General features: G+C 35.4%; 6 protein-coding genes and 1 pseudogene across 7 annotated transcripts; 5 read left to right on the top strand and 2 right to left on the bottom strand.

The window, feature by feature from the left end:
• Nucleotides 1-4,384: 4,384 nt before the first annotated feature.
• Nucleotides 4,385-5,973, bottom strand: LOC150035127 (uncharacterized). The gene is made up of 3 exons (XM_090315236.1): nt 5,774-5,973; nt 4,961-5,469; nt 4,385-4,803 (listed from the first exon to the last, which is right to left on the bottom strand). The coding sequence occupies exons 1-3, from the start codon at nt 5,971-5,973 to the stop codon at nt 4,385-4,387; spliced, it is 1,128 nt and encodes a 375-aa protein (XP_090171362.1).
• Nucleotides 5,974-16,296: 10,323 nt separating this feature from the next.
• Nucleotides 16,297-27,240, top strand: ABO6 (DEA(D/H)-box RNA helicase family protein). The gene is made up of 19 exons (XM_039036260.2): nt 16,297-16,738; nt 17,255-17,409; nt 17,495-17,582; nt 17,679-17,915; nt 18,228-18,323; nt 20,399-20,587; nt 20,717-20,876; nt 21,025-21,155; nt 21,839-22,009; nt 22,727-22,999; nt 23,334-23,528; nt 23,964-24,167; nt 24,272-24,341; nt 24,429-24,577; nt 24,783-25,091; nt 25,177-25,236; nt 25,794-25,946; nt 26,025-26,135; nt 26,245-27,240. Exons 1-19 carry the CDS (start codon nt 16,523-16,525, stop codon nt 26,707-26,709), a joined length of 3,432 nt encoding a protein of 1,143 aa, XP_038892188.1. The 5' UTR covers nt 16,297-16,522; the 3' UTR covers nt 26,710-27,240.
• A 6,803-nt stretch (nt 27,241-34,043) lies between these two features.
• LOC120082217 (pentatricopeptide repeat-containing protein At1g77170, mitochondrial-like) lies at nt 34,044-38,246 on the top strand. The gene is made up of 2 exons (XM_039037496.2): nt 34,044-34,764; nt 36,472-38,246. The coding sequence occupies exons 1-2, from the start codon at nt 34,558-34,560 to the stop codon at nt 38,104-38,106; spliced, it is 1,842 nt and encodes a 613-aa protein (XP_038893424.1). The 5' UTR covers nt 34,044-34,557; the 3' UTR covers nt 38,107-38,246.
• Nucleotides 38,247-38,529: 283 nt separating this feature from the next.
• On the top strand, nt 38,530-41,061 carry LOC150035126 (uncharacterized). Its single transcript, XM_090315235.1, has 4 exons — nt 38,530-38,920; nt 39,777-40,469; nt 40,559-40,811; nt 40,890-41,061. The coding sequence occupies exons 1-4, from the start codon at nt 38,530-38,532 to the stop codon at nt 41,059-41,061; spliced, it is 1,509 nt and encodes a 502-aa protein (XP_090171361.1).
• An 84-nt stretch (nt 41,062-41,145) lies between these two features.
• Nucleotides 41,146-41,874, top strand: LOC150035125 (secreted RxLR effector protein 161 pseudogene; annotated as a pseudogene).
• Nucleotides 41,875-49,496: 7,622 nt separating this feature from the next.
• Nucleotides 49,497-51,959, top strand: LOC120081463 (DNA repair REX1-B protein). Its single transcript, XM_039036347.2, has 4 exons — nt 49,497-49,757; nt 50,086-50,179; nt 50,274-50,378; nt 51,580-51,959. The coding sequence occupies exons 1-4, from the start codon at nt 49,606-49,608 to the stop codon at nt 51,847-51,849; spliced, it is 621 nt and encodes a 206-aa protein (XP_038892275.1). The 5' UTR covers nt 49,497-49,605; the 3' UTR covers nt 51,850-51,959.
• Nucleotides 51,960-57,151: 5,192 nt separating this feature from the next.
• Nucleotides 57,152-62,154, bottom strand: LOC120081462 (uncharacterized). Of its 2 annotated transcripts, XM_039036345.2 has the most exons (8): nt 61,202-62,154; nt 60,892-61,095; nt 60,712-60,801; nt 60,498-60,608; nt 59,342-59,464; nt 59,062-59,181; nt 58,657-58,833; nt 57,152-57,654 (listed from the first exon to the last, which is right to left on the bottom strand). In XM_039036345.2, the coding sequence occupies exons 1-8, from the start codon at nt 61,706-61,708 to the stop codon at nt 57,295-57,297; spliced, it is 1,692 nt and encodes a 563-aa protein (XP_038892273.2). In that variant the 5' UTR covers nt 61,709-62,154; the 3' UTR covers nt 57,152-57,294. The 2 variants fall into 2 exon arrangements, with proteins under 2 accessions (XP_038892273.2, XP_038892274.2); XM_039036346.2 differs by lacking the exon at nt 60,498-60,608 and having other exon boundaries at nt 61,202-62,125.
• Between the last annotated feature and the right edge of the window lie 9,935 nt (nt 62,155-72,089).

The following is a 72,089-nucleotide window of genomic DNA, read 5'->3' as shown; positions in this document are numbered from 1 at the left end:
TTGAACGATTTAACTCTCAAGACGAAAAGTTACTATTTGGTGAAAAGTTGAGGTTGAAAGTTAAAATCTTGAGACATGGGACCAAATTGAAGCAAAACTCAAGTTTCAAATGTAGTATTTTGAAACTGATGGACTAAATTGAAATCAAACTCAAGACTTATGGACTAAGTGTGTAATATTTTGAAACCTAAGGACTTATTTAAAAAAACAATAAAGAAAGAAAGAAAGAAACCTATGGACTAATAGAAACTAGACCAAAAACCCAAAATGTATTTTTCTCTCTAAGAAAAATGAAATGGTCAAGAACCACTCAAAATATCTTTTGAAATACTCTCATTGAAAAATATTTTTTCTCTAGTTAATTCAAACAAATTCATACGACAACAGTTTGGTTAAGGGAAATGAGAGGCGGAAATGAGAAATAATATCTTATCACCACGTTTGGTACAAGTTTTTAACCTTGGAATGAGGATATCTTATTCAAGATCACTCAATAGATGGGTTTTCTCCATTTTCGATGGTTATCTCTCTCGTTTACTTTTTATTTTTTTACTTTTATTTGTTTTTCTTCTTTGTTGATATTGGTTAATTTAATTTTTATACATATGTTTAAATTAAATTTATGATTGACGTATATAATTAATTTTATTAATAATAATGTTAATATAATCATTTATTTTATTATTATAAATTAATATGAAAAACCATAATCTTTTAAAATAAATGTATATAAATAACCATAATTATATTTGTTTAAATCCCTTTTTGGTAATATATATGAACATCATAAATTATTTATTAAAACTATTAATTAATCTTTACAAAAATATTAATTAATTAATAATAAATAGGTTAATTTATTTCAATCAAACAATTTTGTACACTTGTTCTTCTAATTTTAGTCTATAATTATAGTTATTTTTAAAAAATTAACTAGTTTGTTTGATGATTTAAAATTAACTAGTTTATATCAACTTATTTTGTATATATATATAAGGTTTATAATTGACATTAAACAATTAGTTAATAACTATTCCATTAACAAAACTATAGGAAAAAAATAGATATTTAAATTAATTACCAATATTTGTAATAAAAAATGATAATAAAAATGCGCAATAAAAAAAACTAATTGATAGTAAATATACCAAACTAAAGGATGAGTGGGTAAATTTAGTTAAATTTTAATGGCTTAAAATTGATTTAGTAGCTTAATGTAATAAGATAAATTAACAAATGAAAATTAATTATTTAAATTGAATTTTAATGATTTCATATTTTATAATTGCATAAAAAAGTATAACGCATTCCATACATCATATTCTCATTCCTACATAACCAAACACGGTCATGTTTAATTCTTACGCATCCTTTATTTCCAAATATTTACAAAACCTTAATCCAAACGGCCTTTGGATTGTTTGGGGAGCTGTGATGTAGAGAATTATATTATTTGGATTGTGGTTACAATGTTTGGAGTGCAGATTAGGTTTGCTGTGTTTTTTATTACTGTGTTTGGATTGTAGGGTTTGGGTTGGATTTGATTCTTTTTTTTAAAAAAAAAATTATTATTTTGGTTTGTTACATTTTTTTGCTATAACGAGCTATTAATATATCATAGTTTCATGAATTTTAAAATATAACATGCTAATTTTTTTTTTTTTTTTAGAATAGGTGATATTATTATACAACAACAAGGGGGATCCCACAGCCCGAGATCAAGACATCAAAATATCAAAGTACAAGCAAAGACATGTTAACAAAACCCAAAACAAAGCCTACAAGATAAGATCAGAACAAAACCAACACAAAAAAACAAACTCGCAGACCACCAGAGAGAAAGCCAGAGAAAAGAAACCAAAATCCCACAAACAAGGGACAACAGCAAAATAAAGAATAACAGAAAGTACAATAAGAAAAAACATCCATAAACACACTATATAAGACCAAGAAGATTAACCGCCAGGAAGAAGCACAAATACGAATCGTAGAGACCATAAGGTGAACCAGAGCTACCACCGACCTCGGTCTACTTCCATGCAGTCGCCGATTACGTTTTTGCCAGATGTAGTATATGGAAGCACACCAGAATATACGGAATAACTTACTACGCACCCCCTTACCCAACCCCACTTGACACAACCAACTCAACTCTACATCCCAACCCACCACCCGATGCGACGAGCCCAACTGACGCAACACACCAGATCACACCTCTCTCCCAAACCCACACTCAAAAAATAAATGATCTTGCGACTCCACACCTCCCCCACACAGAAGGCACCCCCGCTCTGACAACACACCCGAACTCCTCAACCAATCCCGCATACCCAACCTGCCCCTCACAGCTAACCACGCACAGAAAAAGTGACGTGGAATACCACCCCCCGCCCACAAAATACCAGCCCAAGACACCTTAGGACGACGAGGACGCAAGCTCTCCCACGCACTAGAGATAGAAAACCGACCACTCGCATCTAGTACCCACACCCAATAATCTTCTCTCTCCCCCCCTAGGCCCCACTGCCTAAATAAGACCCCAGATCTCAATAAGCTCCCAAGACACTGTAGGTCAACTTCAACCTCCCTCACCATCCATAAATTCCGACAACCGCGCCTTCAAACTACTCCATGCATCATAAACCATCGTAGACCTATATGAATCCAAAATCGCACACTCCGACAGCCAAGGATCCCACCAAACAAAACAAGACCGACCATCGCCAACCATCAAACGAACCAAATGCTTGAATCTATCTTTATTTCGTAAGATAGCCCTCAAGCACCAAGACCTCCCAACCTCACTCCGAACAGCCCACAAAGACCGCCTATGCAAAACATAAGCCTCCACCCACGCCACCTATAATGAACCCGATTTAATTAAGAAAAGCCAGAGCAGCTTCATAATAGCAGTCTGGTTCCAAGATGCCACATGCTTCACACCCAACCCCCCTCGCCCAATGGCAAGCACACCTCATCACACGCCACCCGTGCACCACCCCGATTTACCGTACTACCCTTCCATAAATAACTACGTAACAGACAATCAACCTCATGAGTTACACACGCAGGCAACAAAGATGCTACACCAAAACACCTGAAAGGATTGTAAGACATACCTAACAAGCTGTAACCTCCTAGCAAAAGAAAGGGACCGTGCTGCCCAACTTCTAATACGAGTTGTAATCCTCTGAATTAAAGGAGCACAATCCCCAGCCCTCAACCGACCCGCCAATAAAGGTAAACCCAGGTACCTAACAGGTAGCAAACCAAGAGAGAAACCCATAAACGCAGCTAGTTCCTCCACCTCTTCAGACTCCACACCCGCAACAAACATGAAACTCTTTCCAACATTAGCAACTAACTCAGACAACCCTGCAAAATTTGCCAGGACCTGCCTCACAAACTCCAAAGAATCTTTCTCAGCTGCACAAAAAACCATCAAATCATCTGCAAAAATCAAATAAGTCAGGCCCACACGCTCACACCGATCATGGAACCTAAACCACACAGAAGGATTATTCAACAACCTAGACAAGACCTTCATCACCATTACAAACAAAAAAGGAGACAACGGATCTCCCTGCCTCAACCCTTTCCCAAGAAAAACCCCCTCAAGGGAACCATTAACCATCACAGAAAAGTAACACAAACCCTCACCCAACTAACAAACTGAAGGGGCGTACTTATAGCCAGCAACACGCCAAACAGAAAATCCTAATTAACTGAATCATATGCCTTTTGAAGGTCCACCTTCAACACACAATGCGACTTCCCTCTACCCTTCTTATAGTCCCCCACAAGCTCCTGACACAATAATATGTTTTCGAAAATCGACCTACCCGAAACAAATGCAGACTGGTTACCACTGATGAAAGCAGGCAACCACAACCGCAATCTCTTAGCTAAGATCCTCGAGATACACTTATACACAATATTGCAACAAAAAATAGGATGAAACTTCTCCATACGTTCAGCTCCCCACCTCTTTGGGATAAGAGTAATAGCAGTAGAATTAACTCTACCAGGCAGGTAACATAACTCAACAAAATTCAGCACAACATCACAGAAATCATTTTCAACCATATTCCAAGTAGCTCTGTAAAAATCAATCGAAAATCCATCAGGCCTACGAGCCTTTCCAGACTTCATCGAGAATAAAGCCTTCTTAATCTTATCTTGACTCACTGGGCGACCAAGCGCCTCCACCCCTTCATCGGACCAGTTGAATTGCACAATATCCCCAATTCGGGCAGTAAGATCCATATACCCCATTGGCTGAGACCCTAAAAAACCCCCGAAAGAAATCTACTGCCACCCTGTCATGCACCGTATGGCGAGTCCCCCCAGCATCCACGACCGTAAATAAACCACTACAGCTGCGTCAAGAATGAACACAGCGATGAAAGAAAGCTGTGTTCATATCAACTAACTCTAGCCACCTCACCCTGGCCTTCTGTCGGAGCGACGCCTCCTCCAATCTCGCCATTGACCAGAACACCTCAGTGGCCCAAGCCGCCTCTACACACACCGACTCTAAAGCAGGATCCCTTTCTACTTTCGCCTGAGTAACCTCCATAATCTGCCTAGCCGCATTCACCTCATCAGCTAACACAGAGATACGCCTCCCAAACGAAGCACGTGAAACTCTCTTTACTGCCTTCAAATTTCGCACAAAGCTAACCATAGGGGACACATCCTCAAACCTTCTCCACACTGACCTAATAGTATCAATAAAACCCTCAACCTCCGCCCAATGAGAAAAATAACGAAAAGTGGGAGGCGGCTTACTCCTCGTCTTCCCTGTAGACATCAGAAGAGGGCTATGATCAGAAATTCCCCCACTGACCAACCCTAATCTCTGAATAGGCTACCTTTCACGCTTCATTAGACAAGCAACGATCCAACCGACGCAAGATATCATTCCCCCGAATTTTACTAGTCCAAGTAAACCAGTTACCTGTCACACCCAATTCAACCAGATCCACCTCCAATAACGCCCCATCAAACTTCTCCATCTCCCTCAAGCTAAGGCAACCACCAAAATCCTCTGAATTACTATGAATAGCATTAAAATCCCCCAAAACAACTTCAGGAAGCTGCCACGAGACACACACATCCATCAGCTGAGACCACATGTTCCTCCTCTCGTTCACGTGATTAGAGGCATACACCACACCGATATGTACCCTAGCAATAGATACAAGATCCACTAAGGTTCCAGAAATGAACTGATTCCCACTGACATCAATATAAAACTCATAGACACTCTTCCGCCACATCACCCAGATCTTCCCAACTCCCCGCACACTATAGCTACACACACAACTCCATACATTACCAAACCTATCCATCACCATACCAAAATTTTCACGACGAACCCTCGTCTCAAGCAAACAGCAGAAAGTAACAGAGGATGAAGCCAGAAAGTCTGCCACCACCCTACACTTAACAAGGTCGTTCAAGTCCCTAACATTCCAGGAACACCAAATCATGGACCTTGCAACAGATCATATCTACCACTTCCCATTGGGCCTTTGCCCGAACTCTCGAACATCTTATCCATAACAGACAATGGATCATGATCTGCCTACACTAGAGCCAAAGCCAGCGAGTCTCCCCCCTCATCACACAAAATATCAAACTTATTGCGATCATCAACATGTTTTACAAACCCTGTAATTCTAGGGGACCCATATACTACTTTGTTTTTAAGGGCACCGAGTCTGGTGACCCACTGCCACCCCTATGGCCTACACCTCCTCTATTTCACCTACGACGACTAACCATAGTAAACTCGTCAACACTCCTCACACTCTTACTCCCAACCACTGGGTTATCTCTCCTTTCACCAATACCCATGTCCCGCCCCTTCTTCACACTCTCAATACCCCCATTCTCCCCCAAGCACCCTTCATTAACCACCACAATACACAACTTCTGACTCTTTTCCACACCCTGCTTCTCACACATAACCCCAGTATGCCCAAAGGATCCACAACAAGCACACCTACAAGGTTTCTACTCATACACTACTGGAATAATAAACTCCTGATCCCGCATTCTAACAGTGACTGAAAGGGGCATTAACGAATCACCATCCACCTGAATATAAAACCTCACATACGATAACTGCCGCCGCTCTCTTGTTGCAACATCAAAAGAGGCAGGTTTACCCACGACACTAGCTAACACTGCTAAACTTCTATCCGTCCATAACTCCAGGGGAACACGCTCCAGTTTAATCCAGATAGGAACAGAATAAAAAATAAAGGTTTCAGGAACAATACCTGGGGACCACTGTCATAATAAAATGGCTTTGCCACCCAAGTGCCACAGACCATTCTCCAACACCCAATCCCTTGACTCTACCTTCTGAAATTTAAAGATAATCAAACCGTTCTCCAACAAAGTAATAGTTGACATCTCTACGCGTCCCTAAATTCTCTGAATAATTCGACAAATAACAGTATACGAGAGTTTGGCATCCACAAACTGACCAACCAAAGATTTCTCCCACAGATGAACACCCTATTCAATAATTTCTTCATAGGGTTCAACAATAACTTTATCATCTTCAACCACTAGGGGAATGAACTCTAAATTTCCCCTCAACTTCGAACCAAAAAGAGCCCCCACGAATTACCCACTTTCACGCCGTAACCAGAACCACCAGAAACACCCCCCTTCTCCAACATGACCGACTTAGGACCAAACCCCCTAGCTAAACCAGTTTTGGGAACCGACATCCCGTGTGTCCATCGAGCAACCCTCACTACCAAAAGGCCCAGCCTGTGAAACCTCCTCCCTGCCTGACTTCTGCCTCTCGAGCCTCCCAACTCCGGCCCAGCACCACGCGGCCCATCTACCAAAACCTCCACTCCTTTTGACACTTTTCCCAGCTCCCCTAGAACCAGACCACCCCCTTCAACCTCGATCACCCCAATTCCATCAAGGCCCAACCCAACACCCTTCACAACCCGATTTTCATCCGAGCCCCCAACACCCTCAAGGCTTCCAAACACACCCTTTAGACCCTGGTCCCTAACTCCATAAGAGCCCAAACTCCCCTGCCCATCAACTGACCCAAAACCCAGCCCACCCAGATCAACACCCACAACCCAACTTACTACCGAATCTAGGTTAGGCGACAATGACTTCGCTTCGACCGCCTCCGGAACACCCACCGTTGACCTCTCTAACCCTACTTTGTCAACACTCTTCGTATCAGACCCGTCACCCTCTTCAAAACGATTGTCAGACAACCTTAAATCCTTCACCTCCGAAGAACGAGCATCCAAACCCAAATCAATCGCCGGTCTAAGCAGACAAAATGGTTGCCGAGTAACTCGACCTTCATTCTTCTCTTTCAGTCTTAAAGGCGACCGCTTACGTACCATCGTCACCCGGTTCCACTGTGGTTAACCCGCACCTTAATACCTCCAAAGGCACGAACTACCTCAGATCAGAATAACTGCGACCACGCCAAACAAATCGAACCAGCACCTTGGACCAACCACCTCGACAATGACCGACCAGACGAACTGACGAATGGCGGAACGAACCACCAACGGTGAAGAAACGAACTGGACGACCTGAAGCGGTGAAGAAACCGACCTGGAGATGACAGACGAACTATCGAACTGGAGTAGTGAAAAAACCGGCGCCGGAACTGAATGGAACGCGAAGAACGGATTACCTACCACCTACGACCAACCCCACCAACAACGGCGTTAAACCCTAAAAGACGAGACGCCAAACGAACCAAATATGATTTCGAGGATTTTCAAAAAATATATATAAAACTTTAAAATAGTGGTGATTTTTTTGGAAAGGTATTGTAATTGAAGTGTGGGGTGAGGGAAAACTTTCCTTTTCTTTCCTTTTTTTCTTTCTTTCCAATAATCATTTTTTTTATAAAAAAAATGCTTTTCTTTCTAGTAAACTTGCTACTTTTTAGTGAACTTGCAAACTTAGTGGTTTTTTAAATATACTTGCAAACGTGCTATTTTTTATAATTTTTTTCAAATAGCAACATTTTAAATGAAATTATTGTTTTACATTTCCAAAATATATTATTTAAATGAGAGAGAAATTAAATTTGATTGTTTAAAAATAAACTCTTTTTCTGTTTTGCATTAAAATCTCCATTTATTATTACCATTTTCATGATCCTAAGTTTTAAAAAAATACAATAAAGATTTACTAGAGAAAAAAATCAAGTAACGTTACATTTTGATTTACTAAAAAATCAACTAATGATGTCATACTTTTTTTTTATTAATAAAAAAATCATTTAGACATCATCACGGTTATAGAGAAAGTATGAAGTCGACTATAACCTAAATATAATGTCCAAAAAATATTTCTAAAAATGTATGTTACATTTAAAAAACATTGAAAAAAAGGTATTAAAAGTATATCATAAGAAGTACAAATAAATTATGTGATGTGTGAAGACCAATACCACGAACTTCACAACCTACAATGTCACGAATTGAAATAATAAGAACATTCGCCCGACAATAAAACTAGCATATATAACAAAATACAATGGATAGAACATTCTCGTACCTTAATCAGGTTGACCGTGCACTAGTTTGGTTATAATCAAAGTAAGTCATCACATCAGAAACTTAAGTTGGAAACAAAACAATAGGCCTCAAGTATGAAAATTTGATTTTCTCGTAGCAACAAACATGTTTTAAAAAATTGAACGAACATAATACTTTTTCAAATCAAGCATAATGAGACCTCATATATGGAATCAAATCAAAAGATAGTTCATCATAAAACTTATTCAAAGGAAAAAACATACACGGATTTAACAAAGAAACAACAGAGTTAATGGAAAACAGATTTATAATAGAATAGTGCATGTTGAAAAAAATGTATTGATAAATAGACAAGCATTGCATAATAAAATAGAAACACATATAAAAAAAGGACAACCAAGAAGAAGATACTTATCATCAGCCTGGAAACGGTGGGAATTTTTTTGGGTTGGGATTACAAACCGGATCAAATGCATCAATCCATATGTTGAGAAAAAAAACAATAAATTAAACGATCAGATGGTAACAAATCCAAAAAAATCAAAACACAATCAAATAAAAATAGTTACAAGAAGAAGATCAAATTCGAAACAATCAAAGCACTGCTGAAGAAGATCATATTGAAACATGCAAATCAAAATCAAATAATAACAAATCCAAAACATTCAAAGGAAGATGGAATAGAAACAAGTTTAAAGCATACAAAACAAAGCCCAAAAAGAACATATATGAAAAAAATAATGAAAGTAGTACCAAAGAAACAAAATATATATGAAACAATAAAAATAAACAACTACGAATTCAAGCATTCAAGTGAAAACCATATAAGAATAGATTTTTAACATGCAAACAACAAGAATAGATTTTTAACATGCAAAAATAAACAACTAAAACACAAAGGATCAAAACATGAACGGAGCCACGTAAAGGTTGGAGGGGGGGGGGGGGGAGGGGGGACGTGTCGTCCCTCAATTTATCCGTCTTTTATATTTTTACTATAAATTATAAAGTTATATATATACACACACACACATAAGTTCAAGTTAAATAACAAGAATGGCACTGGCTTGGTAGTGTTGTTTGGTTGACAATAGAGATATTCACGGTGCGAGGACGGGGAACTTCCCCGTCCTCTATTTCAATCCCCATCCCAACAAAAATTTCTATAGGGTTTTCCCGACGAGGAATTCGCAGGAATCGGTTTCCCACGAGGAAAATTTTTCCATTCTTTTTTTTTTTTTAAAAAAAATAACAACTTTTAAATTACTTATGCTCAACCTTAATGAAAATTTACTAGTCAAATGGGTCATTTATAATGCATTATTTTCAAAGGAAAATTTATAATTTTTTCTAATAAAACAATAATATTTTATGTGCAAAGATACATTTAACAATTTAACCTCATAATTTCTAAATTTTAAATATTACAAGTCTAATATTCAACTTAAATGTTATAACATTCATGGTCATAAACGTAATAAAGTTTTAAATATTAAAAACATACATATTTTTAAAATATATTAAAATATGAAAAAGTTGAGATGAAAAGTATAAAATAAATAATTGTTGATGTTATAATTTGTGCAATATATATATGAAGGAACTCTTATTCAAGAGAACCATTGAGCGGAAGCAAGATCGTTTCAAAAAACCATTGTAAAAGAATAAAGCATTTACAAACATACAAGAACAGTTATGCATCATCGAGTAAATTACAAAATGCTTTCCTTTAAAAACAACTAGAGTCGAGTGACATACCTTTGAAGAACTCTTCTTCGTGTATTCCCTCAATCTACACTAGTTAGGCGTTCCAGCAAACTCGATCACGAGCACGAATGCAACGAACAACTAGTGCAATTCCACGAATTGTCAGATCCTCAAACCCAATCGAGTAATACTCGATCCTCGAACAACAACACTCGACACTACCACTCGGGTGCCTTGGTATTCTCGGTGTGAGAATTCAGCAGGTGTGGGCTCTGTGTGAATTTGGTAGAGGGCAAGAGGATGTATACGATGGGAGAATGAGAAACCTCTATTGTATAGAGTTGGATACTCGATCGTCTAGTAAACGATAAGCAGTCGAAACTCACTCGTCGTTCACTTTCTCAAAGGTTATCGTATAACTTTCTTCCACTCAATCGAAATGTGAAGCGATCATCAAATAATTAAAAAACTGAAAACTCTTTTCACTTTTATCCATCAGTTATCAAAACTGATGGTAACTTCCCACTTGCAATGGTTAAATGAGAGAATAACCAACCAACAATTATCATATAATTGTTTTATTATAAATAAATATAATAACTAATTTATCATATTATATTATAACTTATAGTTTTAATATCACATCATATGTAATATATAAACCATAGTTCTTTTCTCCTTTATTTAATATAAATCATATTTATATTAATTCCTCCAATTAATGTATCTAATACATCAAATCAATTATATCACATATAATTAATTTAATTTAATTATATCATATATAATCAAATTCTCTCTTGTTAATTTGAACACTTCAAACTAACCCAAAAACTGATTCTCATCTTGAATCCATTAAGCTACCAAGGAGACCTTATGGACCTGTAGTTTGAAGTTCCAACAGTACGTGAATAACTGACTAAACTCTTTAATCATGATATTTACCATCCGTTAACTGTCGGACATTCCACTAAAGACTGACAGTTGCACTATTCGCACTACATATATATTTCTGTGTCCATTGGATATAACCAATCAACAGTACGATGACCCTTCACAAATCGTTCGTAAGTACAGCTGGGCCAATTTATCATTTTGCCCCTGTAGTTACATCTAACTCCTCAAGTACCACTGAATCCTCTAATGAACAATACATCATAGTCCTACTATGAGTGAACACTTATCGGACCATGAGAAGATGTGGTGCCAAATTGTTCAAACCCCGAAATTAGCCCTTAAGGGAGCAATCTATCTACTTACCCCTATTTCGGGGAAGGCGTAAATTCCGTCTTGTGTAGTTGAGTTTCCAGCTCTCTAATCAAACGAATCTCCAAAGTGGTAGGTTTGAGTCGACAATCTGGCCACTCGCACCCATGCAAATTAAAAGACCGCCCTCACAGGCAGGAGTTCCCAACTCACTCAGGATTAAGGTCATGTTACCTATGGTCATCCTAGTGAAATGAAAGTCTTTGTCATGGACGACATTATATAATGAGACTAAATATTTCATGGTCCGGTCTTATACAAACTTCTTTATATAGGATACCCCCGCTCGCATGTCTCTATTGGTTTTTATGTCATAAAACTCGTGGAATGTAAACAATGGAACTTATTCTGAAAATTCAATAAAGGTGTTATTGAATAGATCTATTGCTTGAATAGAAATCCAATAAACCTAAAAGTCCCTTGACTATTGGATAAGTACTTGAACTTTATGTGGAGACATAAAGGTGGATATGGTTCGAGTAAATAGTCAAAATGATATATAGTATATGGATAAGATTGGGTATCTTATTCTGGTAACACTATTGGATACGACTTGCTCTGTAGTTGTTACAAGGAGTTGTAAAGTGCTACAAATGAAGTGATCCTAATTCGTTCATGTTGGACATGAGGAGTGGGGGTGTCCTTGTACAAAAGAGTTTGTACAAGATCGGACCACGAAATGAGTCACTCTTACTTTAAACGTAGTTTATTGTTTAAGACTGACTATTTCAAAGCGATGACCTAGGTAACTTGATCTTAATCTTGAGCTAACTATGAACTCCTGTTTATCTGGGATTGCCCTTAGATTTGCATAGGTGAGGGTTGGCTCAACAACGTCGGCTCAATATGACTGCCATTTCAGGGGTAAGACCGGATAGATAGCTGGAGACATAGGGTGCAAGAGGGAATTCACTCCTACCCGATTTAGGGATAGTAGAGAGGTTGTTCCCTTAAGTGTTGATTCTGGGGCTTGAACAAGGGATCCTACCCTCTCATTTGGCATGAGAGGGACTCGATTTTGTAATTGGATCACAAAACAATTGTTCATTAGGGGATCAGTGGGGACTTAAGGAACAAGAGGTAATTTCAAGGGTAAAACAGAGATTTGACCCAGCCGTTATTATGAACAACCTGTGAAGGGTTAACTTACTAATCATAGTTATATCGAGTGGACATAATATATCTACAGTGAGGGGAGTTCAACTATGGGCTTTAGTGGAGTGACTAATTAGTTAACAAATGGGGGTTAGATCATTCTAATGAGTTTAGCCGATTAATCTTGGATCGTTGGAGCCCATGATTTGTAGGTCTATGAGGTCCCCTACTAGCTCGAAAATGGATTAGCTCCAGAGTAGTGTGATAAGTTAATTTGAAACGTTCAAATTAGAATCAAATGGAATTGGAGAAAATATATTTAAATATGATTTAAATATATGAAGATAAATTTGTAAAAATTAATTTAATATTGGATATTAAATTAATTATAATTATTTAAATTGATTAAATAATTATTTATTGATTTTATTAGAAAATTATTTTATGAAATTAATTTTTAAAATTTATAAATTTTGATTTTAGAAATAAAATCAAAATAGATTTTGGAAATTGAAAAATTACACAAAATTAAAAATGAGTTTTTCAAAGTTCATCTTCAACTAGCTTACAAGGAACCCACCATCTCCTCCTTTGGTTTATTCCTAGCATGAGCTGCATCCCATGCAACACATCTCTTTGAATGATAGTATACAATATATTGAAGAGATTGGAGTGAAGAATGGGATGATGAACTAATTGAATTTTTGCTGAAAAATTCGGATGAAGAAGGTGTTCTTCAATGGGTTGGTTCAGTGAGTTTTCTCCATATTCCCTTTGATTCCAGCTTATTTAGAGTCCCACAACTCAATCTAGGGTACTAAGATGATAGTAGGGAAGATCTTGTGGTGGGCTACACAAGGATTTGGAGGATTTAGCAGCTGGAAATAGAGATTTCGAAGATTTGGCCAAGGTATGTTCTTGAAACCCATTATACTCTATTTTAGCATGTTTCTTTTCAACCAAAATTAATGAATTAGAATGCTTATGGATCCTGTTTCCTTCCACTGCGTACTGGTGTTGATCCAACAGTCTCCATATGAATGATTAGGATCAAACCATCTGTAGCACTTTACAACACTTGTAATATCTACAAAGTGGGTCGTATCTGTAGTGTCACCAAGATAAGGTTTTCCTCCTTTATCCATGTACTACAAACCATTTAGATTATCACTTAAGGCATGATCCACTTTTATGTCTCCACATACATGTTTAAGTTACAACGATAACCAAGGATCTTAATTTATTGGTTTGTGGTTAATGCAACTAAAATATCTCATATTCATAGACAATAATGAAGAAAATATCTCATATTATTATATCACAAATGTTTGTTCATATACGTGTTTACAAACTACAAGACCCTATGAAATTTAGGGCATCAACCCCAACGAATATATATATATATATATATATATATATATATATATATATATATATATATATATATATATATATATCGTGCTATTATATGTATTATGGATATACATGTCATATGTGTTTGTTTAGTTATATATTCATTGGAGCTGGGACGGGGACGGGGAATGTAATCTTTGTCCCTGTCCCCTTTTAGTCAACAGGAAAAAAAGTTCTCCATCATTCTCCGTTTAATCAGGGATTTCCCACTTCGTTCGAGGTGGGTCCTCAACCCCGCAGGTTAAATAGACATCTCTAGTTGACAATAGATGGAGGTTTGACTCATATTGCTTACAACATTTTATTTAAGATTTTATATGAATTTTTACCTAGCTTTTTCATTTCCAATGGACTTTTAAAGCCCAATTCATGTAAAGAATAATGAAGGAAAGTAGGTCAAACAATGTGACATTTAAAATACAATAACGTGCAGTTTTTAATAAATAGTCAAAATATATTTTTTTATTAGCAACCGGACTAGACAGTTTATAAACCTTTTTCTTTATTTTCGAAATTCACTTTTCAATCTCAAGAACATTCGATTAAAAAGGCATCGTTCGTTTTTTGGACATATTTTTCATATTCATATTTACACTTTATATATTTTTGTTTGTTTCCATGTTATTTTTACATTCACATTTACTCGCACGAGTTTTTAAAGTTGATTTCAGAGTTCAAGTAAGAGGATTATTTGTTGTCACTCGTTTGGATATACGTACTCGCCACGTAAGTTAGACTTTAAGTTTTTAAGCCTTTAAATCTATATCACATAACATAATATTCTTATCATTAATACTTTTGTAGGGTTAATATGGAGAGATATTATAAAAAAAAAAAAAAAAAACAACAACAATAGAGATCGTAGAGGTATCATCTTCAAATAAGAAAAATGATTTGAATTATGATAAATATTATATGGAAATCAATCTAGAAAAACTACATGCAGATCATGGTCTAAGAACCAAAATTTATGATCATAATTATAACATCTGAGATTGAGTCCGTATAGCATATTTACTAAAAGGCCCTTGTCAGCCTCGAAATCATACTTTTCCATTTAAGAATTTTGGTATGAAGTCAAGACGATTTAATACAATTTGGTTAAGTGAATATTCTAATTAGTTAGAATATAGCATTTCAATTGATGTTGCATTTTGTGTCGTTATCAATTCATACTAGAAGTAAGTGAAGAGTCATGATCGATATCAAAACATGAAAACTCGTAAAAGACAATTGTAATGTAATAAATTAGTTAATATATATATATATGCACACACATGTATCAACTTTACATTCATTTATAATTTTTTTTTGTTAGACTTGTATATATAGTGCCCCTATACAAAATTCATGGCTCTGCCATTGGATTAAAACCAAATAAAAACTAATGAAAATAGGATGAAATTGCATAGAACAAAAATAGAACCATCATCATCATCGACCTCAAAGATAAGCAACTTACCTTTTGAGAAAGAGCATTCCCTTACCAAGCTTCCAACTGACTCCCTTTTACCAAGTTTTTTTTTAATGGCGGGAAGAGATGTGAATTTTGGCTATTGGAGTGGCAAGGGAGAAATTTGACGCTCCTTTTATGTTAAAGATTCCATGATTAGGGTTTCGGAGACAGAAAGGACGTGACATCATAGAAGAAAATGAAGATCGAAGGAGCATTCATGGTGAAAATAAGAGCATTGATTAGGGTTTTAGAGAGAAAGAAGATGGAAGAAGGAAAAAGTGTGTGGAGAAGAGAAGACAGAAATAAGAGAAAGAAAGAGAGTTGAGTTTGAAATCGTAATCAATTTGGGAGACTTGATTACAGACAAGTGGAAATGCCAAAGTGGGATGTAAAGTAAGGAATTGAAAATGACGGGTAGTAAAACTGGTGGGAATGTAAAGTTGCATGGATTACAAATCGGGCTCTGATTACGAGAAAACCAAACGTGGGCTTTCAAAACCAACCCATTCCAAACCCATCCCATTCCCCTCCTCTTCCTTAACACAACCTCTTAGTTTGTAATTTGAAAGATGTCGAAAGAAGTTCGATCTTAAACTTTATGAATTGAGTTGAGCTGTGGATGTAACTATCAGTGTCACGTTGTTTTAGAACTTTTATTGGCCAATTTGGGTCGATAAATAATAATAATAATAATAATAATAATAATAATAATAAAACAATTTTTTTTTATCACCAAACCTTAGAGTAAAAATGTAATTAGGGAAATATTCTAAAAAAAATGTAATTAAGGAGAAAGAAAAAAAAATACCGACGGGATTTAATTGGAAGAGCCAGGGAGGTCGCATATAAGAAAAGGAATGAAGGCAAAGCTCGAAGGCGGCAATCGAACTCAGTATCAGTGTCGAAACTCTTTGATATTTCTGGTCGGCAATCGTCTCGCTGCCGGAGCCGGAGGCACGTCGGAAAACAAATGATCAGTGTGATGAAGGGACACCAGTTCGGTCGCCATGATTGAGTCTTCTCTGTTAGAATGCATAATTTCAACCGACTTCCAAATTTTCTCTTAGTATTATCGAAGAACATAGGCTGCGACCTGTCTATCAATCACGGCCTCGCCGTGAGGCCACTGAAACTGCTTCTACAGTCTCATTCCTATTCTGTTAACCGAGTCTGGCGAGGTTCGTATCATTACGCTGCGGAGCAATTCTCGGACGATGAGTACGAGTGCGACGTCGAGAACAATACGGTAGGTTAATTAGTTCCTTATTGTTTTTGCATACATTAGTTTCAACGGAAGTCAAATTTTCGTTTGATATGTCGACATTTCTCTCCAGTTTCGTATTCGGAGAGGTTTGTTTGACAATTGAATCATTTTCTTTGAAATGCTAGTTTAGTGATGAGCCCAAGGGGGCGACTATATTATGGTTCTTTTCGTATTTTTTTCCCCTGATCTTTTCAATGCAATCGGTCCCGTATCAATTAAAATTTACTTGGCTCGGATGCTTATTTTGTTTTTTTAGCTATTTAGATTTTTTTTTCATTAGGATTGAGTGGCGTAGGAGCTGTCGCCTAATGTAGGTTCTCGCATTATTTTGTAAGCAGATGCATCCGCTTGGAGCGAGTTTAGTCTGGGAAAGTATTTTCCTTGTTGAGCTGTAGGCTGTGAACATGAATTTCTGCTATCCTTCTCATTTCACTGCATTGTTAAGTTTGTACTTGTGTTGTTTTATTTTTAAAACTAGTTATTGTTACAAAATTGTAGGCCTCATCTTCTGTGGCCAACATCGATGAGTGGAAATGGAAACTTAGCTTGCTATCTCGAAATGAGAAGGATCAAGAGATCGTATCCAGAGATAACAGAGACAGGAGAGACTTTGAACAGATCTCAAACCTTGCCAAAAAGATGGGGCTCTATTGGTAGATGGGAACTTTATTATATATTTATATATATATCTATATATTTAATATTTTGGTTTAGTTAGATTTTGCTTTGCATTGGCAGTTCAATGTATGGAAAAGTGGTAGTTGCAAGTAAAGTTCCCCTTCCTAACTACCGACCTGATTTGGACGATAAACGACCACAAAGGGAGGTAACAATCTATTTGACTTTGACAGTTTGAGTACAGTACCTCTTGTGTCAGAGATCATTCTATCGGAGCAATACTTTAGTTTTCTTATGTGTACAGGTTGCTATTCCTTTAAGTTTGCAAAGGAGGGTGGAAGGTTTACTACAGGAACATTGCGATCGCATTCGGTTAAGTTCTGGAAAGGCTAGTGAGATTTCAAATGATGCCAAGTCCATTGATGAGGTTACAGATGTGAATATGGATGAATGTGAAGATTCTTATGTTGATGGGTCTGTGATGGAAAAGGTACTTCAACGGAAGAGTTTACGGATGCGAAATATGCAAAGAGCATGGCAGGTAATCGAAATAATGTTCCGCATTGAGCTGTCCTATGAATATCAGAAATTCATATGCCCCTGCCCCAGGCCATCACAAATTATTCACTATTTTGAGAATTCAGAGAAATTTTTGATCTCCAAATATGGATGCAGAAATAAGTCTGATTTTTTTATTTTTTTATTTATTATTTATTTTTATTTTTATTTTTGTTGTTGTTGTTGTTGAGTGTAGAATATTGCTTTTAGACTAGGCCCATATTAATAACTAATAACAATAACAATAATTACCTACCGAGTATAATTTAACTTATGTATGCTTCATTATTGACAGGAATCACCTGAAGGGAGGAAGATACTGGATTTCAGGAGGTCTCTGCCAGCATTCAAGGAGAAGGAAAGGTTACTCCAGGCAATAGCAACAAATCAGGTTTTCTTAGAAATTGTCTACCATTTATTATATTTTCGTTCAATCAAACGAGCCAGTCATCGCCATTAACAACTTAATGTTATAAAGTACTGAAGGTGGTCTAAAATTTTTATTCCTTACGAAGAGTCAAGATTTAAATGCCTCGAGGCAGAGTGAAGTGAAATTCTAAGTTTAAATTAAAAAAATCATCAGATAATAGATATTGAAAATATGGCCATATATTTTAAAGAATTACATATTTTGGATGCCACTTTCCTGAGTAAATTTTCTTTTGAGGTCATTCAAATTTGATCTCCATCCATACTTAGAAGAACTAACTCAGGATTCCATTTACTTGCCTTGTGGACAATTTCATTACCCTCACGAGTGGTAAAGGAGGGAGAATGGATTTCAAAATCCATTTTTCTTTTCAGTATTGCCATTATAAATACACAGAACGTGTTAAAAATTTTTTATTTTGATTTTGGATCTTTTTGATCTTTCATTTCACTGACATCCTACACAAAATATCAAGTCAAATGCTCTTTTTTTATTGGATCTCACAGCAATCCTGTGGTGATGGCTGTTGGTTGTGACCCAGGATCTCGTGTAACAGTTTGTTTTGTTTTTTTTCCTTAAAATTTATTATTATTATTATTATGCATTATTTGTTTTTTAAAAACACCTCTTGATGTGCTCCTAAGGTCCTTTGTGAACCTTTCTTAACCAACAATTGATGAGTTGTTAAGACTTGAGAGTACCAAAGCTTGTTGTGAGCGATTTAGGAAAAGAATAATTGTACAATTTTGATAAAGGAACGAGGAGAATATGGAGGTGTGGGCCCTATTATATTATGTCCTAAAATCGTGGTATGTAAACAATAGAACTTAATCTAAAAATTCAATAAAGGTGTTATGAATAGATGTATTGCTTACAAGAAATCCAATAAAATTGAAAGTCCCTTGACTATTTGGATGAGTATTTGAACTTTATATGGAGACATAAAGGTGGATCATGTTCGAGTAAATAGTCAAAATGATCTATAGTATATGAATAAGGTTGGGTACCTTATTCTGGTAACGCTATTAGATGCGACCCACTTTGTAGTTGTTACAAGGAGTTGTAAAGTGCTACAAACAAAGTGATCCTAATTCGTTCATGTTGGACATGAGGAGTGGGGGTGTCCTTGTGCAAAAGGGTTTGTACAAGATCGAACCACGAAATGAGTCACTCTTACTTTATAACGTTGTTTGTTATTTAAGATTGAATATTTCAAAGCGATGACCAAGGTAACTTGACCTTAATCTTGAGCTAACTATGAACTCCTGTTTATTTGGGATTACCTTTAGATTTGCATAGGTGAGGGTTGACTCAACAGTGCTGGCTTAATAAGACTCCCATTTCAGGGGTAAGACTAGATAGATAGCTGGGGATATAGGGTGAAAGATGGAATTCACTCCTACCCACTTTCGAGATAGTAGAGAGGTTGTTCCTTTAAGTGCTGATTCTGGGTCTTGAACAAGGGGCCCCGCCCTCTCATTGGCTCGAGAGGGGCAATCCTGTGGTGATGGCTGTTTGTTGTGACCCAGGATCTCGTGTAACAGTTTGTTTTGTTTTGTTTTCTTAAAATTTATTATTATTATTATTATGCATTATTTATTTTTTAAAAACACCTCTTGATGTGCTCCTAAGGTCCTCTGTGAACCTTTCTTAACCAACAATTGATGAGTTGTTAAGACTAGAGAGTACCAAAGCTTGTTGTGAGCGATTTAGGAAAAAAATAATTGTACAATTTTGATAAAGGAACGAGGAGAATATGGAGGTGTGGGCCCTATTATATCATGTATTAAGTTATCACATAATTTTCTTGCCTACCCTCTCTCTTTTTCCTTTTTGTCTGCCAATTGAATAGTTGCTCTTGATTGGGAAGGGTACATGATCATCCAATCTTGTGTACATTATGATAACTTTTATACATAAAAAGGTTATTATAATTGTTTTCTTGCAAAATGCAGAAGAGTTCGAATGAAGTTTCTTTACTTCTTTGAAAGTATTATATGTTTAATCTCAAGTTGGTTATGAATCTATGATGATAGGTAGTAGTTATATCAGGAGAAACTGGATGTGGTAAGACTACACAACTTCCTCAGTACCTATTAGAATCAGAAATTGAAACTGGTCGAGGAGCATTCTGTAGCATAATATGCACTCAACCTCGGAGGATCTCTGCTATGGCTGTTTCTGAAAGAGTATCCATAGAGCGAGGAGAACCCCTTGGTGAAACAGTGAGCATTCCTCCTCCACAGTGCTTGGATATGCATGCGAATAATGCATTAGCTTCATGAATTGAAGTACATTATGAAATTTGTTACTCTTAATTTTCACTTCCATACCACATCAAAGATTTTTTGTAGGTTGGCTATAAAGTTCGATTAGAAGGTATGAAAGGGAAAAACACTCATCTGTTGTTTTGCACCAGTGGTATATTACTTCGGAGGCTTCTAAGTGATCGTAATCTAAATGGGATTACCCATGTCTTTGTGGATGAAATTCACGAGCGAGGCATGAATGAAGGTTTGGTTTATAGGTTTCTTGACTTTTCCTTGAACATTTTTTGGTATAAGTAACTGATTTTTGTTGGGAAGAACAAAAGATGGCCTCTTTTACTTATGATGTCTATTTTTAAGTATTGAATCTCTTTATTCATTTGATTGTGTTTCAGATTTTCTGTTGATTGTCTTGAAGGATCTCCTTCCACGCCGCCGGGATTTAAGATTAATCTTGATGAGTGCCACTTTAAATGCTGAACTCTTTTCCAGTTATTTTGGAGGAGCACCAACTATTCACATCCCAGTGAGTTAAAAGTTTGATATCTCTCATTAGTTAAAACTGTTTGTTGTTTCTATGTTAGATGCCATAGCATTTTTGGCATCCAGTTTTATTTTACATTTTTGTGGGCAGGTTTCCACGTTTTAGTTTTACATTTAACGCCTTTTTGGTTTTGTCCCTGGAAACTTGGCTACATGCTTGATTTGTTACTAGAGATTTTAGAACTTGATGTGTGGAAATTGTCGAAAAGAGAGAAGCAAAAGAAAGTGGAAAGATTGAAAAAGTGCAGAGGCTCAATCGAATTTCATAAGGTTTAATTGAAAAAGTGCAGAGGCTCAATCAAGTTTCATAATGTTTAAATCATCCATGTCTTAAGGGCTTCGTCTTGCACCATATACTTATCATTACTTTTTTTTACATGTTTTCAAGTAGGATACATGCAAAAATTTTACTTGCTACAACTATGATATTTGTTGCAGTTCTCATGAATGTTTCTTTCTTTGCCCACTCTTGGACGACTTTCTTGATGCATCCCATGTAATATGTGTTATATATAATTCATTTGGAATTCTATATCCTGCGTGCACCATTTTATAGCTAGCACTCATTGGGATATGCTTAGGGATTGGGTTTTCATTATCTGAGGTCGCTGCATGTTTAAATATTTGTTTCGTGGGTTTACTATTTTAAGTGCCTATTTTTGTCAGGGTTTTACATTTCCAGTGAGGGCATACTTTTTGGAAGATGTGTTAGAAATGACTGGCTATAAGTTGACATCTTTCAACCAAATCGATGATTATGGCCAAGAGAAAATGTGGAAAACACAGAAACAATTAGCTCCACGAAAAAGGAAAAACCAAATCACTTCTCTTGTTGAGGTATATGTACATATGTACATCACGTTTATTTTCAATTGTTGGCCTTTTGTGATGTCTTTGAAGTTTGGATATTTTTGAAGCCTGCATTTGAAGAAATGAATTTCTAACAGTGGTGATAATCTTAAATATTTGATAGTTGCCTTTACAGCATTTTCTTCTGTATTCGTTTGTATGCAAATCCTCATAAGTACAATATAAAACAAGAGCTTGTACTAGACTGTTCTAATTCTTAAAGTTAAGATGGTTTTGCACTTTGTTTGAGTAGCGGTAGCCTATCTGCCAATTTAGTGTAGCTTTATCAGTTGTCCTTTGTTCTGATCTATTTGCATATGATGGTGATTTGATAATAAGATTTAATAATTAAAGAATTAAAGAATGTAAACAAATCTTAAGTGAATCTAATATTAATGAGATAGAAATACTTTTTTTTGTTCAATTTAAACTTTTATATATATTCGTTAGTGTCCGGGCCAGTTTATGTGCCCGTCTACTAATTTCACGGGACAGGCCGCCTAACTCTACAACATTTGGGAGTCAAGGAAATTCGTAGGATATTAAATTCTAGGTAGGTGGCCACGAAGGATTGAACAATGACCTCTTAGCCTTTTATGAAGGTCATGCCCCATATTTACCACTAGGTCAAGTCAACAATACCTCTTGAAGCTTTGTGCTACATTAGCAGTATATGGTCTATCTCACATTGTTTCTCTTGCTTAGGACGCTCTTGATAAATCAACCTTGGGAAATTATAGTTCCAACACACGAGATTCTCTCTCATCCTGGATGCCTGACTGCATAGGTTTTAATCTTATCGAGGCTGTTTTGTGCCACATATGTCGTAAGGAACGACCTGGTGCAGTTTTAGTATTCCTGACTGGATGGGAGGATATCAGCAGTTTGAGGGATCAATTGAGAGCTCATCCACTTTTAGGAGATCCAAACAGGGTTTTGCTTTTGACATGCCATGGTTCAATGGCAACATCTGAACAGGTTGGTTGGTTTATTTATTTTCCTTGTAAAACTTTTTTAGATCTCCGTTATTATAATATTTTTGAAGTACGAAGGTCATGGTGGAGAAATAGAAACAGTGATGAAAATTATTATAAAAGCACTGATGTGAATTACAGCAACTTGACGCATCTGTGAACAATTTGCCAGCTTCCATTTTACCAAAAGTTTCCTCACTCTACTGCTGAAAATATTTACAGAGACAATTGATAATTATTACCACTGTTCTCTCTCTCTCTCTCTCTCTCTCTCTCCATTTCTTTTTAAGAACCACTTGTTTCTTGAAATTCTCATCATTTCTTTGCCGTTGCTACAGAGACTCATATTTGAGAAACCTGCTCAGAATGTCCGTAAAGTAGTTCTTGCCACTAATATGGCAGAGGCGAGCATCACAATAAATGATGTTGTTTTTGTTATTGACTGTGGAAAAGCAAAAGAAACCACGTATGATGCATTAAATAATACACCTTGTCTGTTACCTTCATGGATATCGCAGGCTTCTGCTCGGCAAGTAAGTCAATTTTTCTTTCATATATTTCCCTACTATGTCATGCTTTCTTTAAAAGAAAAAAAATTATCGAGAAAATATGTAATTTTGTGAGATTCAAACCAAATTTACTGAATGAAATTATTCGTTCCTTTAGATGCTTTGAAGAGATGCCCTGATAACTTGATTTGATCCAGATTTAATTATTTTCACAGGGCTTAAACATTTTTTTTTCTTCTTTTGTTTTTTGGGAACGGTCTGATTTTTAACTTTTGATACCCAATAGGTCAGCCTAGGCAACCCATTGCATTGTTTGCCCTGTTTGGTTGTGTTCTATTCTCTAGAAACCAGATCTGGATTTCAAATTTTCACTTTCATTTGTGAGCTATTTCATATTTTGTTATCTCTTTGTATATGATATCAAGTGGTTGATCTTTTGATAATGGTTCTTGGTTGCAGAGAAGGGGCCGGGCTGGCCGTGTTCAACCAGGAAAATGTTTTCATCTTTACCCAAAATGTGTTTTTGAAGCATTTTCTGAGTATCAACTTCCTGAACTTTTGAGAACTCCATTGAATTCCCTCTGCCTTCAAATAAAAAGTTTGCAGGTTTCAAGTGTAGGAGAATTCTTGTCATCTGCTCTGCAGCCACCAGAACCCTTGGCTGTAAGCTACTTTGTGTCTCTTTTCTTTTGTGATTAACTGTCCATTGTCTTTAATAGAAAATTCCATTCATAAATGAGAACAGGGGCTCATTTGTTATTTGACAGGTACAAAATGCCATTGATTTTTTAAAGATGATCGGGGCATTTGATGAGAAGGAAAACTTGACAAATCTTGGTTAGTTTTCTTGTATGGTATTATAAATATATTATTCTCACCCTATTACTCAGGTTGTTCCATCTTCAACCTCCTTGTTTTGAATAGGAAAATTTTTGTCAATGCTTCCCGTTGACCCTAAGCTAGGAAAAATGCTGATAATGGGTGCTATCTTTCATTGCTTTGATCCAATCCTCACTATAGTTTCCGGCCTTAGTGTCAGAGATCCTTTTCTTCTACCTCAGGACAAAAAAGACGTAAGTATCATTTTATTGATTATTGCCGCTGTTTGTAACTAATCTATTTCATACTTTAATAGATATTGGGTGGCTGTTTGTAATTAATGTTTCATTTTTGGAAAAGATAATTTTGAACTCTACCCTCCCACCTCATGCGCACTTTGACAAATGCGCGCACGCAAAGTAGACTTTGGAGGTTTATATTGTTGTTTCAATGATTCAGTTAGCTGGGATAGCCAAGGCTAGATTTTCTGCAAAGGACTACAGTGATCATATGGCGCTTGTTCGTGCTTATGAGGGATGGAAAGATGCAGAAAGAGAAGGGTCATCCTATGAGTACTGCTGGAGGAACTTCCTTTCTATGCAAACACTTCAAGCAATTGATTCACTTAGAAGACAGTTTAACTTCATTTTAAAGGATGCAGGAATAGTTGATCTAGATGGTAGCACGAGTAACAAGTTAAGCCACAACCAGTCTCTTGTTCGTGCGATCATTTGTTCTGGTCTCTTTCCAGGCGTAGCATCTGTTGTGGTAAATGAAACTAGTTTCTACGGAGTCACACTTGTTTGACCCTCATTTTTCTCCTCTCCTGAGTAATCTTTTCATGTATATGCAGCACAGAGAGACTTCCATGTCTTTCAAAACCATGGATGATGGCCAGGTCTTGCTGTATGCGGTAAGTATGAAACTTCTGAAACTGGCAGCAACACACATTTATTTCATTTGACATTTGTTATACGTACTGATACATGCAACTTACATGCCTTTCTCCAGTAGATTTCTTTCTTTATTTGCTTGCATAAGATTTCTGGTAGAGTTTGGCTGCACCATAAATTACACGGGAGGATATCTATATTTGTTCTTGTTTGAATTGGGCATACTTCATTTTTATTTGCAGTATCTACATCTACATGTAATAGTAGTAGGCTATTCAATTTCTTGCGTATATAATTTTAACCTTCGTGGATATCTAATTAGAGTTCTAGAAGTATTAGTTTTGGATCCTCTTTATCAAACATTTGTTTGATTAGGATTAATCCAAATCGATCTTGTAAGAATCCGCGACATTACGGATATTCTATGCCTCGGTACAATATGTTGCATTGTCATGGTAGGCTTAATTGAAGTTTCAAATAAATTAAATTTGTAAAAGACGCCTGGAATTTCAAATCCATTATCTTTCTGAACGCTTCTGTGTTGTAGTCATCTAACATTGTAATGATTCTGCATCAGAATTCTGTAAATGCGCGTTATGATACAATTCCCTTCCCGTGGCTGGTCTTTGGCGAGAAAGTGAAGGTCAATACAGTTTTCTTACGAGATTCTACTGGCATATCTGATTCAATGCTGATTCTTTTTGGTGGAGCAGTACATCGTGGTGTACAGGTGATGTATCCCGGTCCGTGCTTTTTGTGAAAAAATGAAAATTTCTGGTGTCTAAGACCATTCATATCTCCTTTTCAGGCTGGTCATTTGAAAATGTTAAATGGCTACGTTGAATTCTTTATGGATTCTAATTTGGCGGAATGCTATTTGCAACTCAAGGAAGAACTTGATAAACTTATTGAAAACAAAGTAAGTTGCATTTGAACATATTATGTGATTAAGATGTTACTTTTTTAAGATAAATCCTAATCCTTACTTTTAGAAAATGTTAAGTAATTTGATGATGGTGTCATTTCAGCTTCAGAACCCGGGACTCGATATTCTCAAAGAAGGCAAGTACCTTGTTCTTTCTGTTCAAGAGTTGGTATCAGGTGACCAATGCGAAGGGAGATTTGTCTTTGGTCGGGACAGTAAGAAGCAAGCGTCTAGCAACGACAAATTCACAAAGGATGGCACCAACCCAAAGAGCTTGCTACAAACCTTGCTAATGAGGGCAGGACATTCCCCTCCAAAGTACAAAACCAAGCACCTCAAGACAAATGAATTCAGGGCGCTGGTAGAGTTTAAGGGTATGCAATTTGTGGGTAAGCCTAAGAAAAACAAGCAGCTTGCAGAGAGGGATGCTGCTATAGAGGCTCTGGCCTGGTTGACACACACCTCTGACAATGGTGCAAATTCAGACGATGACTCTCCTATTGATGTAACTGACAACATGCTAAAACTTCTTGGAAAACGAAGGCGGTCTAAAGGCCGCCCTGGTTAATGACATGATATAAGAAGTAATTAGCTTCAAGCCAGCAAATCGAATTGTTTCATTTGAAGTGTAGACAAGTTCCTGCTAAGCTTGTATGTCGTATGTGCATTAGGATTTGCGGGACTTTGATTCCGTGCGCTGCTGAGTAGGAAAACGAGATACGGTAGGTATGCAAAATTTTGGAGCTGGTTTAAAACTCACAAATCTATGTCGGGGAAGTGTATACTTTTTGGGCATAGAAGCATAATATCCTGATAACTTATTTATACCATTGATGGAGCTGGTCTATAGCTCTCAAAATTTAGGAGAATGTGAGCTAGGACCTTGGGATTGTGTTATTATACTTGGAATAAATTAGTTTTAGTTTATATGTTTTGCTGAGAAAGTGATAAATCTGTTCTTTAGTTAGGGATTTATTAACTTTATGTAACATATTTGAGTTGATTTAGGCTTTACAGTTAATTATTCAATAGGCAGATGGGTTTGTAGATTGAGGGATTCATGGATATATTGAGATTTGCTGATGAAACTTTTTCCTTAGTGCTTACTGGAGCCACTTTCAAATGTTCAATGTGATGGTGATGGAGGACTTTATTTACTTTATTGTTATTATTTTTTTAACAAGATAGTTAATGAGAGTAGATTGATTTCTAACTTTTTCATTGGTGGTGGTTTCCCAAAGTTTTTGTAACTGTGATTTTCCCTTTTTTCTAGAAATATTTTCAAATATAGAAAAATGTTATTATCTTTCTTCGATAGTATCACATTTTTCTATATTTTGTAAATAAGTTGCTTAATTTTCTTATATTTGAAAACAATTTTTAAACTTATTGATTTGATTTTTCTTGGGAAGTAATAATACAACCAACTACAAAATTACGTCGGGAGATGCAAGCAAAGAAAACCATACATAGTAGTATGTAGAAAAGAGAACTCTGCTCTTCCAAGTTCCAACGTCTTAGATGCAAATAAATGTGCAAGCACAGTGTAACAATGCTGCACATGAGAAAAGGTGATATGTCTCCATTTTTGTGTGAGAGACAATGCCTGCTCACAGAATAAGGAGAGACTTCAGTAACGTCTAAAGAGACCATTAAGAATATTAACAACCTTAGACAGCCAGATTCATATGATGTGTTGACGATTGAAAGAGTATACTATGTAATCCATCACAAAGCAAATAGCTCTCGTTTTCAATACTTCGATATCATTACATCCTAGTATACAACTTCCAAGTATTGAGGGTGCCATCCAACAAAGGTAAATTGATGAAGAACAACCCCCAACCTCTGCGACTTCTTTGTCTTTATTCTCTAAGTAAGGACGTCCAGTCATAAGAATAAATTTCTTGATCAACTTACTTATGGAGTCGAGTCTGAATATTGGTTTGATTAATTAAACTCTAAATTGTATGAATAATTTATACTTTCATTAATTAATCAATTTAGACATTTGACGATTTCGTTTTAAATCTGTTACAACATAATCCTCACACTAAGATTTCTTTAAATGTATGAATTAACATAAAACTTAGAGGAAACTATGAGAATCAATAACTTCTATTAATATGTGTTGTTTTTTTCTTTACAAAAATCTAGCTTATATTTTCCCTACTTATTAAGAATTACATATTTAAATAGATTTAAGATGTATAAATTGATTTTTTTCTTAATTGGCATTATTTTTATTATTAATCTCAAAGTCAGAGATTCGATTCCTACCATCTTAAGTATTGTCAAAAATAAAAAAAATAAAAGATTGATTTCCCCCCTTTTTTTTGTATTCTTAAATTAAATTATATCTACCACAATATTGTGGTAAATGAAATACTGAAAAGTCTTTCGAATTACATCAAATTTATTATTATTTTTTAATTTTGAATCTGATCCCCCGTTATGGGGTTAAATGGAGAAATAAGGATGTTTTAGAACTTAATTAGGTAAAAGGGATATTTTCAAACTAGTTAGGAAAATGAGGTATTTTTTTGTCTTAAATGTGTCTCTTCAAATAATTAAATAAAAAAAATAAAAGTTGGAACGTCAAATCGATTTGAATGCGTCTATTCTAAAGACGTATTCAGAGCGCGTCAGATCATCTCGTTGACCGTGATAAATTTTTTTGAATTTCGTCGTTCTCTACCACACTCTCCCCAATTTTACCCGCTTTCCCTCTCAATTCCTCCCCTAAATTTGACAACCATCTCAATTTCTACCATCTTCCTCACATGTTCATATTATTATTTTTTTTGGTACAACATTTTTTTTGATAAGTTGATATATTTTTGTCATTTAATAGAAAATTAAGTTTCTCATAACCTTGTACTGACTTTTATTATTATTATTTTGTTTACAGTGGATATCATTTCAGAGAAAAATTCTACGAACGATCATTCGAAGGGTTTTTTTTTTTTGGGTAAGGTGCAACATTTTTCTTTTAGTAAGTTAATATATTTTTGTTATTTAATAGAAAAATAAGTTTCTCATAATTTTGTATTGATTTTTTTTTTTGTTTACCGTGGATATTATTTCTGAGAAAAATTCTACAATCGATCATTCAAAAGTTACGTATATAGTTTTTTACTTTTATTTGAAATGATGTATTGAATATTGAATGCTTGAATGTTATTGTTATTATTGTTGTTGTTGTTGTTAGTTTACCGTTTATTTAGTCATTATCATTATCATTATGTCTATATAAGAGAATATTTATAATTAATTTCCAAAATGAGGATGCATGTCTATATAAGAAAATTGATGATGCATGAAACATGATTTGTTTAAAAAGTAATTTTAGTATATTACTCTCTTTCATATTAATATATTTTCGTGATTTAATAGAAAATCAAGTTTTCCATGATTTTGTACTGATTTTTTAATCATTGTTTTGTTTAAAGTGAAGATTATTTTCGAAAAATGTTCTTTTATAAAAATAGAAAATCCGAAACCAACAATTGGAAAGGAGAATGTCATCAAATCAACGTCCATATATACTAATTAAGCAATTTTTTAATTAAGAATTAAACACTAATTTAATAATACATACTCTCTGCTTTCAACCCATTGTTCAAACAAACATTTTTTTAACAAATGAATTGATTGTGAACTTAGGTTCAAATGTTTGAAATGAATACAACCAAAAAGTTATATATATATATATATATATATATATAAAATATAGTTGGCCTAATTAAACACTCAAACAAAAATGTTAAATGTTTTAAATGGTCAAATTAAAATTCCTTGAATGTAATAAAATATTGAATTTATTATAATATATTAATTTAAACCATAAGTTTTTTTTATTATTACGGTATAATAGCTTAAATCATAAGTTTTTTTAGTTCATCAATTTTAAATATAAACTTAAATAAGTCTTCATTCCATAAAGATTCTATATCTAATTTATAATGGCATATTAAGCATAGAGATATTAAATTTTGACATTCTAACGTAGGTGGAATATTCAATTTGAATATTTTTCTTCTTAATATATAATTACATAGTTTATGATAAATATCAGATTGCATTGGCCAAACTACATTGGACGTTGTGGGATTTCTATGTTATATGCATGGAAACATTGTTAATGAGCCAAATGGTATAGAATATGATAGACAACCATCTCTTCGTATAAACATGCATCATCAAGTTGATTTCAACACATTATTCAATGGATTATGTGATGCAGTATCCATAGATAGAGATGATGGGGTAGAGGTAATATTTAGATATGGTAGTTATATAGCGGAATCTACTTTCTACATTTCTATCTCATTACAAAGTGAAGCTGATATACGGTTCATGATGAGCGATGCTCCATACCCTCCAAATATAGTTGAACTGTATATATCCCAACCCAATGTCCCAAGTCCAACCTCAACGAGAGAAATTGTAATTACTATTGAGTTGGAAAGTCATAATGTGGAGCATGAGCCTTGTGATCCAACTATTGTCACAAATGACAAAGAAGTTGAAATAGACGATGATATCGATCTAGATAAACTATCTGGTGAATTTTATGGTGTTCATGAAGTCCTTGAAACTTTTTACTGAGATAAACCTAAACGACATGAATATTGTACCTAATTCGACAGCGGAGGGAGACAATAATATGGGGTCTGATTCCTTGCTTAAGGGGATGATATTCAATTTAAAATTGGATTTAAAAATGCAGTGAAGAGCTATTCGGTCATTTGACATCAAAATTTTGAAGTCATTAAGTCGAAGAAAACAGTACGGGATGTTAAATGTAAAAGATATGACAACGGTTGTACGTGGAGACTTCGTGCTGTCTGCCGTAAAAGACACGATAAATTTGAAATTAACCAGTATAATGACCCTCATTTCTATGTGTATGCAAGACTGAGTCAGGATCACAATCAATTGGACTCAAATCTAATTGCGTCTGAGGTAAGCAGGATTCTATGGAGTCTCCTGTATCAGATTTATACAACTAGATTGACATTTGATAACAACATTAGTGGAACGATGGCGAAAAGAGACACACACTTTCCTCATGTTGTGTGGAGAGTGTAACGATTACACTGCAAGATGTAGTTATCCAATTTAGACTCCCGATTAATGGAAGACCAATTTGAATTGTGATACTTTACCGAAAAAAGGAAAGTCAATTCAGTAGATTAGATGACTTGAAACACAGCTATAGCTACATGGTCTCATTTAACAAAGGGGAGGAATGGATAGAGTGGCCCAACGGGAGAACATGGCGAGCTCCAGCTCCGCGCACCTGCTGACACCTTTCGAAGCATTTTGGAGTGTGTGCTTTAGTTTTCGAATGTGTCGTTCAACCTCACAAGTCTACAAGCCTTTCTCATTCCAGTGCTTGCCTCGATCTCTTTTACGCGAGAAAAAGGGGACCACCTTCTAAGCCTAAGTATTCCTCAATGACAGCTCAATCCAATCAGATCCCTCTTTCGGGGGACTTGTCTTGTACTCCATTAGGCAAGAAGGGATCGGGTCACTAAATTATGAATGAGAACAACTTTGTACCATCGTTTTAAGCATAACAATGAATGACGCCTTTTTAAGGGAGGTCGTCTTAGCCTGCCATGGTTAACTGATCAATTCAACAACTTTGCCGATCTACCAGATAATGCAGATGAAGAGAAACTCCAACGATATGCTCGAGCATATATTCTCACATTGATTGGAGGATTGGTATTTTCTGACAAATCCAATAGCAGAGTGCACCCATGTATCTTCCTCTCTTAGTAGATTTTGATGTTGTTGGGATGTGTAGTTGGGGGGATGGATGTCTTGCATGGTTATATAGGCAACTATGCAAGGGTACAATTATAGATGACAAAGACATTGCAGGTTCACTTCTATTGCTGCAGATTTAGATGTGGGATCAATTTCCTCTTTTAGCCTTGATGACTCCACCGATATGAGAACAACTTGGGGGATAGACCACTTGTAGTACAGTAAGCATTTTTACTTCATTATGAAATACGAATAACTAATATTCAACTTCTGATTGTTGTAGATGGAATGACAATTTTTCTTTAATAAGAGCACCGATACATGTTCTACTACAGTATAGATACATATTGGATATGCATAGCCAAGTAATATTATATTCATTTATATATATATATATTATATATTAATAATGTTCAATCTTTTGGTTCATTCATATTTTTACACATATGCCTGCAGATTATTTGGAAGCCATACAATCATCTCATCCAACTATTGCTACCACATTGTGTCGATGACAATGAGATAAGGACATCTAGACGTCCACTCATATGCTTTTTTTTGTTGTGGAGTGGCATCACCCTGATTGTGTGATGAGTCAATTTGGCATATTGCAACAAATTCCTCAACCTTACAATTTAGATGCTCGACTCCATTCACACGATCTAAAAGGCAGGCATGAGCGAGGCTGAATTGCATATTTGGCTTCTCAAATTTCAATTTGGAAAAATTGTCAAAATTTGGTTGTTAATGGACCTTCTATTAACAACGATGTAGATATTGAGCCTAAATATATTGAACGGTATTCCATCGTGAGCAGACGATATATAATGAAAGCAGAAGTATCCTATCACTTGTTGGTATGAGTTTATTATTTACTAGGATCGTTTCAATTTTATTGCTTAATTGCATACCAAAATAATTTTAAAGTCATTAACTTGTTATTCAATTCTTTTTCAGGCCGGTTTACCAAACATGACATTATCTGCTATAAGGGCTTTGCGTCGACTCACATCTATATATTGAGTGCGATATTCCGATGGTGATGTTCCAATGGAAGAACAAGGTGATCCAGGAAGACATCGGGATGTTCTTATTCGACCTAATGTTCAAAATAAATATCCAGTAATCCCACCCGATCATTTTACACGTAGTTCCATGATGCCGTCTCCCTCAACATTTGAATTTTTTCCAACAACCCTTAGTGTGCTAAGTATGGAAGAATGACAAACTTTACATGTTCGTCCAGATGTCCATGATCAGTACGTGACATATCGACATCGTGGTGAGGGTATACACTTTACATAGGAGGGCCAACCAACAAATGTAAGAGGCCGTGGCGATCGTGGACACTGCGACTCAACATGATCGATCTAGGCAGATCTTATTCTGGTCATGAATAAAGAAAATTGTATTTATAATCAAATTTATTAATCAAATTCAAATAAAAAAATGCATTTTGACCTTGAATATTATTAAATGCGTCAGTTCAGGAGATGCATTCACTTCTTTTCTTTTCTTTATTTAATTACTTGGATGTGTCTCTTCAAGACCAGACTAAAATAATATTGAATGCGTCTCTTCAAGAGATGTATTCAAATAAAGAAAAAAATACACCTTTTTCCTAAATAGTTTGAAAACAACCCCTTTACCCAATTAAGTTCTAAAACATCCATATTTCTCCAATTAACCCCAAATTATATCTAGAACACACACATATATAACCTAAAAATATTTTAGTTAAATTACAAATTTAATTTTAGAAGTTTTAACTTTGCGAGCCATTGTTCGTGACATGAATGGTAATATTTCTACTTGCTTTAGAGAGTTACTTTGCTATGACAATATATTTGGGGCTCGTGGAGGCCATTGCCATGTTTTATGGCATCTCTAGGACTATTGAGACCAATATCATCCTGCTTTGGGTTGAATTTGATTCTAAAATTCTATGAAATCATTTGATTGGAAACTATTACTACATGAATGAGATTCAAGATTTTATTGATGCCATTTATGATATCCATTTTCATGATTCTATCCATGGGTCCCTTTGGGTCAATCGTAGGCGTAATTCCGTTGCACATGTTTTAGCTGATAGAAGCTTTCGGTATTTGGCTCTATGACTTGAAGACCATTTCCATAGGTGAATTCTACATTTCTCTCTAATTTGTATTCTCTTAATAGGGGGCATCTGACTTTAATGTAATGAATTTGTAATGTAATATAATATAAAATTCATATTTTTTATTAAACATTTTAGATTTGAATCGTAATACAAAACTTATTTGATTCCCACCCTTTTTAAGGCAACCATTTTTTCAATTGTATTCCTGCTTCGCCATCTCATTTTCGTTCTGCCCTCCATTATTCAAGGGTTACGCTCAGAATTTCAGTGATACTGATTAGATTTCAACTCACTAGCTCCTAATTTTCTTGTTCTGTTATGGGGAAAAAACGTTGCGTCTAGTATATTTCAGGAAGAAAAAAGGTCTGTCAGAACTTCAATAGGCTTGGTCCAAGAGCCGAGACGGAATTCGAAGGCGGCAATCGCTTCCGGCGGAGGCATTGTTCAAAACCCTTCGGCGGTGGCGCTATGGGATACTGGAACTTCCGCCATGCCTGAGTCTTCTCCGTTAGAATGCATAACTTCAAGCTACTCCGAAACTTTCTCTTAGTATCCTCGAAGAACATCGATTGCAACAGTTCCAGCCTCGCTGCAACCCTGCATAAACTGCTTCTGCCGTCTCTTTCCTTTGCCGCTTCCTGTGATAGGCGAGGATTCTATCACTACGCTTCGGGGCAATTATCAGGCGATGAGAACGTGTGCGATAATGAGAACGATAAGGTGTGTTCTTTGTTTCTCTTCCTCTTTGTTCATATGTTAAGTTTCATGGAGTTGAATTTCCGTCAACTGAATTGATATTAGATCTGATAGTATCTTCTGATGGATTTTATTATTATTATTTTTGTTATTTAAAAGAAACATTTCATTGAATAAATGAAATAGTGGGTAAACCCTAAAATACCTAAAGTTGATTACAAAAGAGATAGTCCAATTGAAAACTAAGTAGGAAAGATTCATATGATTAAAAGGTTGCTTAGATTTTGTACCAATACAACGCTGTTGAAAGAACCACGTTCATAAAATATCAAAACTGGAAGAATGATTTCCGAAAAGATGTTTATTGTGCTCGCCCCAAAAATGCCAGCCAAAGGGTCTTCTTAGTGCCATGAAATCAATGACCAGCCAACAGAGAAACAAGATTATCGAACATATTATGCAAAAAACCATTGACCAACCAAAAGCTTGCATCATGATATGCCAAAAACGCAATGCAAAAGGATAATGCACGAAAAGATGAGCGGCAGATTCTGAATGGTTATGACACATGTGGCACCAAGATGGGGAGATAGTCATATACAACGTTGGAGACGATCAACAGGATTAATAGCACCAAGGCTTAGTTCCCATAAGAACATGAACAATATTAAATTCCTCACCAAGGCTTAGCACCAAGATGGGGAGATAGTCTTCTGTTAGATGATATAATATTAAATTCGCTTTCACCTATTAGCTTAAACCTTTGGGTCAATCGGTGATTTAAGATCTTCAATTCTCTTTCATATACTCGTTGTACTCCTTAAGTAGTTAATTGAATTGTTGGTGGTCCTCTGCAAAGAATCTAGCCCCCTGTAAAATTAAGTAGCCCTTGGTTCACTGAGGAAGAGATGGAGAATCTGCTTGTTTGTCGTTCTAATTTTGCAGAGGAATGGATGTTCTGTGACTTGTTGCAGTGAGGATAAACTGGAAGTATCTGTAAGTGAATAGCGGTGAGGGTCATTTCTGAAGGAAAGAGCCGTATTTTCTAAACCAAGATTGTATTATTCTAAGTTGGATCTTTGAAGCTGATTGAGCCAACATTTGTGATCCATACTAACCAAATATTGTCCTGTGAGAAATTTAAGGCCACTAGGTTGGATTCTACATCATTTCATTCTTGTTAAATTGAGTAGTACTGATATAGGCCACGTTCCTTTTTCTTTATATTTGAATCATTGATGTCCTGATAAGAATGGCATCCGAAGGCCTGGATTGCAGCTTAGTTCAGGGGCTTAGGGTGGGGAGAAAGAAGTTTCATCTTGCTCATTTTGATTTTCTTTTGTTTGGACAGGGAGGAGTGATTTGAATAAAATTCCTAGTTTCATTGAACTGATTTTCATTCCATTCTTAAACGTAATAGAAACAAACCCTTTACCTCTATGGTCAGAGTAGATCGTGATCTTGTTAAGCTTTCTACAGGCAAACAATTTTAAATTTCTTCTTATTTTCTTGATATGAAATATGTAAAAGTAAGTTTGTCCTGAACTTGAATATTTTAACTTATCCTTGCCAAAGCTTAGCTTTGTACACGAGCCTTTTTTATTTTTATTCCTACTTCTGTATTTTTGACTTATTTAATCTGTAGACATATTGTTTGATTTGAAAGGTATCTTTTGAACAAATATACTTTCCAATTTTAGAAAGTTAAAGATGTTTGATGGTTATATGTAGTTTCCGCTTCGAAACCAAGGCCTTGATATTCACAAGCAAGGCAAGCGCCTTGTGCTTCCTGTTCAAGGTGCGGTGTTAGGTGACAAATGCGAAGAGAGATTTGTTATTGGTGACGAAAACAAGAGCAAATTCACAAACGTTGGCAGCTCCCCAGAGAGCTCACGAAATATCTTGCTAATGACAGCAGGGCATTCCTATCCAACTTACAATACCAAGCAACTCGAGACAAATGAGTTAAGGCCACTGGTAGAATTTAACGATGTGCAATTTGTCGACAAGCTTAAGCAAAATAAGCAGCTTGCAGAGAGGGATGCTGCTGCAGAGGCTCCTATCTGGTTGACATACACCTCTGACAATAATGTGGACCAAGCGAGAATTGTCGCTATCCTATTGACGAACTGTACTAATTTATTAGAATTGTATCAAATTCATGCCCATGTTTTAAGAACCAACATATTGGAAAACAACCCTTCTTCATTTTTCTGGAACACCATTATTAGATCATACACTAAGCTCGAGGCCCCAAGAAAAGCCCTCTCTGTATATATCGCCATGTTGCGGGCAGGTGTTTTGCCTGATTTTTACACACTTCCAATTGTGTTTAAGGCTCTATCTCTAGCTTATGCTTTTGGTTTAGGTATACAATTACATTCAATTGCAATACGGCTTGGTCTTGAGTTCCACCAATATAGCGAAAGTGGCCTCATCAGTCTGTACTCGAAGGTGGGAGATCTTGAGTGTGCACGTAAGGTATTTGAGCAAAATCATCACAGGAAGTTGGGTTCTTGGAATGCCATTATAGCTGGTTTATCTCAAGGCGGGCGTGCTAAAGAGGCAGTTGATATGTTCATTAAGTTAAGGCAAAGTGGGCTCGAACCAGATGATGTTACAATTGTTAGTGTAACATCAGCTTGTGGTAGTCTAGGTGACCTAGAACTGTCTCTCCAAATGCACAAATTTGTGTTCCAAGTTAAAGTCGCTGGAAAATCAGACATTTTGATGTTAAATTCCCTGATAGACATGTATGGTAAATGTGGTAGGATGGATTTGGCAATGAAAGTGTTTTCAAACATGGATCATAGAAATGTATCATCCTGGACCTCACTGATTGTAGGTTATGCAATGCATGGACAGGTGAAACAAGCACTCGAGAACTTCCAATTCATGAGAGAAGCAGGAGTCCCTCCTAATCACGTTACGTTTGTCGGGGTGTTAAGCGCATGTGTACACGGTGGGATGATCAACGAGGGGAAACATTACTTCGATATGATGAAAAACGTTTATGGTTTCAAGCCCCAACTGCCACATTATGGATGCATGGTTGATTTGCTAGGTAAAGCAGGGTTGCTCGAAGAGGCGAGAAAGATGATCGAAGAGATGCCGATGAAGGCGAACTCGGTAATATGGGGATGTTTGATTGGAGGTTGTGAGAAACATGGGAATGTGGAGATGGGGGAGTGGGCCGCAAAGCATTTACAAGAATTGGAGCCTTGGAATGATGGTGTTTATGTGGTTTTGTCCAATATTTATGCCAGCAATGGCTTGTGGAAAGAGGTGCAAAAGGTGAGAGAGGTTATGAAACAGAGGCAACTTGCTAAAGTTCCTGGATATAGCTTGCCTACAAGATTAGATTGAATTCTTCTGTTACATCTTTGTGATAATTCTTCTCTGTTTCTCATAATCATTCTCTCTAAATTAATTCTTTCACAATTCTCTTTGTATATAATTCAATTGCCTTACCGTATAATTTACTCCTTGAACTTTAGATTTATGTTTATTTAGTTGACTTTTGACTTTTTTAAAATTCATAAATTTAAAGTTTAGGCCCCATTTTATAATCATTTTGTTTGTTATTTTTGATTTTTGAAAATTAAGCATATTGATACTAATTTCATAAATAAATTTCTTCATTTGTTATCTACTTTTTATCATGGTTTAAAAAACTAAGGCAATTTTTGAAAATTAAAAAAAGTAGCTTGAAAAAAATTTGTTTTTGGAATTTGGAATTTGGTTAAGAATTCAACCATTACCAATGACACTCTTCAGCAACTCCTCACTATGCTGCAGTCCAAGTTTAATATGGAAAAATCCGATATTGATTCAGTCACACATGTAGCAGGTATTTGTTCTCAAATTATCTCTAATCATGAATGGATCATTGATTATGGGGCTTCCACACATATATGTTTCCAAAAGCATTTATTTCACGAGCTACAGCTGACTAGTACTACTGTTGTTCTGCCTAATAACACAAGAATTTCAATCTCTTTTCTTGGTAATGTCACTCTTTTTGGGTCACTTCATCTTCATCATGTTTTATATGTTCCCGAATTTCAGTGCAACTTACTTTCTTTCAGTGCTTTAACATTTGATGGTAATGTATCTGTCCACTTCTCCACTGATTCTTGTGATATTCAGGCAAAGTCCACTTTGAAGACGATTGGCAAGGGTAGGTTGTGATGGTTTGTATATTGTTGAGCAACCTCACAATATCTCCTCATGTTGTTAATATTGCTTCTTCCACTAATTCTTCCTTATGGCATGCCAGGCTTGGACATCCATCCCTATCTTGATTATTTGTTTTGAAACATATTTTACATCTTGATTTTGTTTCTCTAAATAATACACATCCCTGTGACATTTGTCCTTTAGCAAAACAAAAGAAACTGTCTTTTGAATCAAATAATAATAGATCATCTGCTTTTTTTTTTTATTTGATTCATGTTGATATTTGGGGTCCGTTTTCTACACCTACTCATGCTAGACATAAATTTTTCCTTACTATAGTAGATGATCATAGTCGATTCACTTGGGTCTTCATGTTAAAATCCAAGTATGATGTTTTGAAGATTATACCTCAGTTTTTTTCTTATGTTGAGACTCAATATGACAAGAAAATCAAAGTGTTTCGTTCTGATAATGCTCCTGAGCTTTCCTTTGTTGAGTTTTTCTTACAAAGAGGGGTTTTACATTAACATTCTTGTGTAGGTAGACTAGAACAAAATTCAATAGTTAAACGTAAGCATCAACATTTGTTAAATGTTTCCAGAGCATTGTTCTTTCAATCCAGAGTTCCTTTCAAATTTTGGAATGAATGTGTCTTAACTGCAACATATCTTATTAATAGGACACCTTCACCTATTCTTGGTTGGAAAACACCTTATGAGTTGATGCGCAGGGTACTTTAGTTGACTATTCTATTATAAGAACTTTTGAGTGTCTATGTTTTGCATCCACCTTATCTCACGGTTGTTTCAAGTTTGCTCCAAGGGTTGTCCCTGCTGTTTTTATTGGTTATCCATCAGGTATGAAGGCTTATAAACTTTTTGATATCACTAGTAACAAGTTTTTTGTTTCCCAAGATGTTGTTTTCCATGAACATCTATTCCTTTTTCATAAAGTGACCTTGGAGACCGAGCAACCAGACCTTTTTCAACATATTGTCCTTTCTCTAGCCCTTGATATCGACTTTTCAGCCCACCCTCCCACTGCACCTACCTTACCTCCCCTTCATATTGAACCTCTTTCTTCTGACAATCTTTCCCCATCAATTCCTTGTTCGGTACCTTCTACAACTACCCCTTCAGTTTCTTCATCTGTCACATCCCCCTCACTTTCCACTGATTTTTTTTTATCTCAGCAGCCTTCCTCATCATCCAATCTAAATACTCAACCCTTTGTTCCATCTCGGAGGACATCCAGACCACTCAAACACCCATCCTACCTTAAAGACTATCACTGCAGCCTCATAACCCAAACTTCTCTTCCCAGTTTTTCCACCCGATATCCCATACACTCATCCCTTTCTTATGATCACCTCTCCCCTGTTTTCCGCACCTTTTCCATTGCCATTTCCTCTCATTATGAACCGCAATTTTATCATCAAGCCATACCTTATGACCATTGGAAGACAGCAATGAAGCTTGAACTTCAAGCCATGGAAGACAATGATACTTGGGAGGTCCTTTGCCTCTATCCAAACATAACATTGGTTGCAAGTGGGTCTATAAAGTCAAACACCATGCAGATGGCTCTATTGAGAGATACAAAGCTCAGCTTGTTGCTAAAGGATATACTCAACATGAAGGCTTGGATTTTCTTGAAACGTTTTCTCCTGTGGCAAAATTAGTCACTGTTCAAGTTCTTCTTGTTTTAGCTGTCACCTATCAATGGCCTATGGTTCAACTAGATGTGAACAATGCTTTTCTTCATGGAGATTTGTTTAAAGAAGTATATATGAACCTTCCACTTGGTTATACACCTAAAGTTCCTCACAAAGGAAAGCTTGTTTGTCGATTAAAGAAGTCCATATATGGTTTCAAGCAGGCTTCAAGGCAGTGGTTTGCAAAATTCTTTGATGTTTTGGTTTCTCTTGGATTTCAATAGGTTAAGGCTGATTACTCTTTATTTGTTTGCAGTTCTGGTTCCGGTTTTATTGCTTTATTGGTGTATGTTGATGACATTATCATTACTGGTGCAGATGTCAAATTTATTGATGAACTTAAACAGGTTTTACATGTTGCGTTTAAGCTCAAAGACCTTGGGTCATTGAAGTATTTTCTGGGCCTTGAGCTTGCTTGTTCATCTTAAGGTATTTCTATTTCACAACGGCATTATACACTCCAAATCCTAGAGGATGCTGGTCTTCTTGGCGCTAAGCTGGTCAATCTTCCCATGGATCCGATTGTTAAACTTCGACACTCTGACCAGGAAGTCCTTGATGATCCTTTTCCCTATAGAAGACTGATCGGTCGACTTCTCTACTCGACTATTTCTTGGCTGGACATTGTGTTTGCAGTTAATAAACTTAGTCAATTTGTGGCCAAACCGTGCAAAGCTTATTTATCTGCAGCTCATCATCTCTTACGCTACTTGAAGTCAACTTCTGGCCAAGGTGTTTTGATTTCCCCTGCTGATTCATTTCAGCTCCGTGCTTTTGTTGATTTCGATTGGGCCTCTTGCCCTGATACACGGAAGTCTACAACAGGTTATTGCATCTTTTTGGGCAGCTCTCTTGTTTCTTGGAAGTCTAAAAAGCAAAATGTGGTTTCAAAATCTTCTGCAGAGGCTGAATATCGAGCTCTTGCTTCCACAACATGTGAGCTTGTTTGGCTCTACTCTCTTCTTCATGATCTTATTCCTATTCATCAACCTTCTTTGCTCTATTATGATAATCAAGCTACTATTCATCTTGCCACTAACCCTATTTTTCATGAGAGGACTAAACATATCGAGCTTGATTGTCATTTTGTTCGAGATAAGGTTGTTGATGGTTCTGTTAAGTTGCTACCTATTCGATCTATGCATCAACTTATTAATAGTTTCACTAAAACTCTTCCTTTTCCACGGTTTTCTGATATAAGATCCAAGTTGGGTTTGTCTAATATTTTCAGTCCAACTTGAGGGGGGATATTAGTTGTAATAGATTTTTGTTATTTCTGTTAATATTTTCTTATTGGTTGTTGCTTTCCTCTTTTCTTATTGGATGTATATATATAATGTATTTCTACCCAATGTGATAATAAGAGAGAAAGATTATATTTACATTTTCTCTTTTCTACTTTTGATACAAAGTAAATCATTGAAGACCATTTAGAAACAAAAGTCTATTTTGCACTAAAATGAACTATTTTAAAGAATAAAATTGAAAGGATATATTTTCCAGTTAGAAAAATGAGTTTTTTTTTTTTTTTTTTTTTTTTTTTTTTTTTTTTTGGCAATAATTGAAGTGTAATAAAAGCAAAAAATCATGTATTAGATTTAGAATAATGGAAAAAGACATATAAAAGAAAAAAGAAAAAAAAAGATTAATTATTTGAGGATAAATTAGAAAAAAATAAATTATAGTTTTGTTGTGAATTTGAGGAGCACAGATACCAATGAAATATAATATTAAAATAAATATAATATAAGATAATAATTAAATAATAAAGAGAAATTCTTATAAATAGAAAAATCCAAAAAAGTATTTATACTTTATAGCAAAAAGTTTTGAAAGTACAATAGGAAAATTCTTATAAATAGAAAAATTCCAAAAATATCTAGTGCTTTGTACTTTTGGAACTTTTTGTAATTGTAAATATTTTTAAATATTTTTTATATTTAAAAACTTTAAAATAAATAAATATTAAAATAAATTAAACATAATATATAATAAACAAAATAAAATAAATGAGCAAAATATAAAATAAGAAATTTCTCTAAATTATCCACTTTCTCCAATTTTTATGGAGTTTGTCCAATGTATATATTTCTTCTAAAACACACAAAATGTCACTATTTATAGGCAATTTGGCAAGTAGGAGGTAGATTATATGAACACTAATGTATAATATTGAGACACATGGACAACATTTTGAGAAATGGAGGCATGACACATGGTCAATGGACATTATGCATGAGCATCTATCGGACATCTATTATCATAATATTTATAATACTCCCCCTTAGATGCCCATGATATATATAAAATATGCCACGTTAAAACCTTACTAAGAAAAAACTCAATGAAAAAAAAATCCTAGTGAAGGGAAAAGAGTACATATTTCATATAATTTATACTTTAAAAAAGTATATTTACTCCCCGTCATAGAAACATCACATAAGATCTCTGAGTCACTGCATTTTAATGTTGTGCATTAGTTTTCAAAGATTGCGGTAGGTAATGCCTTTATAAATAAATATGTCAAGTTATCTTTCGAACAAATTTGTTGTACAATGATATCACCATTTTCTTCAAGATCATGAGTGTGGTAAAACTCTGGTGAAATATGCTTTGTTCTATCTTCTTTAATATATCATCTTTTCACTTGGGATATGCATATTGTGTTGTCTTCGTATAATGTTGTTGGAAGATTTTTTTATTAGAAGACAAACCACATGTTTCACGAATGTGTTGAGTCATTGATCTTAGCTATACACATTCTCGACTAGCCTCGTGAAATGCTAGAATTTCAACATGATTTGAGGAAATAGCCGTTATGGTCTGTTTCACTGACCGCCACGATACAACAGTTCCTCCATATGTGAATAGATAATCTGTTTCAGATCTAGCTTTATGTGGATAAGATAAATATCTAGAATCCACATAACCGACTAGATCAAAATTTGATTTATTTGAATAAAACAAACTCATATCAATCATTCCTCAGAGATAACGGAGTATATGCTTAATTCCGTTCCAATTTCTTTTTGTTGGAGATAACTATATCTTACTAATAAATTTATTGAAAATGCAATATTTGATATTGTATTATTAGCAAGATACATAACTGCACCAATTGCACTAAAATACGGTACTTCAAGACCAAGAAGTTCTTCATTATCGTCTTGAGATCGAAATATATTTTTCTTCACATCTAGTGAACGAACTTCCATTGGAATGTTCAATGGATATACTTTGTCCATACAGAACCTTTTCAAAAATTTTTTTGTATAAGTTGATTGTTGAACAAATATCCCATCTACTAAATGTTCAATTTGTAAACCAAGACAAAATTTTATTTTTTCTAGATTTTTCATCTCAAATTCTTTCTTAAGATATCTTATTACCTTTGAAATCTCTTCAAGAGTTCCAATTAGATTTAAATTATCAACATATACAGTTATAATAGCAAATCCTAATTGTGATTTCTTTATAAAAACACATGGGCATATTGGATTGCTTTGATATCTTCTTTCAACAAATATCCACTCAGGTGATTGTACTATATTCGTCCTGATTGTTCAATCCATATAACGATATCTGTAACTTTATTGAATATAATTTTTTGGGATTTGATTTATATGTTTCAGGTACCTTAAATCCTTCCGGAATTCTCATATAAATATCACTATCAAAAGATCCATATAAATATGATGTGACTACATTCATAAGATGCATGTCTAAATTTTCATACACAATCAGACAAATTAATATCTTAATGTAATTGCATCCATCACTGGAGAATACGTTTCCTCATAATTAATATCAGGTCTTTATGAGAAACCTTATGCAACTAGTCTTATTTTATATCTTGTGACCACATTATTTTCATTTCTTTTTCTCATAAATACCTATTTGTATCCCACAAGTTTGACACCTTTTGGTGTTCGTACTACTTGTCTAAAAACCTGACGTTTGAAAGTGAGTTTAGTTCTACCTCGATTGCTTCTTTCCACCAAAACCAATCTTTTCTATGTTAACATTCTTCAACAAATTTTAGTTCAGAATCCTCATTTTCAGATATAATATCAAGAGCAATATTATACGCAAAAATGTTGTTAAGAATTACATGAGTTTGGTTCTATCTTTTTCCTGTCATGACATAGTTTATTGAAATCTCATTAATCTTTAGGTATTTCACCTTCCTCACTAGTCAGTTAAGAATTTATTCATGGGTATTTACATCCTCAACCAAGTCTTTTTGACTATTAATTATATTTCTTTTTTGAGGATGTTTATCTTTAGAACCCACTGGTCTACTACGCTTTTGGCGTGTTTCGAACTCATTAATAACAACTTGCTGTGTTTGGATATCAATTTCCAATGAAACATTTGTAGTTGGTATATGTAATTTAGTTACTTTCTTTGCATCTATAAATGCATCTGGTAACTGATTTGCTATATTTTACAAATGAATTATCTTCTGAACTTCAAGTTCATTTTGATTTGTAGGGGAATCTAAATGAAACAACAACGATGCATTCCATGTAATTTCTTTTTCCAACTTCTTAATTTCTCTCTCTATTGTTGAAAAATTTGTCTCATTAAAATGACAATTAGCCAATCGTGTAGTAAATACATCACCCGTCAGGGGTTCAAGATTTTAATAATTGATGGGGAATCATATCAAATATATATTCCTAACCTCCTTTGAGGATCCATCTTAGGTGGAGCAATTGGAACATATACTGCACATCAAAAAATTCTGAGTACTTATGATAAGATATTGGCCTAATGCATACAAGTGACGCTGCATGCAAAATGGCATGTCCCCATACAGTTGTAGGAAGCTTAGCTCTCATAAGCAAAGATTTTACAATTAATTGCAAACGTTTTATGAATGATTCTGTTAAACCATTTTGTGTGTGAACATGAACTACAAAATGTTCAACACTTATTCCAATTAACATACAATAATTATAAGTCTGGGATGTAAATTCACCAACATTATTAAGATGAATGATCTTAATTGTATAATCAAGAAATTGTGCTCTTAACTCAATTATTTGAGCAAGTAATCTTGCAAATACAAGATTTCAACTTCATAATAAACATACATGTGACCATCTATTGGATGCGTTTATTAATACCATAAAATATCTAAATGGTCTATTTGGTGGGTTAATAGTTCCACATATATCACCATGAATTCGTTCTAAAAATGTAGGTGATTCAGTCCCCACTTTGACTGGTGATGGTCTAAAGATTAATTTGCCTTGAGAGAAAGCATCACATGATGATTCATTAGATTGAAGAATCTTTTGCCTCTTCAATGGATATTCATTTGAATTCTCATCATTATAGATCCTAAGTGCCATGTCAACTTATAAATATGTCTGGATTCATGAACTTCAGGTTCATTGTTGCATATGTTTCAATTACTCGTATATGAGTATAAAATAATCCATAAGATAAAACAGACAATTCTTCCAATATACGTTTTTTTTTTCATATGAGACAGCAGATATGATATAAAGATACTCCATATTATTCTTTTTATCAGTCTCAATATGATAACCATTGTAACGTATATCTTTAAAACTAAGTAGATTTCTCTTTGATTGACTAAAGAACAATGTATTGTCAATCGTAGATTTTGTTCCTATAGGTAAAATAAGTTTTTCCAAACCCTTCAATTAAGTTTGTAGAACTTGATGTTGTATTGACTTTTGCTTTCAGCATTGTCAGTTTGAAAAAATATTTTCTACTTGTAAGTATTGTATGCGTAGTTGCACTGTATGTCAGGCATAGATCTTCTTTACTCACTTTTTAGTCATCCAATATATGAAAATGATCTAGGTTTCTTCATTAAAAGAAAATAATTATAATAAGAAAAACAACATTTGAAATATACAAAGGTTAACATCTACTAAGAGGGAAAAAACATGGAGATGAATAAAAAAAAACATTAAGTCTAGATATTTTTAAAGTCAAAGGAAACACATGATGTTCCATCAATTCTGCCGATTTTCTCTTCAGGAGATTCAAAGAAGTTTGCCACATCTAAATTTTTCATATGGGATAGATCAAATATGTCATTATCCTGGTATGCAAAATTTGCTTCCACATTTTTCTCTTTTTCCATCAGGGATGCTTGATAGAGATTAACTATGTATTTTGACGTACGACAGGTACATGACCAATGCCTAGTCATTCCGTATTGGAAGCATTTATTTTCAACACCTTTTGAACTTTTATCTTGTGGAGTTTTTCCTTTGTGATCATCATTCTATGTGGTTTTTTTTGAAATTTGAATGATTAGAATGATCACCACGATAATAATAATTTCTTCCTCTGCCACGGTCATGACCTCAACCATAACCACGACCTCGACCACGATTATTATTAAAATTCACAGCATTCATCTTGATGTCGTTCCGATTGGTCGAGATTCATGATTTTTCATCAATAACTTGTTATTTTATTCGACCACAAGAAGACACGAAATTAGTTCAGATATTGTTTAAAACCTTTCTCTCGATATTGCTACTGCAGGAGCATATTCGAGATACAAAATGTAAAAAATATCTTCTCTAACATATCAGTATCAGTAACTTTATTTTCGCATAACAACAGTTTCAAACTGATTTTAAATAATGTGGAGTTGTAGTCACTTACTAATTTGAAATCTTGTAGCATCAAGTGCATCCACTCATAACAAGCTTTAGGAAGAATAACTGCTTTGATGATCATACCTCTCTTTCAATTTTTTTCACAAGATACGAGGATCTTTTATTGTAAGATACTTTATTTTCAATCTCTCGTAAAGATGATGACGAAGGAAAATCATAGCTTTTGTTTTGTCTTGACTGGATATCCTATTTCCTTTTTAATAGTCTCTCCAAGATTCATAGCTGTGTATGTCTTCCAAAACCCACCAAGGCAATTTGGCAAGTGAGACACATGGACACAAATAACGTGTAATATTGAGACACATGGACAACACTTTGAAAAATGAGGGCATGACACCTGATAGATGACACTAAACATGAGCATTTAATGGGCATCTATTGTCATAATATTTATAATATGTTTAACATTTTAAAAGTTATTATATTATTTTATTCTTATGTGAATATTTTCAAATTGTCATTATAGAAAATTATTTAGAAATTTAGACCAAAATTGAGACTTCAACTAGAGTAATATTGTAGAAAGAACATAAATATATATTTGGAAAATTTTCACATATAGAAAAAATGTCAAACTATTTATAGAAATAACAAAAAAATAAAAAAATAAATAAAATACTGATAGACGTTGATAGACTTCTATCGACGTCTATCACATAGTATGAATGATAGAGTTCTATCGATTTCAATCACTGATCGACACTGATAGGCTTCAATCAGCTTCTGTCAATTTTTTCTTATTTATCTATTTTTGAAAATTCCTATATATATATATATATATATATTAGGTTAAATTATAAAAAATACCCCTGAACTTTACACTTTGTGTAAAAAATGCCCATGAAGTTTCAAAAGTTTCAAAAATGCTCTTAAACTTTTAAAAAAAAAAAAATTCAAAAGTACCATTGTCGTTAATTTTTTTTTATGGAAACCGTTAAAGTTTTGTTTCAAAAATACCTATGAACTTTCAAAATGTTTAAAAAATAACCTTAACTTAATAAATTTTTAAAAATATCTATACTATTAGTATTTGAACAGAAACCGTTAATTTCTCATGACAAAATTGACTCTACAAATTTAAAAAAATAAAAAAATGCTCATAGTAATCAATTTGTTTGAAGTTTTCTTAAGTTAAAAAAGAATCAATTTTAAAATAAATTATATAGATATCATCATTTCACTTATATGTGTACTCTCACATTTCTCTTAATTTTCCAATTCTCTGCTTACACAAATGTTCTAAACAACCAAAATAAGAACCAAAATTTTCAGTTAAAACATAAAATAAAAATACCACAAAACTTCACAAAACTCCAAAATCAAAATCTCCGCTTGAAACATACCAAAACGATAAATAGTCAAATAAAAAAGTGTCAACCTAAATCTTATTGGCTCTTAGGAATTTAATATTTATTTTAATTCTTGGATAGATTATCAAGTAAAAGAAGTTGTTGGGACATTTCAGATGCGATCATGCTTAAATGGAGCAATTAGCAAGCAATGGGAGGCAAAACGATGAAATCGAGCAAGTTGAGGCACGACGTTGCTTAAACGCTACGACACTTGTCCCCCGCGTCATTCACAGAGACAAACTGCTAAGCAAGCATTGCAGTGCTGCCCTGTGGCGCCACAACGCTTTCCATTTGATACGCATACATGAAGAGGCATTGCTTCCAATTTGCTCTTCAAGGCGCTTTGTGAGAGGACCTTCAGCAACGCAGCGTTTTGGTATGTTTTGGTTATTTAGAAAATTGATGTAAGTTAAGAATTGAAAAATTAAGAGAAGTATGAGAGTACTTATATGGAAAAAAAAAATGAGGATATCAATATAATTTATTTTAAAACTGTTTTTTTTTAATATAAGAAAATTTCAAACAAATTGATCGGTAGGAGCATTTTTAAGTTTTTTTTAAAAAAATTTTAAAATCATTTTTATCACGAAGAATTAACGGTTTTTGTTCAAATACTAACGATTGAGGTATTTTTTAACTTTTATTAAATTAAGGATATTTTTGAAACGTTTTGAAAATTCAAGGATATTTTTGAAATAAAAATTTAACAGTTTTCATCCAAAACTAATGGTAAAGATATTTGTTGAACTGTTTTTAAAGTTTTAAAGGTATTTTTGAAACTTTTAAAAGTTCAACCCTTTTTTTTTTTTTAATAATTTAACCCTTTTTTTTTTTAATATATTATAATATGAATCTGGCCTCGGACAACGAAGTCCGAAGGCTTCAGTTTGAGGACTGAAGCTGGGAAGGGAAATATCGGTTAAAGAAGAAGAAGGGGACCTAAAGAATGGAAGATTTTGAGAAGAAGCTCTCTCTGGATGAACAAATGGAAGAAGACCAAAGAACAGATGCCTCCGATTCCTCTAACACTCTCAGTTTGCTCCGCGAGTTTCTTGAAATCCAGCAGCGTAGAGCCGAAGCTTATGCCAGGCTTAAAAGGTACCATTGATTTTGGTTTCGTTTTCGTTTGAAATCTTCATCGTTGTTTTCGAAAATCAATGAAGAATTCGATGGTTCGTTATAAGTATGTGTTATAGTGTTCTCTCATACCGCAGGATTTTGTCCTGAACCTCGTTTAAGCTACATTTCATTCTCAGTGATTCCATACAGATCGATGATTAGAAAATCCTAAACAAATTTGTGTTAGTCTTAGTCCTAAACGAGCTTAGCGACGAAGTTTCGAGTGTGTTTTTGCTTATTATTTATACAAGTCAGATGAAATCTTGATGAAATCTTTGAATTCTTTATCATTTTTTTTAATTCGCAGGGGGTTCGATGAGTATATGACTTCAGGAAGGGAGATATCTTACCAACAACTTTGCAGTCAGATCACTACGGAATTCAGCAATTGCTCCAAACAAGTTCGTTACACAATTTTCACAGTAATTCGTTGAGGCGTGGTCTTCTTTGAGCTTCCTTGTGAGATTTTCCTTTTTGGACTCTCTTTTGTTGTAGGTCATTGACATTGAGTCGAATTTCCGGAGTTCAGATCACAACAGGCTCGAGTTAGCCAACCTGCTTAGATCTGTTCAAGAAAAAGAAAAGCAGAAATTGCACCTGGTATGCCACGCCCAGAAAGTTCTCTAGAAAATTTTGGATTTATTTTTCTTTTGCAGCATCCTTTCCTCCTCTGCGAAGATTAAGTTTGACTGTCGTGCTTTTATACAATCCCAACTAATCCGTCAAACTTGTAACTCAAAAAATTAGTAGGATTGATCAGTATATGCTTCGAAAAATAAGGCATAGATGTTTATCATATTAAGACAGTTCTCAAGGCGTAAGACACAAAAGACCTTTGAAACATTGTTCGGATAAGAAACTCTGCCTATTACTAAATCTGGATTATGTAAAGCATCATTCCAAAGCCCAAGCTCTCCTTAATTCTAGCGAATTGAAGTAAGATGACCACTTGGTTCTCATTTTCTGGATTCGATTTTGTCTTGAGTATCATTTCTTTTTCGATAGTAGAATGATTTGTCTTCTGTATGTACTACAGTGAAGATTATTAACAGAAATATTGATAACCCTTCGCATGAGTTGATATATGGAAATATCGACATGTTTGACTGATATATGAACCTTGATGCTTACGCTTGATTCCTGGTCTCTCTATTTTATTGGTGGATTCCTCTATTGAGGCCTTTCATGTCTTAACAAGAAAGTTACCCCAAGTGGATTCGAGTAATTGCTCTTCAATATCCTTCAATGATGAACCGGTTTTCCTTTAACTCTATCTTATTAGCCTAACGAGTTTTAGGCCCGAGTAAAAACAATTTTCTTCTGACCTTTTTTTATTAAAGAATTCTAGCAAGAACAATGCAGGGTATAGGAGATAAGGTAATGGCATTGGTGGAAAGCAATTTTGGCCATCTGAACTGCATAGAACCAACTTTTCTGAGCTGCATTCCTAGAAGTTAATCTTGGAACAAAATAACTCTATTATTGTTATCCACTTCCCATCGGATGATCATTTTCTGTTTTTTAAAAGCAGCAGTAGTAAACTTTTCTAGATGTGGAATGGCACCTTGATTTCCCTTTCTTTCCTTTTTCCATTAAACTGCTGAACTCGATGTTGTAAATTTTCACTAAACTACCCAAGATTTTCAGTAGGGCTATGTAGCTTATCTTTGAATGCTTGCACACTTATCTAAGCTAAAAGTTGGTACAAGAAATCTTGGCAATGAATGTGCTTTTGTTGGACATAAAGTTCAATAGTTGAATGATCTTAGATTATCTTTACCTAACTATTATTTCTTTAAAGACAGCTCAAATTCAGTTATTGAAGAAGGCTGGCCGCCCATCGGAGCGTGTGGTGAGCCACGAGAATTGCAGGTTCAATGCACCTCGAGAGCACGAGTGTGTGCATGTCCATGAGATGACTGGGGCTTCTGGTACCGAGGAAGCAGAAGCAGAAGCTGAATATGACAATGCTCTAAAGGAAGCAATCAAAGGTGTGCAGGATACTGTGACGACCATAAATGAGTACATGGAGGAAGTGAGATACGAGATTGCAGCTCTTGAAGATAAGTAATCTTGCTCTGCAATTGAATTAGTTACTGAAATTCCTATAAATGAAGTAAATCAGGAAAGAATTGACAAAAACAAATCAAATCTAATACAATTCATTTCATCTTTAGAAAAGTTGCATATCAAACCGAATAATTTTTTAATTGACTGACAAGTATATAAACTGAAGCTCAAACTTCCTTCTTGCATGTATGTTCCTCAAGAGTATACACTAATGTAAGAGTAAAAATCGATTGGTAGCATACTCGATCAAACGGGTATTTTTCTCGTCTAATATAGAGATCTCACACTACTCCCATAAACTGAAAATCCATAACAACAAACAATATAGGAATACCGTTTAATTTCCCTGTGGTTGTTTGAATGTCTCACTGTTAAACTTTATTTTATTTAAATTCAAATTAGGGATCGAGGAATTGAAGTTCACGGAATCGATCTCAAATGGGCAATTTTTCTAATACTATAAAAGTATCGAACTCTTTCAATACATCTACACTCGTATCTTATTTTATTTCTATATTTTAAATGCTATTATTAAAGACAATGAACCGATAGTATGAAATTTAAAATTTAAACTAATCAAGTGTCAGCACCTTCAAATTAGAACTTGCCTCTAACCAAAATTTAGCGAAATGGTTTGTAAAATAATAATAATAAAAAGAAATAGTGAAGTAATTTGGTTACTAGTTAGAATAGGATAACTCGTCTTTACCCCTTAGAATAGGATATTTCTAAAATAATGAAGGGTATATATCTATGAGCAATAATTAGGTGGAGTCTAATGTCACAATTGCACTTTGTAAGGGTGTCAAGGCGATTGTGCGGCACTTGTTCTCATTCTCGAACAAGTTAGTTGATTTAAATTCGAATAGCCGATGGCACAATGGGCATTTTTCACAACCTCCTCCATTCTTGAGAAAATGTTTTAGAAAACGGGTTTAGAGAAAAAGGTTTTCACAAACGTTTAAAAGCATGATTAAGCAATGGAGATTAGTTATACAACTAGAAAGTGATAAACAACAATGGCTTTATAACATACAATTCTCGGGTATGAGGATATGATGGCTAGTCTTATCCCCATATAATGCATTCTGAACAAAAAGACATTTGCCACCCTTGCATGTGGAAATGGATGAGAGGTCATACACTAAGAAAAGTACATAAAAAGTAAACTAACTAGCAAAATGAAATACATAGGATGAAAACATAGTAAAAAGAGGTGGAGGCAGACATATGGTCATGGGCAACACACCCTGGACAAGCATGACCGTGACATTCTCCCCATTCAATTGGTTGACGTCCCCGTCAACCAACTTTGCTCGAACTCAGCAAATTGTTGAGCAGTTGCATTGAGGTCTTCTATGCGCCCTCGACGAACTTCTCTGTCTTGGAGGCTTTTCCATCTCTTCAGAAACTCTTCCAAACCTTATCTCAATTTTTTAACTCTGTTGCTTCTTCCAGCAAGTCTCTCATTGACTTCTTTCTATGTTGTTCTCTACGTCGTGGCAAGCGGACATGTCAAACCACTACATCACTCATTAGCATGGTTGGCGTGATAGGGTCTCAATTTACTTACATGGATGACAGGGTGAATCTCCATCCATGACGATAATTGCAACCGATAAGAGGTTTTCCCAACCTTTTCGATGACTTCCACCGGTCCTTCATAACTTCTCACGAGGTGACGTTCTTTCTGGCATTGCAATCGAAATTGTTTTGGGCGTAATCTTACCCGAACTTTGTCCCCATGGTAGGAACTCTCGGCTGAGCTCTTTTTTCCTCCTTTTTGAAGGAGGGACTTGTATAAAATGTCTGACTCGACAATGCGACACTTTTCCAAGACACACAAAATGTCTTGAGGGGCTTTACCCTCTGTGGTTTCAACTGACTCGTGGGTAAGGTCCTTTTCCAACTGGAGGGTCGAGATCATCTTTATCTCATTCAGCTGTTTGATCTCGGCATGCACAACTATGGGCGTAGACCCTGTGATCACTAAGCATTTGGTGAGGGGTATCGGTATTACCTTGTGCTTAAGCAAGAATTCCATCTCTAACACCACGTCAAAATCATCAATTTCAACGATCATGAAATTGGCAGAGCCACTTAAATCTCCCAACTTTATGACTATTCTCTTTACTATTCCTGTAATAGGCAAGGCCGCAGAGTTCACTACTTTCATTTTACTTCTTAACGGAGATTCAACCGTCTGGCTTCTGTTTCAGACATAAAATTATGGGTGGCTCCAAAGTCGACCATGGTACTCTTGGTCGATTTATGGTTGACCCAAGCATCTATATACATAAGTCTGCCTTTTTGGGGTTCTTTTGTTTCTCCCAAATTCCTCTGGAGGGCAGCTAGGAATCTTAGGGCCCCAACTCGTGGGGTTTTATCTTCCTCTACTTGTATATTCTTGTCCTCTACCTAAAAAACTTTTCTTTTTGAGTCCAAGTCTAACGAGGCTTGAAAGGCGTTAAAGGCTGTCTGTTTCAGATACTCACTTGCCTTGTGTTACCCCTTGCATATGTAACAAAATGGGGGCCGATAAAAGTTTTGTTGATTTGGCCCTCGCCACGTATTTCCAGTCTTCTGTTGAAGTGGTTTGTCATCTCCACTAGTGACTCTGTCTCCCCCACTATTTCTCGATGAACTTGAATAGTTACTCTTACTCCCTCTAGTTGGGGATTTCGAGTGTTGCCTCATTTCTTGAGATTCGTCAATTAAGTTGAACAATTGTTCAACCGTTGTGTTTGCAGCTGGGAGGCCCTGTACTCTCTGTTCGTATAATTTTGTTTTTGCCTATAGTTTTAGCCCTTCGACAAAACAGAAAACTTTATCTTTTTCGGACATATCCCTTATGTCTAACATCAGCCTGAAAAATTGTTTCACATAGTCCCTAATAGCGCCATTATGTTTCAATTCTCGTAGCTTACATCTTGCCAAAATTTCAACATTCTCGGGAAGAACTGAGAACACAACTCCTGTTTCATTCTCTCCCACAGGTTGATATGCACCGACCCTCTTAGATGTCCATGAAACAGGACCTCCACCATAACTTGGCATCCTCTACTAGATGCATAGTTATTAAGGTGATCTTTCACTCTTCAGTAGCTGTGTTCATAGCTCTGAAATACTTCTCCATATCAAAGATAAAATTTTCTAGCGCTTTCGTGTCATGAGCCCCACAGAAGGGCTTAGGCTCAAGTACTTTTACCCTGTTGAATTGGACTGCACCCCTAGCTGGGGCTTGATTTCCCGCTGCTCTCATAGTGAGTCAACTCTTGCACTGATATCCGCAATCTCTACCCCGACGACATCGAGGGTGGCTCGAAAGTCTTCAAATAACTCCGTCACCATTTGAATTATCGCTTTTTGCGAGCTGTCTGGTTTTTCAACACACTTTTCCATAAGGGCAACAGAGCCTGACGAGCCATCCTCACGCTCGAAACCATCAGTTCTCATAGTTTTTGCTTCTAGGGTCTCAACCCTTGTTAACAATTCCTTGACGGGCATCCCGTCTAAGCGACTAGCTACCGCGTCGAATTCATCGATCTTGTCAGAGACTTCTTGTAATCGAGTTTCTAGGAACCGAACTTGATCAGGGACTTCAATTAGATAGAGCATGATCGATTGATTAGGGAGTTTTTTTTGTTCATATCTACTTTTTTTTTTTTTTTTTTTCAGATATACTTTTTTTGGGAGTTTTTTTTCTAAAAAAAAAATTCATATCTTTTCTTTTTAGTTTTTTTTTTGTTCAGATATATTTCTTTTGGGAGTTTTTTTTTTATCCAGATCTACTTTTTTGGGATTTTTTTTCGTGGGTTTTGGATCTCTCTTCTCCCTATATTTTATTGTTCCATGCTTGTTAGATTTATAGGGGTTTTTTTGTTCAATGGATTTTTAGGCTTCGATCTCCTTATTAGGTTTTTTCCTTAGATTTTTGGATTTTGATGTCCCAACTATGTTTTATCGTTGGCTTTTTTTGGGGTTCGATTTTATTAGAATGTGTTAGACTGAACAAAAAAAATGGTAATTAAATTGAAAGAAAGTATATTTGGTAAATAAATTTTAAAAAAAAATATTTGGTAAACAAACTAGAAAAAAAACGTAGATGGTAAAAAAGTTAAAGAAAAAACAATTAGTATATAAACTAGAACTAAACTAATTGGTAAATAGTTGTAAATAAAATTAGAAAACAAATAGTTGGTAATTAGATTTTCAAAAAGAAAAGTTGTTAGATAAATTATAAAAAAACATGGTTTGGGATTAAATTTTAAAGAACATAGTCGTAAATAAAATGTAAAAAAGAAAAAGAAGAATAAGAGCCAGTAAACATATGTTATGTAAAGTTAATGATCCATTCTCAGGTCTAAGATAATGAGATATTTATCAACCTAGTATATTGTAAAGATAAGCCTCACGAAACATTACTTATTGAGACTTGTTTGGGTTGAATATAGCTACACTTAGAATTAGGCATATCTAATTGCACAATTTATTTATTTTTAATAGGTAGTAGAAGGTTGCATTGGAACTCCTAAACCATAACCAAATTTGTGTTTAGTACATGAATACATTGAAAATTGATTATGTTTTGCAAATTTTAAAAAAATATAGTTTTTTTTTTCTTTTGTCATAAAAGGAATAAGAAAATAGATGTACAGTTAAGAATTAATCAATACTAGAAAAAAAAAAAAAAAAAAAAAAAAAAAAAAAAAAAAAAAAAAAAAAAAAAAAAGAAACAAAAACAAAAACAAAACAAAGACAAAAACTACATCAAATGTCCCAACTCAATCAATTCAACTATGCACCCCCATTGTAGACTTTTAGACTCAACTCAACTCTATACCCCAAATACAAGACAATCTAACTCTCCAGTTCCCTAGATAACAATTACCAACTCAATCCAACTTTCTACATTTATCGTGCGTCAAATACCCTCTTAAAGTTACAATGTAATAAATTTTTCTTTCAGAAATATATTTATTCCTTTGAGATTGAAGGGATGTGTGCACTACACCCAAGTATTACTCCTCACATAAAGTTTAATATTTAGGTCAAATTTCAAAGAAATTGTACTACTTAAATGGAAAAAAAACAAAAATTTTGATTTTTCCTCTTTAAATAGTTTAATCCTTCCTCTTAAATTTTGCGCACTCACTCAAATTTATCTCGAACCATTGCCAAATTATTCCAGGAACGATACATTACACATTTTACATCCCTACAATCTGATATTTTACGATGAAAGCTGGATTTGTTGGGATGGGAATTTAGCTCATTCCTATAAAAAAAAAAATGCCAACAGCTCAACCAAACATAATAAAATTATCACAAATTCTTTATTTACAAATACAAATATCGTAAAATTCCAACTTTTTTTTAAAAAAAAAACAAAAACCAAAAAAACAATGCTTTTATCACAATCAAACCTGTCCTTGACACCATCAGATCAGATGATAGAAGCATAATATGAGGAACAATTTAAAGAACTTACGCCGCATAGTAGTAAACTGCCCGATTCTATTCTGCTTCTGAAAACAACTCGATCCAACAACAGGCTTTCTTTTGCCTTCCGTAAATTCGTATCATTCATCATATCACAATGCTTCATGCTTACGACTTGTGATTCGTTGTCGTCTTTCTGAATGTACTTCCCAATGTCCTGTTTGATCCCATAGCTTTCATGAGGTTTCTTTGTGAAGGAAAACTGAGCTTTGCCTTTCCCATGTTTGCTCAGGTTATTGCTTCTGTAAGATGTCTGCCCTAAATTATATTGGTCAATCTCAGATGAAGTTCCAATTGCTGGTTCCTGAAAGTGCAGTGTTGACACGGGAAAATCTATCAGCAATTCGATTTCCATGAAAAGTAGTTATACGATTCAATTGCATAGGTTTGCATTTTCAATTTGTGGGGAACAATAGGCCCAGCCTCACGTCCTTACTTTAAAGATATCATGTCAACTGGAGATTCTTTTTTTTGATATCTGTGAGAGTTGGGCCTGTTTGCACATACTCCAACTAATCTTACGAGACAACCCATCTGATCCTATATATTTGAGTGCCAAAGAAATGTAGAATATTAAATCCTACGTAGGTGGCTATCATGAATTGAACTCATTCCCTCTAAATCCTGAAGGAAGATTTCTAAAACAAGTATCCTAGTAGTTTGCTGAAGCATAGCACTTATGATTTTTTTAAGTTGAAAGAACTAAAAGAGGAAACTTGAGCAACATAAACTTGGAACGGTGAGTGAAAGTAGATTCCTCTTTTAAGATCTCCTGAACCCGGATATAGCCAATTTGTTTGAGAGTTGAATATTTAAAGAAAGTTGAATGTTCTATCTGGACTCTCAAGCTCGGTCGTTTTAAATTTTTAATTTTTATGACCAACTTCAAGTTCAACTTCAAAGTTCTACAAATTAGTGCAGCATGTCCAAAAGAAATGGCGAAGAATTAATTTTTTGTGTGTCCAATAGGCACACTTACAGGCTACAGTATCACCAAGCTCTGCACTCCCTTCTCTACAAATGTGAAGGGTTTAAGAGGTCTTTCTTTCAAAGGGTAACCCACAATTTCGTGGCTTAACTAAGTCAGAGCAACCTTGTGAAGGACTTATTGAGGCATGAAAGAATATATTATATGAGATAAAAGAAGATATTATCTGATTATAGGATCACTCCTTGGAGGGCTACCCCTAGTTGTCGACATGACAAAAGAAAACAGAAAAGAAAAGATCATGATAAATGATTCAAAAGTGAACCAAATTGTCAAAGAAACAAATGCTCAAGTAATAACTGAAACACTTTAACTTGCCTGGGGGATGGTACCATCTTCCACCTGGGTAGTGGAAGAAACTTGGTGGATAGGGGGTGTTTCTTCCAGTGATGAGAAATCAGAACCATCAAATGTTGATAACGAAACACACTCATCAAAATATGCCAAGGCATCGTCAGTTAAACGCTTTGACATCCTTCTTCTTTCAATACTAGCCTGTTTTAAATTGAACAAACGATCAATTCCTCGCTGCCATTCCTTTGTGCAAGATATGCATCAGAAAGACCAGAATGTAAATATGCTAAATCCGTAATGGAGGAAATCGCATCCTGTCTTCAATCATTTGTTGAAGAGAGGAACTTATCAGGAGAATTCTAGACAGATTATGCCAAAACGGGGTACTGATTTGAATGTAACATGGATGAAGAAACTATGAGAGCATACTTTTCGTCTCATAGAAGTCTTAGGAGCTGGTATTACTTCCCGCAAAATTCTACTGAGCTCTAATTCACGATGCTCTTCCACTGCCAAGTCTGCCCGAAGTTTTCTAGCTCGCTCTTGCGACTACAAGTTGAAGGAAATTATATTAATGTCTTATTATTAGCAATTAAATAATAAAAACAGAAAAGAATTTGGAAACACAAAATATGAACCATAATCGAACGGGAGGAACAACCATCAATATCGAGAAGGGTATGAAGTTAAATGAATAAACAAGTACTACCTGCTCAAGCTTCTTCGTATACTCGCTTCTCAAGTCCACCAATTCAATTGCACCTGGATTCACCAATTCAGGAGGGATATCAATGTCAGAACTTCCTGTAGTATCAGCACTGCTTTGTGGAGCCTGAAATTATAAGCCATGAAATAGTTGAAGCAAACAACATTATGAACAAATTTGAACATATAGATAGGTCATCTTATACAAGAGAAATATATATCAAATTATTCCTGGTCTACATTTCTCATTTCCAGGAATTTTGATGTGCCAGTATATAATTGACAATCTTTATTAGTTAAACAGATCTAAATCATCTGATCAACTATTCCTGTTCCTAGCTAATAGTATGGTTTCATATACTATAAATATCCAAGACTCCATGATTCTAAATTAAGCTAATATAAAAGTTTTTCGAGATAAGGGTGAGAACACCAAAAAATTGTTTCCCCCGTGAAAGAATAGTTATTATAAATAAACCCTCAACGTGATAAAGAAACAACCCAAAAGTTAGAAATATCCATTCCTCACACTTGTGAACAGCAAAAAACCATGGATATGGACTGAATTCCAAATATCTTGTGAATTTTACTACCTTTATAAGACATGTTCTGAAAAACTAAGGGCTGTAGTGAAAATATCAGTAAAGATATCAACAAGGCTCGAGATGCCGGAAAGTATTAAAGACTTTTCAACAACAATTGTCGGAAAGTTGGGGTTTATGGTTGGAGAGAAACAATATATCATTCAAGAACAAGAAAGATTGTGAAAGAAACTATTGGCTCGGCAACATTCATTGTCCTTTAGGTATTCCATACATCTTGTAATTACTTCCCTCACAATTTACCGAACTTCCATAACTTGATGATGTCTTACCACAATCTTAATAAAATGAGCTTCTTTAGGGGAAAAAAGCTATATTTTTTACATCCATCCAATAATAATTCCAAAATAATCAAATTAAAAAATTTCATGCCAACATGACCAGAGCTCAACTGGTATAATAAGGTATGTACCCTCAACTAAAGGGTTAGAGATTCAAGTATCTCACCCCACATATCATTCAACTAAACAAAAATTCATATACTTCCTCTAAGAGTTCCAATGTTATACGAACAAAGAGACGAAAGAAACATAAACATCCGCAGAAGACGGAACTTACACTGAGAAGGTCATTGTGGATATCTTGGACAGCACGTCTTACTTCATATTGAATTATGTCATATATGTCACTACCACTGGAATGTCCTTGCAAACAATCCCCTTTTATTGACTATTGAAGGAACCAGAGTCATAATTAAACAATTAAACTATGGCTTAGCACTACTTAAATGAGAATATTCAAACAGAAATAATCTAAAATTGGCATAACCCACCTTCATTTGTTCACAAACAGCTCTTACGGTCCTCTCTTCAGCTTCAGACAAAGAGCTCGCTGTGGACAGCCTATCTTCAAAACTACAAGACTGGGACCAATGTTCCAACACTTAGTGATAATAATGTAGCATCAACAGGAAAGATCTTATAGAAATAAAAGAAGAATTTAAAGCTTTTACCACCGACACATCGCAGTTATCTGATAAATCAAAGGGCAAACGATGACTCGACCGATCTCGCAGGCCTTTTGATTGCTGCAAAGCATCCGAAGAACTACTTCTAGTTCTAACTAAGCCAACCTCTCTCCGCCCATGAAGCAACGAATCTGGAGTCTTTCTATTATTGAATTTCGTACTATAACGACTATCTCGCTCAGCCTCACTCTTAATATCAGAAAGAAGGGAAAAGAATTCAGTTCTAGTGCTCCTAACATTCTTTGAACTTGCAGATATAGAGAAAACAAAGCAGGGAATGAAATTAATGTCGAACCTCAGAGTTCAAGGACAGCGATGAGACAGGATATCGAGTCACAGACGCCGAGCGTTCCCGCCGTTCAGTGCCTACCCTCGACAAGCTTCGGCCACCGGTTTTCCTGCTTCCTGAACCTACACTTCCAGAATCGGAGCTCCTCGACACTGATCGTCCCCTAGAATTCTCAACACCACCAGAACTGACACGTTTCGAACTTCCTGCACTAATTCTGGTGGAACTTCCATCAGATTCAAGGTTAACAGTTCGAGCTTCTTCCAAAGGAGGCGAACCATTGCTCCAGAAGAGCGGATTATCTCTACTATTCGAAAAATCTGCCGAAACATCCGCAGCGCTAGATCTGGAAAAGGCACTCACGCTTCGTGATCTACGGATAGTAGCTTTCTTGGGAGAATTACCACTCGGCTTGCTATCTTTACCCGATGTTGACGCGCCACTGCTCGAAGAAGGTGTCACCGAAGTCGAACCTCCTCTTCTAGATGAGGATTTGAAGGCAGCCATCGCCATTAGTAATTAACAATGAAAACAACACGAGGATCGGAAATGGCGAGTCGAGAGAACTTAAGAATGCATCTAAACAAAGGTAGGCGATAATAGTCAAAGCTGAAAGGGTTGGATGAAGCATTCATAAGAGTAAAATATAAGAGTCGAAGGCGAAGATTACGGAGTATGATTGATTAAAATACAGAAAGAAAGAAGATGCAATGATTTTGTGCAGAATAACACCGAGAGAGAGGAAGGCGACGCGACGGAGCTGACCGGACACCGCTCTGCTTCCGCCGAGTTTCTTGATTGCGCCGCCACGCAGTAGGAAATCGTGTTATCTACAAAACACCGCGATGACACGTTTTTTTTATTAAACAAATCGTCATTCGTTTCTTTCTCGCCTTATGCAGCATAAAGCCATAAACGCATTTCATACCGGAATTCTAAAGGGTTTTTTTTTTCAAAATAAATAATAATAATAAATTTTAGATATTTATGCCTTTTAAAAAAATAAAAAAAATAGTAAAGTTTTCGAAAATAAAAAATAAAATATACAAAATAAAAATAAAAAAAATAACGCCAAAATGAGCCTAACTTAGCACTAATAAACCAATATTAAGGTTCAAATTTTCTTACCTCACATTAATATGTTTAAATCTAACTAAATTTTAAGATTTTTTTTTTAATAAAGATTAAATTAGAAAAAAAAAATTAGATGAAGAGTGTATAGACTATGGCCTACACGGGTGTGTTGGATTACATTTTCAAGTGTTTAATTTAAAAACTAAGTTATTTTGGAAAAATTTGAAGTGTTTGACAACCACTCAAAATAGTTTCTCAAGCGTATTTTAATCAATTTTTATCAAAAATGTTTAAATAAAAATGAGATTTTTGAAAAATATTTTTTTCTTAAGTCAATCCGACGGATCTTACATCGTCTTATTATTAAAATTTTTGAAATTAGATTGTTGGAAAATAAAATTTAGGAATTTAGCTCTGGTGGTAATCATTTGATTTTTGTTTTTTACTTTTGAAAACTATGTTTATTTTCTCACTATTTCTTGTTCATGGTTTTTATATTTCCTATATAAGCATTTGAATTCTTAATCAATTTCAAAAAATAAAAACAAGTTTTTTAAAAACTACTTTTTAAGCCTTTGGTAACCATTTCTTTTTTTTCTTTTTTTTTTTTTTTTAGTTTTTGGAAAAATAAGCATATTTTCTCTCAATTTCTTACTTATGGTTTTCATCTTTAAGAGTTGAAATTTTTAGCCAAATTTCAAAAATAAAAACAAGTTTTTGAAAACATTAGTAAAAAGTAGATAAAAAAGCAAGACATTTAGACGTGGTAGGATTGTTTATAGATTTCATAAACCAAAAACTCAAAATTAAATGGCTAACAAATGATACCTTAATTTTTGAATGTTGTTTTTGATTTTGAAAACACTCCTCAAATCTAGATAACAAAACATATACCAATAGATGGAAGTGACGGCTTATAAGCTTAATTTCCAAAAAAAACCAAAATAAAAAATTAAATGGTTAACAAACAAAGCTTTAATTATTATTTCCATTAAATTTTAAAGACCAAAAAATATTTTTTTAACCAACATTTATGTGTCAATGTGAGCATAATACAACAATATAATGGTATTCCAAATATTTCATTAAGTTGTGATATTGTTTACATTCCTATACCCATACTATTTCCTCTTTTGAAACTTTGTTTGCATTTTTTACCCTATTAGATTTTTACAATTTGGTCTCTCCAATTTTGACTTTTATAGTAATACTCAACTACATCACAAAATGCACGTATTTTTATGTATTTACTTTTATCATATCTACAATATTTTTAAAAAATTGATCATGTAACAAATTATGATTGAATAATTTGATGAAAAAAACGATAAGAGTGTCCCGAAATACTTTTTTCTCTAATAATCTACTAAACAATTAAAGGCTGACGAGAGAAATAGCAAATGCTAAAATTTCATTCAGAAAAATGGCAAAAATATTATAAAATTGTAAAAAATAGCAAACTGAATTTAAATAATAGAAAATATATATTAGTGAATGATCAAACTACCCAAAAACTAATAAATTGAGTACAAATAGACAATGTTTCAAAAATAACTCGAAAACTGCAAATACACTCTTCTAAACTTTTAGAAAAAAATTACAATCTCAATCGAAATCTAAAAAAATAAACAACATGGTTAAAATCTTATAAACCGTTCAAAAATCTAAAACTTGTCAATATGGTCCTCATCGAGAAACAATTGGTGGCTGCTTCTTCAATGGATGGCCATGATGGTGTGTTTGTGGTGTGATGGTCACGGGTGGTGGCATGCAACTACTTAGAGAACCTGTCGATGATGAGCAAAAAAATATTTGACATGCAAACCGAAATGTAGTAGAGAGGATGTGGTGAGAGAAGAAATAATGGAAGGTTGTAAAGGAGGTGACCTAAGATGTGGTGAGGAGGGTGTGCTAGCATTGATTTTAAATGAGAGGTTGCGGAGATGTTATGGCTACAAGTTTGCTCGAGATGGAAAATGGGAAAGAGAAAAATGAAAAAATGAGATAAGAGGGAGGTAAAGTAGAAGAGAATTTTTTTAAAAAGAATATATATATATTTTTAGGGAGGAAAGTACTTAGATTTTTTATTTTTTTCACAAAAATTATAAATATATTGAAACTTTTGGAAATAAGGGTGAGGTTGTTTTTTTTTTTTTTTAATAAATGATATATTGTTATATCATTATATTACATTTTTAAATAAATAAACTATATAAATAGTAATAATATACACAAAAAATTAATATAATAACAAAATGTATAAACAAATAATAAAAAATAAAACATCTGATAACAAAAGATAGATTCAAATAGATATTGTTGGAGAAAAATTAGGAGAATCTTTAATTTAAATCTGGAAACTGAAAAATGAAGGTTAAAATCGCATAATATATTAAATTACAGATTAGTTAATCTCATAACTTCATGTTATAATTACACTATATCTGTAAATGTATATTAGTTAATTTTCAGAGCCATTGAGGGCAAACTGGAAATACGTTTAACTTTATATTACATTTTGAAGCTGATAACAACATGTTTAAACTAATGAAAAAAGATTTAGATAAAACTAAATCTGGTAACAAAAAGTTAAACCAATTGAAAAAGAGTTAGATAAACCAAAATTGATAATAATGTGCTCAAAAGGTTGAAGAGAAATGTTTCTTGAATTATTATTCAAATGTATAGTGTATTTGCAAGATTCACAGGTACATTAGAAAATAGTCAACCACCACACAAAAATCATAACTCCAATTCTCCGACGTTCCCTACAACCGTGGAAGTTCTGATTTATTGTGGTGTCTAACTTGATTCTCTTCGATGAACAAGATTTCATCTTCTTTGGCCGAAAAAAAAAAGAAACTTGATTATAATAATGAAACAAAAGAAGATTGAATCGACATACAAGAACAAATAAAGAGGAAAAGAGGAAAATTGATAGATCGATGGAAAGAAGAAAAGAGGAAAAGAAAGTTTAATCCATTAAAGCCATAGCAAAAACAATAGCTTGTGAAAAAAAATACAACAAAACCTAAATCGATAAACACTTGTGTGATAATAAAAGTGATGGTATTTTTTTTTTATGATAGTGATGAATATTTTTTTCCAAATCGTTAAAATAATATAAAAAACTAATAATATAAAACAATTTAAGCCTTCAACAATATGAGAAATATCCGGCTAGTTTATTAAGAATATGTATAAAACCGTGCAAAACAATTAAAATAATTTGAATAAATTTTAATATATATAAAAGTAATGAAATAACAATTCAAAGATAGAAATAAATTAAAATTTGATAAGATAAAATAAAATATAAAAATGATATATATGAAAAATTTTAAAATATAATTTGAAAAAATTTTGGATATCTAATTTAAAACTAAATTAAAGTGAGATTAATGAGAAAAATAGTTAAAACAGATCTAAATTAATAATAAAATATATAGATTACGTTTACATAAAAAAATCAGGGGCAAAAATTTTAATTAGTTTTATCAATAACAACAAGTACCAACTAGACACTGACAAATAAGGGATTCACTCCAATTCCCCGAACAATTAACAACATGTTCCATTTCCAACAAGTCCGAATTGGTTTTAAAATGGGCCGGGCTTTGTCACATTTGTCTGAGACTTGAGAAAGCCCGTTATTGCCATTCATATGGACTTTATAAGATAACCCCGTCTCAATTTAGGTTTTTTGGGCTTTTTTTTCTAGAAAATTACGTAAAAAAAATTGTGTATTGTTTTTATTAAAAATTTACATTTTATATCTCTAAATTAAAGTTGAATCGAGAAAATAAATTTTGAGAAAAATATTAATTGAATTCTGAGTGAATGGACTAAAAATAAAAATTATCGACCCTCAATCGAGTTTGAATTGGATTTAAAATAAGTTTGGGTTGATTGATGTTTTTTTTTGTTTATTTTTTTAAAATTTGCAGAGATTTAATCTAGTTCACGAGCGAAATTTCAAAAATATCCTAAATTGTAATATATTTTCATATCTAGATTTTGCTCTAATTTTCGGACAAATATAAACCCTTAATACATATTCTCTCTTATTAAAGTTTTAAATTTTTTACATTTTATTATAATTAAAAATTAATAAAAAATTCAATTCAATATTAAGAATTGATTCTTATCAATTAATACGGTAGATTGTAATCTAATGCGGGATATTATTTTATTCTTACACTTATTGGTGTACCCCTTCAATTTTAGGGAATATTTTAGTAAGTTTTTTTTTTTTTTTTTTTTTTTTTTGCATTTTGGATTATTATTTACTGAGTATATATTATATATATATATATATATATATATATATATTAGAATAGGTGATATTATTATACAACAGGGGAGATCCCACAGCCCGGATCAAGGCATCAAAGCAACAAAATACAAGCAAAGACAGGACAACAAAACCAAAACAAAGCTAACAAAATTAGACCATAACAAAACCAAAACATAAATGCAAAATCCCCAAACCACCAGGGAGAAAGCTAGAGAAAAGAAACCAAAACCCCACAAACTAGGGACAACAACAAAACAAAGAACGGCAAGTTAAAAAAAAAGAAACAACCATAAACACACTAGATAAGACCAAGAAGATCAATTCGCCAGGAAGCAAATCGAGCACGAACCATAGAGACCATAAGGTGAAATAGAGCAGACACCGACCTTGGTCGACCTCCATGCAGTCGCCGATTACGCTCCTGCCAGATGTAGTAGATGGAAGCACACCAGAATACACGGAACAACTTACTACGCACCTCTTTACCCGACCCCACTCGACATAACCAACTCAATTCGACATCCCAACCCGTCACCCAATGAGACGAACCCAACTGACGCAACACACCAGACCACACCTCTCTCCAAAACTCACACTCAAAATATAAATGATCCCACGACTCCACACCTCCCCCACACAAAAGACACCCTCCTTTGAAAACACACCTCAACTCCTTAACCAATCCCACGTACCCAACCTGTCCCTCAAAGCTAACCACGCACAGAAGAAGTGATGCAGAATACCACCTCTCGCCCACAAAATATTAGCCCAAGACACCCTAGGACGACGAGGACGAAAACTCTCCCATGCACTATTGATAGAAAATCGACCACTAAAATCCAACACTTCCTCCCCCCTCACCAAGAACCCACTGCCTGAATAAGACCCCAGATCTCAAGCAACTCCCAAGACACTATAGGCCACCTCCAACCTTTCTCACTATCCATGAACTCTGACAACCGCGCCTCCAAACTACTCACTGCATCATAAACCACCATAGACCCATATGAATCCAAAATCGCACCTCCCGATAACCAAGGATCCCACCAAACAAAACAAGACCGTTCATCGCTGACCATCAAACGAACCAGATGCTTGAATCTATCTCTACTTCGCAAGATAGCCCTCAAGCACCAATACCTCCTAACCTCACTTTGAACAGCTCACAAAGACCGTTAACGCGAAACATACGCCTCCACCTACGCCATCCATAATGATCCTGGTTTAATTAAGAGAAGCCAGAGCAGCTTCATAATAGCAGCCTGGTTCCATGAGGCCACATGCTTCACACCCAACCCCCCTCTCCTAACGACAAGCACATCTCATCCCATGCCACCCGTGTACCACCCTGACTCACCACAATACCCTTCCATAAATAACTACGTAACAGACGATCAACCTCATGAGTTACACACGTAGGCAACACGATGATGCTACACCGAAACACTTGAAAGAACTGTAAAACAGACCTAACAAGCTGCAACCTCCCAGCAAAGGAGAGGGACTGCACTGCTCAGTTTCTAATACTAGCTGTAATCCTCTGTACCAAAGGCACACAATCCACAACCCTCAACCGACTAGCCAATAAAGGTAATCCTAGATACCTAAGAGGTAGCGAACCAAGAGAGAAACCCATAAACGTAACTAGTTCCTCTACCTCACCTGACTCCACACCTACAACAAACATGGAACTCTTCCCAACATTTGCAACTAACCTAGACAGCCCTGCAAAATCTACCAAGACCTGCCTCACGAACTCCAAAGAATCTCTCTCAGCTGTACAGAAAATCATCAAATTGTCTGCAAAAACCAAATGAGTCAGGCCCACACACTCACACCGATCATGGAACCTAAACCACACAAGAGGTTTATTCAACAACCTAGAGAAGACTTCCATCACCATCATAAACAAAAAAAGGAGACAACAGATCCCCCTGTCTCAACCCTTTTCTATAAGGAAAAAATCCTTAAAGGGAACCATTAATCATCACAGAAAACGTAGGCGAAGTAATACAAGCCCTCACCCAACTAATAAACTGAAGGGGCGTATCTATAGCCAGCAACACACCAAACAGAAAATCTCAATTGATCGAATCATACGCCTTCTGAAGGTCTACCTTCAACATACAAAGCGACTTCCCTCTACCCTTCTTATAGACCCCCATAAGCTCCTGACATAATAAAATGTTATCGAAAATCGACCTATCCGGAAAAAACGTAGACTGGTTACCAATGATGAAAGCAGGCAACCACAACCGCAATCTTTCAACTAAGATCCTCGAGATACACTTATACACAACATTGCAACAAGAAATATGATGAAACTCCTCCACGTTCAGCTCCCCGCCTCTTTGGGATAAAAGTAATAGAAGTAGAATTAACTCCACCAGGCAGGCAACATGACTAAAAAAAGTTCATCACAACATCACAGAAATCATCCCCAACCACACTCCAAACAACTTTGTAAAAATCCATCGAAAACTCATCAGGCCCAGGAGCCTTCCCAGACTTCATCGAGAATAAAGCCTTCTGAATCTCATCCCGACTCACTGGGTGACCAAGCGCCTCCACCCCCTCCTTGGACCAGCTAAACTGCACAATATCCCCAATTTGGGTAGTAAAATCCCTATACCCCACAGGCTGAGACCCCAAACTACCTCAAAAGAACTCTACCGCCACCCCTGCCACCATGTCATGCACCATCTGACGAGTCCCTCCAGCATTCACGATCGTAAATAAACCAATGCAATTGCAACGAGAACGAACATAACGATGAAAAAAAGTTGTGTTCATATCACCTAACTCTAGCCACCTCACCCTGGTCTTCTGCCGGAGCGACGCCTCCTTCAATCTAGTTACTAACCAGAACACCTCAGTGGCCCGAGCGCCTCTGCACACACTGATTCTGAATCAGGATCCCTTTCCTCCTCAGCCAGAGTAACCTCCATATCCTGCCTAGCCACTCGCACCTCATCAGCTAACACATAGATATGCCTAACAAATGATGCACGTAAAACCCGCTTCACTGCCTTCAAATTTTGCACAAAGCTAACCATAGAAGACACATCCTCAAACCTTCTCCACACTGACCTGATAGTATTAATAAAACCATCAGCTTTCGCCCAATGAGAAAAATAGCGAAATGTAGGAGGCGACCTACTCCTCGTCTCTCCTATAGAAACCAGAAGAGGGCTATGATCAGAAATCCCCCATTGACCAACCCTAACCTTCGAATATGGAAAAGTTACCTTCCACGCCTCATTAGACAAGCATCGATCCAACCGGCGCAAGATACCATTTTCCTGAAGTTTACTAGTCCAAGTAAACCAGTTACTTGTCACACCCAACTCAACCAGATCTGCCTCTAGTAACGCCCCATCAAACTCCTCCATTTCCTTCAAGCTAGGGCAACCACTAAAATCCTTCGAACTGCTATGAATAGCATTAAAATCCCCTAAAAAAACTTCAGGAAGCTGCCACGAAGCACACACATCAATCAACTGAGACCACAAGTTCCTCCTCTCGCTCACGTGATTAGAGGCATACACAACACCAATATGTACCTAGCACTAGATACAATCTCCACTAAGGTTCCAGAAATGAACTGATCCCCACTGACATCTATAGAAAAATCATAGACACTCTTCTGCCACATCACCTAGATCCTCCAAACTCCCCGCACACTATAGCTACACACACAACTCCAAGCATCACCAAACCTACCCATCACCATACCAAAGTTCTCACGACGAACCCCCGTTTCAAGCAAACAGTAGAAAGTAACAGATGAGGAAGCCAAAAAGTCTATCACCATCCTACACTTGACAGGGTCATTCAACCCCTTAACATTCCAGGAACACCAAATCATGAACCTTGTAAGAAATCACACCTACCACCTCCTACTGGGCCTTTGCCCAAACTCTCGAACATCCCATCCATAACAGACAATGGATCAGGATCTGCTTGCACTAGTGCCAATGCCAACGAGTCTCCCCCCTCATCACACAAAACGTCAAACTGATTACATTCATCAACATGCTTTATGAACTCTGTAATTCCAGGGGACCCATAAACTACTCAGCTTCTTAAGGGCGTCGAACTCGGTGACCTACTACCACTCCTATGCCTTACACCTCCTCTATCACGCCTACAATGACTAACCATAGTATACTCGTCATCACTCCCCGCACCCTTATTCCCATCCAATGGGCTAACTTCCATCCCACTAATACCTAAATCCTGCCCCTTCCTTACACTCTTAAGTCCCCCATTCTCCCCTAAACACCCCTCATTAACTGCCACAATACATAACTCTTAACCATTTGCCACACCCTATTTCTCACACATACCCCCAATATGCCCAAAGGAACCACAACAAGCACACTAACGAGGTTTCCACTCATACACTACTGGAATAATAAACTCCTGACCCTGCATTCTAACAGTGACTGAATAGGGCAATAACGAATCACCATCCACCTGAACACAAACCCTTGCATACGATAACCACCACCGCTCTCTTGTTGCAACATCAAAAGAGACAGTCTTACCCACGACACTAGCTAACACTGCTAAACCCCTATCCATCCACAACTCCAGAGGAACACACTCCAGTTTAATCCATATAGAAACAGAATAAAAAACAAAGATTTTAGGAACAATACCTGGAGACCACTATTGTAATAAGAAGGCTTGCCATCCAAGTGCCACAGACCATTCTCCTGCACCCAATCCCATGACTCTACCTTCTGAAATTTAAAGATAATCAAAACCGTTCTCCAACAAGGTAATAGTTGGCATCTTTACGTGTCCCCAAATTCTCTGAATAAGTCGAAAAATAATAGAATACAGGAGTTTGACATCCACAAACTGACCAACCAAAGATTTCTCCCACAAACAAACACCCTCATCAATAATCTCCTCACAAGATTCAACAATAACTTTATCATTTTCAACCAATGGGGGAATGAACTCTAAATTTCCCCACAAATTAGACTAAAAAAGGGCCGCCCATGAATTTCTCCCTTTCACGCCGGAACCAGAACCATATTGCTTCTCCAACCGGTCTGATCTAGCTAAATCGGTTTTGAGAACCGGCTCCTTCCGCTCACAAAAATCCCATGCGTCCACCGAACGACCTTCGCTTCTAAAAAGCCTAGCTCGTGAAACCTCCTCACGGCCTGGCTTCTGCCCTCCCCCCTCCCCCTCCCCGCGAGCCTCCTAACTCCAGCCTTGCACCATGCGACCCACCCACCAAAGCCCCCACCCCCAGCTCCCTCTGCACCTATCCACTCCCTTCACCTAGCTTCAGCCCACTCCTAACAGGCTCGCTCACCCCAGCTCCCTTAAGGCCTAACCCAACACCCCTCACAACTCGATTTTCTTCTGGGCCCTAACACCTTCAAGGCTCCCAGACACACCCTTCACATCCTAGGCCCCAACTCCACTCGAGCCCAAACTCCCCTCAACTAACCCAAAACCCAGCCCACCCGGTTCAACCCTCACAACCCGATTTTCTTCCTA

This window comes from Benincasa hispida, chromosome 7, assembly GCF_027475165.1.
Source record: "Benincasa hispida cultivar pf3 chromosome 7, pf3_genome.v1.1, whole genome shotgun sequence".
Taxonomy (NCBI): Eukaryota; Viridiplantae; Streptophyta; class Magnoliopsida; order Cucurbitales; family Cucurbitaceae; genus Benincasa; species Benincasa hispida.
Note: the sequence above shows the minus strand (reverse complement) of the source record. Positions and strands in the feature narration are given on the sequence as shown.

Bases quoted from the DNA above. Each gene is read 5' to 3' on its own strand.
- LOC150035127 (XM_090315236.1), bottom strand. From the start codon at position 5,973: ATGTGTGAGAAGCAGGGTGTGGAAAAGAGTCAGAAGTTGTGTATTGTG. The intron at 5,470-5,773 runs GTGAAATAGAGG...CTGGAATGTTAG, and splicing joins ACTATGGTTAGTCGTCGTAG to GGACTTGAACGACCTTGTTA. The intron at 4,804-4,960 runs GTAACTGGTTTA...TGATGTCTACAG, and splicing joins GGTTGAATTGGGTGTGACAG to GGAAGACGAGGAGTAAGCCG.
- ABO6 (XM_039036260.2), top strand. From the start codon at position 16,523: ATGCATAATTTCAACCGACTTCCAAATTTTCTCTTAGTATTATCGAAG. The intron at 17,410-17,494 runs GTAGATGGGAAC...TTGCATTGGCAG, and splicing joins AAAAAGATGGGGCTCTATTG to TTCAATGTATGGAAAAGTGG. The intron at 22,010-22,726 runs GTATATGTACAT...TCTCTTGCTTAG, and splicing joins AAATCACTTCTCTTGTTGAG to GACGCTCTTGATAAATCAAC.
- LOC120082217 (XM_039037496.2), top strand. From the start codon at position 34,558: ATGCATAACTTCAAGCTACTCCGAAACTTTCTCTTAGTATCCTCGAAG. The intron at 34,765-36,471 runs GTGTGTTCTTTG...GGTTATATGTAG, and splicing joins GCGATAATGAGAACGATAAG to TTTCCGCTTCGAAACCAAGG.
- LOC150035126 (XM_090315235.1), top strand. From the start codon at position 38,530: ATGCTGCAGTCCAAGTTTAATATGGAAAAATCCGATATTGATTCAGTC. The intron at 38,921-39,776 runs GTAGGTTGTGAT...GTTATCCATCAG, and splicing joins TTTGAAGACGATTGGCAAGG to GTATGAAGGCTTATAAACTT. The intron at 40,812-40,889 runs GTTTGCAAAATT...ATTTGTTTGCAG, and splicing joins AAGCAGGCTTCAAGGCAGTG to TTCTGGTTCCGGTTTTATTG.
- LOC120081463 (XM_039036347.2), top strand. From the start codon at position 49,606: ATGGAAGATTTTGAGAAGAAGCTCTCTCTGGATGAACAAATGGAAGAA. The intron at 50,180-50,273 runs GTTCGTTACACA...CTTTTGTTGTAG, and splicing joins TCAGCAATTGCTCCAAACAA to GTCATTGACATTGAGTCGAA. The intron at 50,379-51,579 runs GTATGCCACGCC...ATTTCTTTAAAG, and splicing joins AAAAGCAGAAATTGCACCTG to ACAGCTCAAATTCAGTTATT.
- LOC120081462 (XM_039036345.2), bottom strand. From the start codon at position 61,708: ATGGCGATGGCTGCCTTCAAATCCTCATCTAGAAGAGGAGGTTCGACT. The intron at 59,465-60,497 runs GTAAGTTCCGTC...TTATAATTTCAG, and splicing joins TCCACAATGACCTTCTCAGT to GCTCCACAAAGCAGTGCTGA. The intron at 58,834-59,061 runs GTATGCTCTCAT...AATTTAAAACAG, and splicing joins AGACTTCTATGAGACGAAAA to GCTAGTATTGAAAGAAGAAG.